Source organism: Cervus elaphus, chromosome 18, assembly GCF_910594005.1.
Source record: "Cervus elaphus chromosome 18, mCerEla1.1, whole genome shotgun sequence".
In the NCBI taxonomy this organism is placed as follows: Eukaryota; Metazoa; Chordata; class Mammalia; order Artiodactyla; family Cervidae; genus Cervus; species Cervus elaphus.
In genome coordinates this window covers 12,334,761-12,406,849 of record NC_057832.1, presented here as the reverse complement: position 1 = coordinate 12,406,849, position 72,089 = coordinate 12,334,761, and positions in this window count along the sequence as shown.

The window sequence follows — 72,089 nt, the reverse complement described above, 5'->3', positions numbered from 1 at the left end:
ACTGATTTCACACCTGCAGTGCCCAAGTATTAATCCTAACCAGAAGCTTTGTTCATCTGCAGAGCCAAGTAAGGAGTGGATTCTGATCATGGAGCTAGGAGGGGTACAGATCTGCTTTGCTGGGTCCTCAAATAAGTAATTATGCTGGCCCTAAAACCCAGTTAGCCTATGCCTAGGCAAGGAGCTGAATCATAGCCCCATCTGCTCCGGAGAATGCCTCCCAGACCAATCTGACCAGAGCTGACAACAACTCCTGGTTGAGTGTGGGCCCAGAGATGCTTGAGCTAAGAAATGGGCTTGTTTAGTCATTCAGTTATGTCCAACTGTTTGTAACACTTTGAACTGTAGCCTGCCAGACTCCTCTGTCCATGGGATTTTTTTCAGGCAAGAATACTGAAGTGGGTTGCCATTTTCTCCTCCAGGGGATCTTCCTAACCCAAGGACTGAACCTGTATCACTGCATTCCAGGCAGATTCTTTGAGTCATTTCACTGAGTCATTGGGGGAGCCAAGAGAAGGGCCAACAGAGTCAATAGTTTGAAGATTAAAGCAAGCAACCCTATTTGGCCAAGGAAGTTGGGATGCAGGTCAGCTCGAATTAATACAAGAAGACTTACCAGCTTTAGAGCTGTTTCTGCTGTTGCTGAGCAGGGACTCTAATTCTTAGTCCCACTCATCACTGAATATTGCCTTTAGCCTATCTCATAAAGGAACCTAACCAGAGTACATGGATTCTGTTTGTCCCAACAGCCCTTCATACAGTGACATTCAAACACATAATACAACCTGTGTCTCCTCCATCTTCAGAACATAAGCAGTGGCTTCACCTAACCAGAGAACTGAGTAGACACTTAGGCCTGATCTGGGCCTCCAAATAATAAGCCATGCAGACTGTAGGTCATATCCTACAGTCCCATCAGGGAAGGATTCATTCACACCCTGTCTCCTACTGAGTATAGCATCCAGTCCTAACCATCTACTAAGAATCCAGACATCATAAAGCCTCGCTTTGGTAGGAAACCAAGCTGGCAATTCCACCCAACTAGTCTCATCCATTGGTTCAAGCTTCAACCCCACTGGTCCCCATTCTCAGAGCTTTATCAGTTGCCTGATTCAGAATTATACCTAATCGCAGTCCCCAACTGCCCAAATGCATGACCAGATTACAACTCAGAAACCCAAACTGAGCTTACTGAGGCAGAGCAGTCTCTGCTGAAGCAACCCTCTGGAAGTCTGAAAGAGGACCCTGATTACTCAAATACACAGACACCAACAGGAGAAATCAAGTCAGGAAAAATCAAATAAATGTGACACCGTGAAAATAAATCTGATAAAACTGACCTTAAAGAAATGAAAATCTACAAACACTTACACAAAGATTCAGAATAATTTTTAAAGGAGTTCAGTGAATTACAAGAAAGACAGATAACAAAATGAAATTAAGAAAACAACAATATATGAACAAAATAAGTTTGATAAGAAAACAGCAATACCACCACCAATAAAAACAGAATCCCTAAAGGCAAAAAATATAATAACTGAACTAAAGAATTTAAAAGAAAGCTCCAAAAGTAGAGTCTACCATAAAGAAAAAGAAGACAGAATGTTAGAAATTGCCTATTCAGAAGATGGAAAATGGGGAAAAAAAGGAAAACAATTAAGAAAGCTAATGGGGATTGTGAGACACAAGGAAGAGAAAAGATGTTCACCTTATGGAGATTCCAAATGGGGAAAGAGAAAGATAAAGGACAGAAAATAGTTTTAAAGCCATAATGGCTGAACTCTTCCTGAATATGGGGACACAAATGGACCTTGAAAAGTATGAGGGCCGAAGAACCCAAATAAGTTGGCCCTGAACAAGGCTACACTGAGACACATTATACTTACCAAACTTCAAGACAAAGAATTTTGAAAGCAGCAAAATAAAAGTGAGCATTGACATGTTTTCATTGTTGTTCAATTGCTAAGTAGTGTTTGACTCTTTGAAACTCCACGGACTGCAACCTGTCAGGCTTCCCTATCCCTCACTGTCTCCTGGATTTGCTCAAACTCATACACATTGAGTCAGTGATGCCATCCAACCATCTCAAGTGTCTCTCCCTTCTCCTCCTGCCCTCAATCTTTACAACATCAGGGTCTTTTTCAATTAGTTGGCTCATCACATCAGGTGGCCAAAGTATTGGAGCTTCAACTTTAGCACCAGTCCTTCCAATGAATGTTCCACATTGATTTCCTTTAGGATTGACTGGTTTAATTTCCTTGCTGTAAAAGGGACTACCAAGAGCCTTCTTCAGCACTACAATTCAAAAGAATCAATTCTTCAGTGTTCAGCCTTCTTTATTGTTCAACTCTCACATCTGTACATGACTACTGGAAAAAACATAGTTTTGACTGTATGGATCTTTGTCAGCATGTGATATCTCTGCTTTTTATTATGCTATCTAGGTTTGTCATTGCTTTCCTTCCAAGAAGCTTGTGTTTTATTAATTTCTTGGCTGTAGTCACCACCCAGTGATTTTGGAGCCCAACAAAATAAAATCTGTCTCTCTTTCCACTTTTACCCCTTCTGTTTGCCATCAAGTGATGACGCCAGATGCCATGATCTTAGTTTTTGAATATTGAGTCAGCGTTTCCATTCTCCTCTTTCACCCTCATCAAGAGACTTTTTAGTTACTCTTCACCCTCTTCCATTAGAGTAGTATCATCTGTGTATCTGAGGTTGTTGATATTTCTCCTGGTAAATTTGATTCAAGCCTGTGAATCACCCAGCCCAGCATTTCACATGATGTACTTTGCATATAAGTCAAATAAGCAGTGTTATGTTATACAGCCTTGATGTATTCCTTTGGCAATTTTGAACCAGTCCTTTTTCCCATGTCTGGTTCTAATTGTTGCTCCTTGACTTGCATACAGTTTTCTGACAGGCAAGTAAGGTGGTCTTGTAATCCCATCTCTTTAAGAATTTTTCACAGTTTTTGTGATCCACACAAAGGCTTTAGCATAGTCAATAAAGCAGAAATAGATGTTTTTTTTTTTTTTCTGGAATTATCTAGCTTTATCTATGATTCAGTAGATGTTGGCAATTTGATATCTTGTTCCTCTGCCTTTTCTAAAAATAGCTTTTACATCTGCAAGTTTCTTGGTTCTCAGACTGCAGAAGCCTAGCTTAGAGGATTTTGAGCATAATCTTGCTATTAATAGCATGTGAAGTGAGCACAATTGTATGGTAGTTTGAACATTCTTTGGCCTTGCCCTTCTTTGGGATTGGAATGAAGAGTGACCTTTTCCAGTCCTGTGATGACTTCTGAGTTTTCCAAATTTGCTGACATATTCTGTGCAATACTTTAACAATATCATCTTTTAGGATTTGAAATAGCTCATGGAATGGTGATGGAATTCCATCACCTCCTCTAGCTTTGTTCATAGTAATCCCTCCTAAGTGCCACTTGACTTCACACTCCAGGATGTCTGGTTCTAGGTGAGTGACCACACCATAGTGGTTATCTGAGGCATTCAGATCTTTTTTGTATAGTTTTGTGTATTCTTTTAAATTCTTCTTTATCTTTTCTGCTTCTATTAAGTCCTTGTCATTTTTGTCCTTTATCATGCCCATCCTTACATGAAATGTTCCCTTGATATTTCCAGTTTTCTTCAAGACATCTCTAGTCTTTCCCATCCTATTGTTTTTCTCTATTTCTTTTCATTGATCACTTCAGAATTGTTTTTTTATCTCACCTTGCTTTTTCTCTGAAACTCTGCATTCAGATGAAGGGATTCATTACCACCAGACATGCCTTATAAGAAATCTAAAAGGGATTCTTAAAAGAACACTAATTAACATCATAAAAAATGTGACATCAATCTCACTGATAATGGTAAGTTCATAGTCATAACATCTGCAATATAATATTAGTGGTACATAACTCACAATTCTATATTAGACCTTAAGAAACAAACGTAGTAAAAAAAGATAATAAATATGATAAACTCTTATCAGTAACATGGTATAAAAATAGGTAAATTATGGCAGCAATAATCTAAATAATGAGGGGGTGGAGAAGTATAAGTGTAAAATATATAAATCTGATTTATACTAAATTGTCTTCAGCTTAAAATTGTGTGATATAATTTTAAGATATTTCATGTAAGCCTCATGATAATAGTAAGAGAAAATTTTGTAGTAATAATGAAAATGAACATAATAAAGAAGTCAAAACATGCTGACATCAAAAGACCTCCAAGATGAAAAGAGAGAAGAAGAAAAGAAAAAAGAAAAATATATATCTAGAAAATAACCAGGAGACAGTAAACAGAAAGACAATTAAAGGGCATATCTTTCAGTAACTACTTTAAATGGATTAAATTATCTAGTCAGAAGACATTGAATGACTTGCATTTCTCTGATAATTACTGATGTTGAGCATTTCATCATGGGTTTCTTAGCCATCTGTTTGTCTTCTTTGGAGGAATGTTTCTTTAGATCTTTCACTCACTTTCTGACTGGCTTGGGTTTTGTTTGTTTTTATTGAGCTGCATGAGCTGTTTATATATTTAGGAGATCACTCACTTGTCTGTTGATTCATTTGCAAATATTTTCTCCCATTCTGAGGGTCGTCTTTTTGCTTTGTTTAAGTTTCCCTTGCTGTACAAAAGCTTTTGTTTAACTAGCTACCATTTATTTATTTTTTATTGTCATTACTCTAGGAAGTGGATTGAAAAAGATATTGGTGAGATTTATGTCAAAGAATATTCAACCTGTTTTCCTCTAAGAGAGTAACAGTATCCAGCCTTACATTTAGGTCTTTAATCAATTTTTGGTTTATTTTTTGTGTATGGTGTTAAGGAGTGTTCTGATTTCATTATTTTACATGTAGCTGTCAGTTTTTTCCAGTACCACTTATTGAAAAGACTGTCTTTTCTCCATTGTATAATCTTTCCTTCTTTGTCATAGATTAGGTGACCATAGATATATGGGTTTATATCTGGACTTTCTATACTGTTCCATTGATCTATATTTCTGTTTTTATGCCAGTATCACCCCACAATAGTCAGAGTAGCCATCACTGAAAAATCTGTAACAATAAATTCTAGAGAGGATGTGAAGAAAAGGGAACTCTCCTACACTGTTTTTGGGAATGTGAATTAGTACAGTCACTATGGAGAACAGTATGAAGGGCCTTTAAAAAACAAAAGACAGAGTTACCATATGATCCAACAATCTCACTCTTGGGAATAAATCCAAAAATCATAATTCAAAAAGATACATATACCCCAATATTCACTGTGGCACTATTTACAATAGTCAGGATATGGAAGCAACCTAAATATCCATCTACAGATGAATGGATAAAGAATATATATTGTGTGTGTATGTATATATGTATATATATATATATATATTATATATAATATATATATATTAATATAGATTAGAACAGAAATAAATAATATAGAAAAAAAAAGGGAATAAAACTCACCAAAGTAAGAATTGCTACTTTGAGAAGATTAAAAAAAAAAAAAAGAAAAGAAAAAAAGAAAACCATAGTTAGACTAACCAAGAAAGGAAGAGGAGCCAAATCAATGAAATTACAAATAAAAAAAAGATATTACAACTGATAGCACAGAAATTCAATTGAAAATAAGAGGTTATTATGAACAACTGTATGCCAACAAATGGAAAATATAGAAGAAATAGAAAAATTCTTAGAAATACAATTTACAAAAACTGAATAAAAATTAAATAAGAAATCTCAACAGTCCAATTATTAGAATAAAAACAGAATCTGTAATTAAAAATTTCCCAAGGAAAAAATCCCAGGACCAAAAATGGTGACTTTAACCCAAATTTTGAAAAAAAGAATTAACACCTTTTCTTCTCAATCTCTTTCAAAAAGTCAATGAAAAAGAAAGGCTCCCAAACACATTATTTGAAATAAAAAAGAAGGATAATCGCTTTACAGTGTTGTGTAGGTTTCTGCTGTACAACACTCTGAATCAGTCATAACTGATTATATATATATAATTTATGCTTATAATTATATAATTATAATATATATAATATATAAATATAATATAATTAAAATATAATTATACAATTATATAATTATAATATAATTATGATTATATATAATTTATGCTTATAATTTATGCTTTATTATATATATAATTTATGCTTTGTATATATGCTTATATATATATGCTCTCTCATATATATATAAATTATATATAATTATATATATATATATATATATGCTCTCTCTTGGGCCTTCCCTCCATCCTGCCCTTCTAGGTCATCAAAGAGCACCAGGCTGGACTCTCTGTGTTATGTAGCAGCTTTCTACTAGCTATTTATTTTACACATAGTAGTGTGTATATGTCAATGCTAGTTTCTCAATTCATCCCACATTCTCTATCCCCCACTGTGTTCTCAAGTCTATTCTGTACACCTGTGTCTCCATTCCTTCCCTGAAGTTAGGTTCATCAGTACTATTTTTCTAGATTCCATGCATATGGTTTAATATATTATTTTTGTTTTTCTCTTTCTGACTTACTTCACCCTATACAACAGGCTCTAGGTTCATCTGCCTTACTACAACTGACTCAAATTCATTCTTTTTTTATGGTTGAGTAATATTCCATCTATATACACCTGTGATGGTTCACTCATAAAAAAGGCTGAACACCAAAGAACTGATGCTTTCAAGCTGTGGTGCTGGGGGAGGCTCTTTAGAGACACTTGGACTGCGAGGAGATCAATCCTAAAGGAAATCAACCCTGCATATTCATTGGAAGGACTGATGCTAAAGCTGAAGTTCCAATAGTTTGGCCACCTGATGTGGAGAGCTGACTCACTGGAAAAGACCTTGATGCTGGGAAAGACTAAAGGCAAAACGAGGAGTCAGTAGAAGATGAGATGATTAGATAATTATCATCAACTCAATGGATATGAATTTGAGCAAACTCTGAGAGAAAGTTGAGGAATCTGACATGCTGCAATCCATGAGGTCACAAAGAGTCAGACACGACTTAGCAACTGAACAATGACAGCAATATTCCATTGTATATGTGCTGCACATCTTCTTTATCCATCTGTTGATGGACATCTAGGTTGCTTCCATGTCCTGGCTATTGTAAATAGTCCTGCAGTGAACACTGGGGTGCATATGTCTTTTTGAATTGTAGTTTTCTCAGGGCATGTACCCAGTAGTGGGATTGCTAGGTCATATGGCAATTTTATTCCTAACTTTTGAGGAATCTCCATACTGTTCTCCAAAGTGACTGTATCAGTTTACATTACCACCAACAGTGCAAGAGGGTGCCCTCTACTCCATATCTTCTTCAGAATTTATTATTTGTAAATTTTTTTTGGTGATGACCATTCTGACTGGTGTGAAGTGATACCTCATTTTAGTTTTGGGTTGCATTTCTCTAATAATGAGTGATGTTAAGCATAAACACTTAATGTGTTTATTGGCCATCTGTTTTTCTTCTCTGGAGAAGTGTCTGCCCATTTTTTATTATTGGGTTATTTGTAATTGTATGAGTTGATTTTGTTGAATTGTATGAGATGATTTTGGAGATTAATCTTTTGTCAGTTTTTCTCCTTGTAGTTATTCTCTCCTATTCTGAGGGTTGTCTTTTCATCTTGTTTGTAGTTTCTTTTGCTGTGCAAAAGCTTTCAAGTTTAGTTAGATCCCATTTGTTTATTTTTGTTTTTATTTCCATTACTCTAGAAAGTGAATCAAAGATAATCTTGCTTTCATTTATTTCAAAGTTTATTCTACCTGTTTTCTTCTAAGAATTTTACAGTTTGTGTCCTTACATGTACGTCTTTAAGCCATTTTGAGCTTATTTTTCTTTATTGTTAGGCAGGGTTCTAATTTCATTGTCTTACGCATAGCTGTTCAGTTTTCTCAGTAACATTTATTGAGGAGGTTGTATTGTTTCCACTGTATATTCTTGCCTTCTTTGTCAAAGATAAGGTGTCCATACCTAAGAATAAACCTACCTAAGGAGATAAAAGATCTGTGTACAGAAAACTGTAAGTCCCTGATGAAAGAAATCAAAGACAACACAAACAGATGGAGGGATATACCATGTTCTTGAATTGGAAGAATCATTATTGTTAAAATGAGTATGCTATCCAAAGCAATCTACAGATTCAATGCAATATTTATCAAATTACCAGTGGCATTTTTCACAGAACTAGAACAAGAAATTTTAAAATTTGTTTGGAAACACAAAAAATTATGAATAGCAAAAGCAATCTTAAGAAAGAAAAACGGAGCTGGAGAAATAAACCTTCCTGAATTCAGACCATACTATAAAGCTACAGTCATCAAGACAGTATAGTATGGACTTCCCTGGTGACTCGGTGGTAAATATGCCACCTCCCAGTGAAGAGACACAGGTTTGATCACTGGTCGGGAGAAGACCCCACATTCCATGGAGCAACTAAGCCCATGCCCCACAACTGCTGAGCCTGTGCTCTAGAGGCCAGAAACCACAACTGTTGAGCTCATGTGCTGCAAATACTCATGTGCAACTATGCAAAGCTCATGTGCCCTAGACCCTGAGTTTCACAACAAAAGAAACCAGCCCAATGAGAAAATCACACACTGCAACGAAGAGTAGCCCCTGCTCACCACAACTAGAGAAAGGCCCAAGCAGCAGTGAAGACCCAGTGCAACTGAAAATAAATAAATAAAAGTAAAAACAAACAAACAAAAAGAATGGTCTGGATCAAAAACAGAAATATGGAACACAATAGAAAACTGGGAGATAAACCCAAGCTTGTTTAAGAAGGTCAGCATTAAAATCATAAAAGCTCATTCCAAAAAAGGAAACTACAGATCATTATCACTGATAAATACAGATGGAAAAATTCTCAATCAATTAACCACAAACTAAATTCAGTAGCCCAGTTAAAAAAATCATTCACCATGATTAAATAGAATTTGTCTTGGTATGCAAGACCAGTGCAACATAGACAAATCAATCAACATGATACATGATATTAACAGAATGAAAGAAAGCAATTATACATTCATTTCAATAGATGGAAGAATAGCACTCAGCAAAAAATTAACCTCCATATATGATGAAAATTATTAACAAATGTGGCAAAGAAAAAACCTAGGTCTACTTGTTAGTGTCCATATATGACAAACCCACAGCTAACATCAGACTTAATGGTGAAAGTTTGAAAATTTTTCTTCTAAGATCAGAAATATGACATGAGTGCCCTCTAACCACTACTAATCAGCATAGTACCGGAAGTCCTAGCTAGAGCAATTAAGCAAGAAAAATAATTAAATGTTATCAGAATTGGAAAGGGAAAGTAAAAATTGTCTTCAACTGAAAACAAAATGATTTTATATATAGAAAATCCAAAAGACTCAATCAAAAAACTCTCAGATCGAAAAAATTATCTCATTAAATTTGTATGGATGTATGGATGTGAGAGTTGGACCATAAAAAAGGCTGAATGTCAAAGAATTGATGCTTTTGAACTGTGGTGTTGGAGAAGACTCTTGAGAGACCCTTGCACTGCAAGGAGATCAAACCAGCCCATCCTAAAGGAAATCAATCCTGAATATTCTTTGGAAGGACTGATGCTGAAGCTCCAATACTTTGGCTGCCTGATGCAGAAAAAACAGCTCTTTAGAAAAGACCCTGATGCTGGGAAAGATTGAGTGCAGGAGGAGAAGGGGATGACAGAGGATGAGATGTTTGGAAGGCATCACTGACTCAATGAACATGAGTTTGAGCAACTTCCAGGAGATGGTGAAGGACAGAGAAAGCTGGCGGGCTGCAGTCCATGGGGTCACAGAGTCAGGTGTGACTGAGCAACAGAAAAACAACAAATTTGCTTGATGAAAAATTAACACACACAAAAAAAGGTATAACTGTATATACTAGTAACAACATTTATGAAAAAGATGAAGAAATTGATCCCTTTAATAATAGCATCAAAATGATAAAATACTTAGGACATTTTTTTTTTTTTTTGGAGGCTAATTAATTTACAATATTGTATTGGTTTTGCCATACATTGACATGAATCCACCACGGGTGTACATGTGTTCTCCATCTTGAACCCCCGCTCCCCCCTCCCTCCCCATCCCATCCCTCTGGCTCATCGCAGTGCACCAGCCCCAAGCACTTGTATCATGCATCGAACCTGGACTGGTGATCCGTTTCACATATGATAATATAGATGTTTCAATGCCATTCTCCCAAACCATCCCACCCTCACCCTCTCCCACAGAGTCCAAAAGACTGTTCTATACATCTGTGTCTCTTTTGCTGCCTCACATACAGGGCTATTGTTACCATCTTTTTAAATTCCATATATATGCGTTAGTATACTGTATTGGTGTTTTTCTTTCTGGCTTACTTCACTCTGTATAATAGGCTCCAGTTTCATCCACCTCATTAGAACTGATCCAAATGTATTCTTTTTAATGGCTGAGTAATATTCCATTGTGTATATGTACCACAGCTTTCTTATCCATTTGTCTGCTGATGGACATCTAGGTTGCTCCCATGTCCTGACTATTATAAACAGTGCTAAGATGAGCATTAGGGTACACGTGCCTCTTTCAATTCTGGTTTCCTCGGTGTATATGTCCAGCAGTGGGATTGCTGGGTCACATGGCAGTTCTATTTTCAGTTTTTTAAGGAATCTCCACACTTTTCTCCATAGTGGCTATACTAGTTTCCATTCCCACCAACAGTGTAAGAGGGTTCCCTTTTCCCACACTCTCTATAGCATTTACTGCTTGTAGACTTTTGGATAGCATCCATTCTGACTGGCGTGAAATGGTACCTCATTGTGGTTTTGATTTGCATTTCTCTAATATGTTGAGCATCTTTTTATGTGTTTGTTAGCTATCTGTATGTCTTCTTTGGAGAAATGTCTGCTTAGTTCTTTGGCCCATTTTTTGATTGAGTCATTTAGTTTTCTGGAATTGAGCTGCAGGAGTTGCTTGTATATTTTTGAGATTAATCCTTTGTCCATTGCTTAATTTGCTATAATTTTCTCCCATTCTGAAGTCTGTCTTCTCACCTTGCTTAAAGTTTATCATCAAAAACCAAAAGAAAACAGTGTGTATGTGGAAAAAAAGGAACCTTTGTGCACTATTGTTTAGAGTATAAATTGGTACAGCCACTGTGGAAAATAGTATGAGTGAGTGAGTGAATGAGTGAGTGAATGAAAGTCGCTCAGTCGTGTCCGACTCTTTGTGACCCTATGGACTATACAGTGTGTGGAATTCTTCAGGCCAGAATACTGGAGTGGCTAGCCATTCCTTTCTCCTGGGGATCTTCCCAACACAGGGATCAAACGCAGGTGTCCCACACTGAAGGCAGATTCTTCACCATCTGAGCCACCAGGAAAGCCCAAGAATACTGGAGTGCATAGCCTATCCCTTCTCCAGGGGCTCTTTCCAACCCAGGAATCGAACCAGGGTCTCCTGCATTGCAGGGGGATTCTTTACCAGCTGAGCTAATAGGGGAGCCCTAGAAAACAGAATCACATATCCTCAAAAAATTAAAAATAAAATTACTACATGATCCAGGAATTCCACTTCTAGGAATATGCCCAAAGGAAATAAAAACATTAATGCAGAAAATTGAAAGTGCTGAACTCAATATGTCAGCAAATTTGGAAAACTCATCAATGGCCACAGAATTGGAAAAGGTCGGTTTTCATTCCAGTCCCAAAGAAGGGCAATGGCAAGTAGGGCTGAGCCATCAGGGAAGCCCAATCTCACTTATATGTGGAATCTAAAAATTGTGAAAATCTCTTATAAAAAGATATAGCCTGTTGTTACCAGAGGTAGAGGGTGGAAAGGGGAATTTGGAAGAATGTGGTCAAAAGTGAAAACTTCCAGTTATAAAGTATTTAAGGACTAAAGGTGTATGTACATTGTAAAGGCTATAGCTAAAACTGCTGCATGTATAGAAAGGTAGTTAAGAAAATAAACTTTCAGAAGAGTTTTCATCAGAAGAATTTTTTCCTTTATTCTTTTTTTTTTCTTTGTACCTATACAATAAGATAGACCATCACTAAACCTATCGTGGTGATCATTTCACCAACATGTGTAAATTAAAACATCATGCTGTACATCTTTTTTTTTTTTCTTTTTTTTTCATGCTGTACATCTTAATCTTATACAATTATGTATAGCATCACCTATTCTATGGACATGAGTTTAAGCAAACCCTGGGATATAGTGAAGGACAGGGAAGCATGGCATACCACAGTCCATCGGGTTGCAAAGAGTTGGACATGACTTAGTGACTGAACAACAACAAATATCTTTTTTTTTTTTCAATGAAACTGGAAAAGAAGCACAATCAAAAGAAAGATATGTCTAAAAACAGAAAAAGTAAAGTTTTCTGCCTAATAATATTTTTTTAAAGGGAAAATGCAAGAGAAACTAAAAAAAAAAATCAAGCAATTCAAACTAACTAGCTAAGCAAGATTGCTAGATGTACAAAAGTAAATGAAAATCAACTTTGCAGTAACCAAGAAAAATCGACGAGGTAGCATTAATATTTTGGAGGCCTTATTAGCAATTGCAAACAAACTCTAAGGTTTTTAGGAATGAATCAGATAAATAAAGTTAAAGAACATTAAAGGAAATATATATTAAATATCATTTAAGTATATAAAATTTAGAGAGAGAGGTATATTATGCCCATTGAGGGAAAAAAAAAAGTATAATAACAGAGCTACATTCTTTCTAAAAATATATTTAAAATTAAATCAAAATTTGAGAGCTATTTTTTCCACATTACTATAAAAACCAGTCTGAATGTTTTCAGTCACCATGAAGGTATAATTGAAGCTACAAAAAAAAATAAAGAGAGTCTAACCCATTAGGTAGTGAGACTTAAAAATAAAACAGCATATTTTGATACCAAAATATACAAATAGGCCAAATAAAACTACTGGGCCTAGAAAGAAATCACTTCAATATGAGAACTTGAAATATAATAGAAAATAATTTTATAATGAGCAGGAAAGTGATAAACTATATCCTAATCTTTGACATATATTAAAAATATAAAAATGAATATTATATAAAATTTCCTCAGTGTTTTAGAGATGATTTTATATTCTATTCTATTCTTGGGCTTTTGTTCAGTTAAAAGGTAATATTATTTCATCCAAAGCTTACAGAGTCACAATGGATGAAATTTGCAACCTGATTAACATTTATCAGTAGAACTGTTAGACGGCTCTTTGAAATATTTCCAAAAAAATCTAGATAGTACAGTGATTTGCTACCCTCTATAATGTGCAAACATTTCTTTACAATGTACATTCTTGACAACTTTACACTGCATGTTTTCTCCTCTAACGAGTCAATTTTCTTTATTTCACAGAATTTTATCCCAATATACTTGAATTTATGTTATTAATTCCCCATCATATATGTACTATAAAGTTATATGTGAAAATTGACTTTTAAAAAGTCTTTAATTATATGTCTCTAAGTTAATAAATGATCTGGATTGATTTATTGCAATGCTAATATTAAAAGTTGACCAGAAACTAGAGGAAAAATGTATTGTAAGTTTTAATGTCTTAAACATCAAAATAGAAGCATCACTTAACTATACCTGCATATCCCAATGGGCAGCTGTTTAATTTGTTTCAGTTGTGTTGCTGTGCCTCTTAGTGAGTACTGTTTGTGCTGCACTGACTGAAGATTCATCATTATTCCTTAGAGAAAGACACTGTATCTGTGCTGACATGAATTAATAAATGAGCAATATATTGGCAGGTGGAGAGTATTGCCATTTGATTTTTTGAATTTCTTCTGAGTCATATGCCAAAAGTGACAATGTGGTTTATTACCATTCATCACTTTTAACAAATGAATACATGACAGCTTGATTAGTTACTTTTTCAATGCTGTTGAAAGCAAAAAATGAAGCTGATTCAAACGAGTATATTTTTTCCTACATAACCATGTGTAATCTTGTAAAATAAGAGCAAAATGGCCAAAAAAAAACCACCTTGACCTTAATCAAAGATTTATTTGTAAGAGGATTACTTCTAAGAAGGACATACAATGATATTGAAGATCTGGAAACATGTTTCTTTGATGCTATCTACAAAACACAGTTTGAACACTGCTTATCAGTTCAGTTCAGTCGCTCAGTCGTGTCCGACTATTTGCAACCCCATGAATCGCAGCACGCCAGGCCTCCCTGTCCATCACCAACTCCCAGAGTTTACTCAAACTCATGTCTGTCGAGTCGATGATGCCATCTAGCCATCTCATTCTCTGTCATCCCCTTCTCCTCCTGCCCCAATGCCTCCCAGCATTAGGGTCTTTTCCAATCAGTCAACTCTTTGCATGATGTGGCCAAAGTACTGGAGTTTCAGCTTCAGCATCTGTCCTTCCAATGAACACCCAGGACTGATCTCCTTTAGGATGGATTGGTTGGATCTCCTTGCAGTCCAAGGGACTCTCAAGAGTCTTCTCCAACACCACAGTTCAAAAGCATCAATTCTTTGGTGCTCAGCTTTGTTTATAGTCCAACTCTCACATCCATACATAACCAGTGGAAAAACCATAGCTTGACTAGATGGACCTTTGTTGGCAAAGTAATGCCTCTGCTTTTTAATATGTTATCTAGGTTGGTGATAACTCTCCCTCCAAGGAGCAAGCGTCTTTTAATTTCATGGCTGCAGTCACCCTCTGCAGTGATTTTGGAGGCCACAAAAGTAAAGTCTGACACTACTTCCACTGTTTCCCCATCTATTTCCCATGAAGTGATGGGACTGGATGCCATGATCTTAGTTTTCTGAATGTTGAGCTTTAAGCCACCTTTTTCACTCTCCTCTTTCATTTTCATCAAGAGGCTTTTTAGTTCCTCTTCACTTTCTGCCATAAGGGTGGTGTCATCTGCATATCTGAGGTTTTTGATATTTCTCCTGGCAATCTTGATTCCAGCTTGTACTTCTTCCAGCCCAGCGTTTCTCATGATGTACTCTGCGTAGAAGCTAAATAAGCAGGGTGACAATATACAGCCTTGACGTACTCCTTTTCCTAATTGGAACCAGTCTTTTGGTCCATGTCCAGTTCTAACTGTTGCTTCCTGACCTTCATATAGGTTTCTCAAGAGGTGGATCAGGTGGTCTGGTATTCCCATCTCTTTCAGAATTTTTCACAGTTTATTGTGATCCACACAGTCAAATGCTTTGGAATAGTCAATAAATATAGATATCATCTAAAATGGTAGAACTAGGTTAAGAGACTCAAATAGATACCTTTAAGCTTTTGATTTCAGGAAAAAGGTTTCTAGGAAGTTGGCAGGACATAATATGGGCTGCACCTCCTTCCTCCTTTTTTCCCTTCTAGACCTGTTCTGCACATTTGTCAGGCTGAGAAATTCCCTTGACCAAAAGAATGAGGACACAATGGCTGCTTTGTCTTTGCTTAATCAGGCTCCAGCGCTCCTGCTGTTATCTTATTTCAAAGTATCAGCAGGAGAACAGTTGTAGCTGTTCAGTCTGAGGCCAATCTATCTTCCATCTCACTTGGATTTAGCACAGTTCTCAGAAAAATCAAGTCCTCACTGATGCAGGGATGTCAGTCAGACCAAATCCTCAGTAGCCACCTGACTCCATTTGTATGCCTGAATTATGATTACTCCTTTATGATTTCAATCTGCTGTCATATTATACATAAGGTACCATTATACAGATGTGAGAGAGAAGGATACCTACAAGTTTCAAATTTTTCATTACCAATAGTGGTGATTTGGGTGGTTTCTACTCTTTCCTTAACATAATATATTTCCCATAGCATATTTCTTCTGAAAGGAAATAAACCTTGAAGATAAAATAAAGTGAGGCAGAAAAGAAAGGGCTGGGCCAGAGAATAGCTTCTTCATGCATAGGCATTAGGCAGAAGCCAAAGCCACTTCCTTGATTTGCATTTAATGAGGCCATGATGCATGGAGGGATGACATCTAAAACAAACCTTGCAGCATCTGAACAAGAAACTCAGACCATGAAAATAATGGAGCATGTGCAACAAGAATGCACAGAAGGTTGATGATTCTATATAACCTTTCACTCAACTATTGAGTGCCAAATGTGGCACTCAACTATTAAGGGAAAATTTTAAGGAAAAACAGCTCTAAGTGGCTCCAGGAGCCAAATGTACATGACCTGGATTTGAAAGCTGGTGCAATGCAGACCACACCTCAATCTTTCCCTCAGTGAACTTAATTGTCCATAGTTAGAAAGACTCCACCCATTCAAAGGGCTAAAAATAAGATTAAAGGAGGATAAAAAAATCTTGCTGACTGACCAACCCTCATGAGATGGCTCGCACTCTTCTCCAAGTGTGTGACTTTTCCTTCCACCTTAAATAAACCACTTTTTTGTTCTTCATGCTCTTGAGAAAGTTTGTGTGAGTGTGTGTTTTCTTTGCTTTCTTCATCCAAATTAATTTGGGTGAACTGAACAAGAATTTGGACTTGATTGAAACTTTTTGTGTGTGTGTCAGAAGTGCAGAGGGAAAGAAGGACAAAAAGAAGGAAATAAGTAAAACACAGAGGAGGGGTTGATTTCTAAATGTCCTCAATAGATAAATTAAATAATTACAGTATGTCTTTCTAAGGAAAAAATATAGAGATATAGTGCACAAAATGTGCGCTGGACATATGCAAAAAGGTAGAAGCCAAAAAAAAAAAAAAATACTATATGCTATGAAGAGTAAGGCTAACATTGAGATGTTTCACACTCATTGAGTAGAGTAGTTGAAAAGTCAAAGATGATCAGAATGGAAAAGTATATGTCTTGTTTGGTTATTTGTTTAAAGCTACAAAGTCACAGATGATCAAAGAGAAAAAATATTTTCTGTATAAATAAGAATTTAGAATTATTCTACAAAATAATTGCATTATCATGTACAATTGCAATAACTTTTACTAATTTTGCAATTAAGTGTTGTAATAGCATTTTTATCTGCATTTCAAATCAGTATATTTGAATGGACAAAACAGTTTTACTATGGGTAAAAGTAGACAGGAATTGTGCAAAATTATTTCAGTAAGAAAAAGGTAGCAGAAGAGTTTTCACACATAAAACTTTGACCTTTGAAATAACCAGAGAGATACTTGAAAACTCATTCCCTTAAGAGCCTCTGAGAAGATGGGTTTGCCTGAGTAATTCTTGTTCCCTACTGCTTCTGTGTACTATTAACTATTTTTCCCAGAATAAAAGCAGTCATCAAGGTTATTGGTTATTCTAGACAGGAGAAAATAAAACCATTAAAGATAACTAACTGTTTCTTTGTATTTCTGTGAGTAAGAGTGGGTGGAAGTCTAGCTTCGGCTTTTGGGTGGTTAGATGCTTTAAGCTTCATTTTATAAACAGCACAGATTAACCACCCTCATAAATGCTTGAATAAAATTCATAAACATAAATGAACAGCTGGTTTACAAAATTTCATAGTCTTATCACTCTCCAGTTTTACTAAATGAAGAAGAAAGTATAGGCTTAGAATGTGCACTAACAATATAGACAGTGAAGGGCTTTCCTGTGGCTCAAAAGAATCCACCCACAATGCGGGAGTCCTGGGTTCGATCCCTAGGTTGGGAAGATCCCCTGGAGAAGGAAAAGGCTACCCACTCCAGTATTCTGGCCTGGGGAATTCCGTGAACTGTATAGTCCATGAGGTTGCAAAGAGTTGGACACGACTGAGCGATTTTCACTCACTCACTCACTCATAGTGAAATCAAGTTCAGGTGGCTCTGAAGGTGGCTTGTGTGATCTATGGAGGCACAAATCCTCCCTGGAACTGCGTACTGTGTATATTATTGAAGAAGTCTTTTTTTTTTTTTTTTTTTGTAGTTTTCACATGGGACGAGTTCACTATATAACAAAGCAATAATGATAAATCATCCAGGAATTTTGTTGGTTAATAACTCAGTGAACCTTAGAAAACAGAAAACAGCTCTGATGTTAAGCCATTTTCCAAATGCTATCAGCATGAAGAAGGGACTCATCCTATCCCTGAAATTCTTTATTATACAGTATACTAGAAAGATTTTGACTGGTATGGCACCTCCTTTAACATTGGATTTCAAAACCACATGATTTTTAGGTAGATTCAAAGAAAAAATAACTTCAAATGCATCATGTCTTGATGCAAAAGTTCAAATGCATCATGCTTTGGCATCTATTCTGTGTATATTTTCAGGACCAATAGTCTTGTTAATGTCCCAATGGTATAACCAGGCCACTACACTATACCTTAATAAAAGTGACATACACACACACACATTCACACGGATTGCTTTGTATACATTCTACCTCTAATAAATTTTATTTCAAGTGACATGTCTGAAATCAATTTCTGTCATCAGTTTTCCATTATGTAAAGTTGTGAATTGGATATCAGTAATAATTAGAAGATAAAGTAATGATATAACATTTTAATATATTTTTTTCTTATTTGAAGTTATTCCTTTATCCATTAGCTATGCCAGTTGGCTTTAAGGGTCAGTATGAGAAAGTTTGCATAGTTGAAGTGCCTGTTGTGTAGCATAAAGCAGTTTAAAGAGTACAGGAGAGTCTAGATGCAAGTAGATTCAAGGAGGCATAGCCATGCTCCTACTTGTACTGCTTAGAGTTCCAAGTGGTTATTCCATCTGTGAATCTGGTTTGGAAATTACAGAGAACTTAGTATTCATTTGGGTGTCTAGTCTCAAGAAAAAAAATATAGGTCAATTAATAAACAATCCCACAGAAATATGAGATGTGATCCAAGATGTCTATAACTGCCTATCAGACTTAGTCTATAGGGATGATCACATAAGCAAAGTAGCAAAAAAGACACAGAACAGACTGGTTGAAAATTGAACCTAGATTTGTAAATTTTAGCAGCAGGGGTTCTATTTTGAGATTTGACAATAGATGTTATGGTAAATATGCCTTATTTCTAATTAACATCAATTGTGTGTTTTTGAAAAATACCTACATGAAAATGCTAGAAAGCTAACAACACATTAAGAAATTGAAAGGGATTAGACAGCTAAAGGAATAACACTGAGTAAGAATAATGCTTGTATAGTTTTCATGAGATGACAGATCTCAGTTCTTTCAGTTGGATTAGCAATCAGTTACATAAAAACTCTGCCTTTTTTATGGCTAAGTAATATTCCATCACATATATGTGTATATATATGTGTGTATATATACACACACACACATATATGCCCCACATATTCTTTATCCATTCATTTGTTGACAGACACTTAGGTGTTCCTATATCTCTGCCATTGTAACTACTGCTGCTATGAATATTGGGGTGCATGTATCTTATTAAATTACTGTATGTGTTTCTTTTGGTCATATACTCTGGAGTAGAATTGCTGGATCACATGGCAATTTTATTTTTAGTTTTTTTTTTTTTTGAGAAACACCCCCACAGTGTTTCCCACAGTAGCTATGCCAATTTTCTTTCTCACCAACAGTGCATAAGAGTTTTCTTTTCTCCACAACCTCCCCTATGCTTATTTGTGTTCTTCTTGATGAGAGCCATTCTAACAAGTGGGAGGTGACACTGTGGTTTTGATTTGCACTTCTCTGATGCTTGAGTATATTTTCATATACCTGTTGGCCATCTACATGTCCTTCTTTGGGAAAAAAAAAGTCTATTCAATTCTTCAGCTCATTTTTTAAAAATTATTTGTCTATTTTACTCTACAACATTGTATTGGTTTTGCCATACATTGACTTGAATCAGATGTTTTATTTTGATATTGAAATGAATGGACTCTATAATTTGGCTATTAACCCCTTATCAATCACATCATTTGCATATAATCATGCTCCCTGAATTCAGACTGTAATACAAAACTGTAATCATTAAAACAGTGTGGAATGGCCACATGCACAAAAACAGACGGAATGGAGCAGGATAGAGGGCCAGAAGTAAACTCGTGTACCTCTGGTCAACAAAGGAGGCAAGAGCATAAAGGAGAGGTAAGACAGTCTGTTCAGTTAGTGGTGCTGAAAGACCTGGACAGGCACATACATGTAGAAGAAGGAAATTAGAATATACAGTGCGTACAACTCGACATCACACAAACAAATAATTCAATTAAGATAAATAAAGACTAGATCAGAGGTTATAATGGAGGTTAACAGAGGGTACACACAAAGATGTAATATAAAAGGTTTGAGGGAGAATGATGAAATTGTATTTTTTTTTTTTTTATGAAATTGTATTTTGAGCATAGTGGTTGGTTTATAACATTATGAATTTTTAAAAACACACAGAAAACAAAGTAGATTTATTTATAAAATATTTTAAATTATAAAATAAATTTTAAATAGAAAAGATACTTAGAGAAACTAAAATGTTAGGAAACTGCATAATTGACTCAGAAGAAGGCAGGAAATCCAACAAAAGAGGAGCAAAATTATACCAACATTTAGCAGAGTGATAAACATGAATCTTAATGTATCAATATATTAAATATCAATACACTATACACTTCAGTTATATTTAGAGATAGCACAAATTGTTGAAGAGATTGTCCTTTCCTGCTGTGTATTCTTATCATGCTTGCCAAAGATCAGTTGATCATACAAGTGTGGATTTCTTATTCCATTTGCCAATATATCTCTATTTATGCTGGTACCACAATGATTTATTTTTCTAGCTTTATGAAATCTAGAAGTGTGATGTCTCCAGCTTTGCTTTTCTAATCAAGACTGTTTTGGTTATTTAAAATGTTTTGCCATCCATATGAATTTTAGAATCATATTTCCATTTCTGCAAAAAATGCTATTGGGATTGTGACAGGAATTTTATTGAATCTGCACTTTGCTTTGAGTATTTTGTACCTTCTAACAATATGAAGTCTTCCAATCCATGAACATAGGGTATAATTCAATTTATGTCTTTGATTTCTTTCATCACTGTTTTCTGTATATCTTTTACTTCTTTAGTTAAGCTTGTGCCTAATATTTTGTTCTTTTATTGTTATTGTTAATGGGGTCGATTCCTATTTGCCTTTCCAGGTAGAAAGGAAGATATTTAAATACAAAAGAATTAAGTAGGACCTGTATCTCATACCATAGAAAAAAACTAACTCATAATAAAGCAAACATTTAAAGGCAAAACAGGAACCTGTAAAAGTCCTAGATGAAAAACTGAGAAAAAGCTTCTTGACATCTGTCATGGAAATGATCTCATGGATATGAAAAGCACCAGCAGTAAAAGCTGAATTAGACAAATGGTACTACATCAAACTTAAAAATCTTCTGTACAGAAGCATATAAAATCAAGAGTTAAAAGGCAGTCAAACCAAAACAGAATAGAAGAAAATATTGACAATTATTACATTTGATGAGGTTAATTTTCAAAATATAAGAAGCTGCCACAACCCAGTAGCAAATATGCCAAATAATAAATGGTTTTAAAAATGGCAAGAATCAACAAGTCATATATTATGGTGTATGAGAAATTTAAACATATTAAGTATATACCTAAAAAGTAGTTCAGTTCAGTTCAGTTCAGTCGCTCAGTCGTGTTCGACTCTTGCAACCCCATGAAACGCAGCACGCCAGGCCTCCCTGTCCATCACTAACTCCCAGAGTTTACCCAAACTCATGTCCATTGAGTCAGTGATGCCATCCAACCATCTCATCCTCTGTCATCCCCGTCTCCTCCTGCCCCCAATCCCTCCCAGAATCAGGGTCTTTTCAAATGAATCAGCTCTTCCCATCAGGTAGCCAAAGTATTGGAGTTTCAGCTTCAACATCAGTCCTTCCAGTGAACACCCAGGACTTTGATCTCCTTTAGGATGGATTGGTTGGATCTCCTTGCAGTCCAAGGGACTCTCAAGAGTCTTCTCCAACACTACAGTTCAAAAGCATCAGTTCTTTTATGCTCAACTTTCTTTATAGACCAACTCTCACATCCATACATGACTACTGGAAAAACCATAGCCTTTACTAGACAGACCGTTGTTGACAAAGTAATGTTTCTGCTTTTTAATATGCTGTTTAGGTTGGTCATAGCATTCCTTCCAAGGAGTAAGCGTCTTTTAATTTCATGGCTGCAATCACGATCTGCAGTGATAGTGGAACCCAAAAAAATAAAGTCAGCAACTGTTTCCCCATCTATTTTCCATGAACTGATGGGACTGGATGCCATGATCTTAGTTTTCTGAATGTTGAGCTTTAAGCCAATCTTTCTACTCTTCTCTTTCAGTTCCATTAAGAGGCTCTCAAGTTCTTCTTTGCTTTCTGTCATAAGGGTGGTGTCATCTGCATATCTGAGGTTATTGATATTTCTCCCAGCAATCTTGATTACAGCTTGTGCTTCATCTAGACCAGCGTGTCTCATGATGTACTCTTCATATAAGTTTAATAAGCAGGATGACAATATACAGCCTTGACATATTCCTTTTCCTATTTGGAACCAGTTTGTTGTTCCATGTCCAGTTCTAACTGTTGCTTCCTGACCTGCATACAGGTTTCTCAAGAGGCAGGTCAAGTGGTCTGGTATTCCCATCTCTTTCAGAATTTTCCTCAGCTTATTGTGATCCAGACAGTCAAAGGCTTTGGTATAGCCAATAAAGCTGAGATAGATGTTTTTCAGGAACTCTCTTGCCTTTTCAATGATCCAAGGGATGTTGGCAATTTGATCTCTTGTTCCTCTGCCTTTTCTAAAACCAGCTTGAACATCTGGAAGTTCACAGTTCATGTATTGCTGAAGCCTGGCTTGGAGAATTTTGAGCATTGCTTTACTTGCCTGTGAGATGAGTGCAATTGTGCGGTATTTTGAGCATTCTTCGACATTGCATTTTTTTGGTGATTGGAATGAAAACTGACCTTCTCCAGTGCTGTGGCCACTGCTGAGTTTTCCAAATTTGCTGGCATATTGACTGAAGCACTTTCACAGGATCATCTTTTAGAATTTGAAATAGCTCAACTGTAATTCCATCACCTCCACTAGCCTTGTTTGTAGTGAGGCCCAGTTCACTTCACATTCCAGGATGTCTGGTTCTAGGAGTGTAATCACACCATCGTTATTATCTGGTTTGTGATGATCTTTTTTGTACAGTTCTTCTGTGTATTCTTGCCACCTCTTAATATCTTCTGCTTCTGTTAGGTCCATAACATTTCTGTCCTTTGTTGAGCCCATCTTTGCATTAAATGTTCCCTTGGTATCTCGAATTTTCTTAAAGAGATCACTAGTCTTTTCCATTCTTTTGATTCCCTCTATTTCTTTGTTTTGATTGCTAAGGACGGCTTTCTTATCTCTCCTTGCTGTTCTTTGGAACCCTGCATTCAAATGGGTATATCTTTCCTTCTCTCCTTTGCTTTTCACTTCTGTTCTTTTCAGAGCTATTTGTAAGGCCTCCTCAGACAGCCATTTTGCCTTTTTGCATTTATTTTTCTTGGTGATGGTCTTGATCCCTGTCTCCAGTACAATATCATGAACCTCCGTGACAGTCTGTCTATCAGATCTAGTCCCTTAAATCTATTTCTCACTTCCACTGTATAATCATAAGATATTTGATTTAGGTCATAGTTGAATGGTCTGGTGTTTTTCCCCACTTTCTTCGATTTAAGTCTGAATTTGGCAATAAGGAGTTCATGATCTGAGCCGCAGTCAGCTCCCAGTCTTGTTTTTGCTGACTGTATAGAGCTTTTCCATCTTTGACTGCAAAGAATATAATCAATCTGATTTCAGTGTTGATGATCTGGTGATATCCATGTGTAGTCTTCTCTTTTGTTGTTGGAAGAGGATGTTTGCTATGACCAGTGAGTTCTCTTGGCAAAACTCTATTAGCCTTTGCCCTGCTTCATTTGCTGTACTCCAAGGTCAACTTTGCCTGTTACTCCAGATGTTTCTTGACTTCCTACTTTTACATTCCAATCCCCATTAACGAAAAGGACATCTTTTTGGGGTATTAGTTCTAAAAGGTCTTGTAGGTCTCCATAGAACCATTCAGCTTCAGCTTCTTCAGCATTACTGGTCGGGACATAGACTTGGATTACTGCAATATTGAATGGTTTGCCTTGGAAATGAACAGAGATCATTCTGCCTTTTTTGAGATTGCATCCAAGTACTGCATTTCAGACTCTTTTGTTGACTATGATGTCTACTCCATTTCATCTAAGGGATTCCTGAGCACAGTGGTAGATATATTGGTCATCTGAGTTAAATTCACCCATTCCAGTCCATCTTAGTTCACTGATTTCTAGAATGGGAAAAATTAATACTACATATATTTTGAACTTTAGATGATAGGCTTGCTTTTTACAGTGGTTTGAATCAGCAATTCTGAACTGTTTTCTCTGTATCTAACCTTGAGAAAAATGAGTAAATAGATTGAGGATAAATAAAGGAAACCAGATTTCACACTTTGAGGAATGGAATTGCATTTAGGTTTGGAGGTCAGGGTTTAGAGGGATCAATAGAAATGAAGACCATTGCCTATACTCTGAAAGAAGTTTCAGGTTTTGACTCTGATCTGAAATTTATTGTTTTTCTCTTTGAGTCATTCTCTATCTGAGTAGAGAGTTTCCAGAGACCATCTATGGATGGAATAAAAACAAACAAACAAACAGGAATCTCTATTGGACAAGAAAATAAAGAGGGCATGGGGATGTTAATTTTCTTACTCTGAAGCTTGCAGTGTGGTCCTATAGTTTTATAACATTGGTGAACTATAGGTGAAGGGTATACACCAACTCTCTGAACTTGTATCTGCAGCATTTTTTAGAGTCTAAATTATTTCTAAACAAAATATTTTAAAAAGTCCCTTGTGCCAGAAAATAAGTATGGGCTATTCTCAAGAAACATCTGAGTACTCCTGTGGGTTGTTAAAATCTTCATTATCTCAGTTGTTAAAAAAAAAAAAATCTTTTGTATGAATCATCAATTAAGTTCAGTCGCTAGTCATGTCCAATTCTTCCTGACTCCATGGACCACAGTATGCCAGGCCTCCCTGTCCATCACCAACTCCTGGAGTTTCCTCAAACTCATCTCCATTGAGGAGGTGATGCTATCCAACCATCTCATCCTCTGTCATCCCCTTATCCTCCTAACTTAAAAATTTCCCAGCATCAGGGTCTTTACAAATGAGTCAGCTCTTCACATCAGGTGCCAAAAGTGTTGGAGTTTCAGCTTCAACATCAGTCCTTCCAATGAACACCCAGGACTGATCTCCTTTAGGATGGACTGGTTGGATCTCCTTGCAGTCCAAGGGATTCTCAAGAGTCTTCTCCAACATCACAGTTCAAAATCATTCATTCTTCGGTGATCAGCTTTCTTTATAATCTTTATAATCCAACTCTCATGACTACTGGAAAAACAATAGCCTTGACAAGGTGGACCTTTGTTGTCAAAGTAATGTCTCTGCTTTTTAATATGCTGTCTAGGGTGGTCATAACTTTCCTTCCAAGGAGCAAGTGTCTTTTAATTTCATGGCTGCAGTCACCAACTACAGTGATTTTGGAGCCCAAAAAAATAAAGTGAGCCACTGTTTCTACTGTTTCCCCATCTATTTGCCATGAAGTAATGGGACCGGATGCCATGATCTTAGTTTTCTGAATGTTGAGTTTTAAGCCAACTTTTTCACTCTTCTTTTTCACTTTCATCAAGAGGCTCTTAAGTTCTTTTCATTCTGTCATAAGGGTGGTGTCATCTGTATATTTGAGGGTATTGATATTTCTCCCGGCTATCTTGATTCCAGCTTCTGCTTCTTCCAGCCCAGTGTTTTTCATGAGGTACTCTGCATATAAGCTAAATAAGCAGGGTGACAATATACAGCCTTGACTTACTCTTTTTCCTATTTAGAACCAGTCTGTTGCTCTATGTCCAGTTCTAACTGTTGCTTCCTGACCAGCATACAGATTTCTCAACAGGCAGGTCAGGTGGTCTGGTATTCCAATCTCTTGAAGAATTTCCCACAGTTTATTGTGATTCAGAAAGTCAAAGGCTTTGGATAAGTCAATAAAGCAGAAATAAATGTTTTTCAGCAATTCTCTTGCTTTTGCGATGACCCAGCGGATTTTGGCAATCTGATCTCTGGTTTCTCTGCCTTTTCTAAAACCAGCTTGAATATCTGGAAGTTCATGGTTCATATACTGCTGAAACCTGACTTGGAGATTATTGAGCTTTACTTTACTAGAGTGTGAGATGAGTGCAATTGTGTAGTAGTTTGAGCATTCTATGACATTGCCTTTCTTTGGGATTGGAATGAAAACTGACCTTTTCCAGTCCTGTGACTACTGCTGAGTTTTCCAAATTTGCTGGCATATTGAGTGCAGCACTTTCACAGCATCATCATTTAAGATTTGAAATATCTCAACTGGAATTCCATCACCTCCACCAACTTTGTGTGTAGTGATGTTTCTCATTGCCCAGTTGACTTCACATTCCAGAATGTCTGGCTCTAGGTGAGTGATCACACCATGATGATTATCTGGGTTGTGAGGGTTTTTTTTGGTATAGTTCTTCTGTTTATTCTTGCCACCTCTTCTTAATATCTTCTGCTTGTGTGAGGTCCATACCATTTCTGTCCTTATTGTGCCCATCTTTGCAAGAAATATTCCCTCAGTATCTCTTACTTTTCTTGAAGAGATCTCTAGTCTTTTCCATTCTATTGTTTTCCTCTATTTCTTTGCACTGATCACTGAGGAAGGCTTTCTTATCTCTCCTGGCTATTCTTTGGAACTCTGCACTCAAATGGGTATATCTTTCCTTTTTTTTCCTTTGCTTTTCACTTTTGTTATTTTCACAGCTATTTGTAAGGCCTCCTTAGACAGCCATTTTGCTTTTTTGCATTTCTTTTTCCTGGGATGGTTTTGCTCCCTGTCTCCTGTACAATATCACAAACCATCCATAGTTCATCAGGCAGTCTGTATGGTTCATATACTCTGCTTAAAAATGGAATAAGGGTCTTTATTGATCGGCTTGGCTTCACAACTTTGAAATTCCTCTGTAAAAGAAAAAAAATATTCAGTTACTTTGCAGGCTTCATATGTAGCTGCTGGTAAGCATGTGTTACATTGCAAACATGTTATGATCCTGATGATGTGTTTTTGTCATGGATGTGATTGAAACACCTAGGATGTGTTTTCTGAGTGTGAATTTCTGGAGGACAGGACTGAGCCTCATTCCTTTCTGTAAGTTCTCCTGTGCTTTACGGAGATAATCACCTGCTTCTTGTATTAACTTTAAATGAATTCTCCAAATATGTTTCAGATCATGTCTATAGTGATAATCCAATTGGGTGAGCTTCTTTAATTAAAAGTAGCTCAGGCCCTTCATGCTGCCATCAGACTTTCATGTTTTGTATTTTTGTTTTTCCGTCTTTACAGGCTTGTTAATTATAGAAAATTTAGAAAAGTATTAAAAAATAAAACCAATTAGTCTACCATATAAAATTTACCACAATTAGCATTTTGCTTTGTTTCCCATGCTGTCACAAAAAAATCAGATATGACTGAAGCGACTTAGCCCAACACAGACCAACACAAGACATATTTTTCCTATTCCTGTGACTGTGCATTTCACAACATGTGGGGACTTCTAAGGACTGTATAATAAGATTTACTTTTAACTACTATTAGACAGCAAGGAGATCAACCAGTAAATCCAAAAAGAGATCAAACTTGAATATTCATTGGAAAGAATGATACTGAAGCTGAAGCTCCAGTAGTTTGGCTACCTGATGTAAAGAGCTGATTCATTGGAATCAGTGATGCTGGGAAATATTGAAGGCAGGAGTAGAAGGAGAAAACAGGGATGAGATGGTTACATGGCATCACCAACTCAATGGACGTGAGTTCGAGCAAGCTCTTAGAGATGGTGAAGGACAGGGAAGCATGGCATGCTGCAGTCTCAAAGAGTTGGACACGACTTAGTAACTGAACACGACAACAATACTACTTCACATATTTGACAGTGATAGTAAAATATTTTGCTTGTATAATTTCTCCTTTTAAAAGTATGCCTTGTATAACAATTCATTTACTCTTGACCTCTAAGTCATTAAGCTTGTAGTTCCATCATGTGTCCAGGGCCCACTTTATAGGCAAGAAATTGAAAATTAGAAGGTGGGAAAACGAGTTCATCCTGCATAGTCATAGAAAGTGACATCAGGACACATAAATCCTGGGCAATAGTTTCAGAATTGTTTGTAGAAAGTGCATTTGTACTGTACCTTTTAATGCATTTGTTTATAATTATCAAGAACTATTACATATTGCATTTTGATTAAACTAGAAGAGTTTTATTTATTCAGCTGCTACAAAGCCCTGCTGAGGCTGTATTCCTTTTGCCAGACAAGAGGAATCTATACGCACATTTTACTAAAAACTGCAACATGAACATGGGGAAGCATGCTGTTTAGTCAAACTCTCCCCTTGCTTAATCCACTATAATTTTGGATAATCATTTGGTTAAGTAATAGAAGAGCAAAAACAGATCTATTAGTCTAATACTGAAGTCCACAGGATTAACATACACAATTTCAAAAGGATAAATAGGCATATTGTGCTAAATAAATTATGTGTGTGAATTAACAATTCATTTGAGCAGAGTAGGATATTCAGAAAATTAGATACTTTGGGATTTAAAATTTAATTATAAAGGAAGCACATATATTACTTTAAATAAAGTGCCTGGTTTAAAAATAAATATAGGAAAACATTCAACAGCAAAAATCATTAACACAAATACTTCACTATAAATAAATAAATACTGTAAGAATTGATTTACACATTCACTCATTGGCCTCATTCCTGATTATATGTCTGTTATTATTAGAATAAATGTATAACACAGTGATGGTAGCACTATAAACTCATGATTACAACTTCAGGTCTGCACTCAGTGTTGCCTGGCAAACTTAAAAAACTTTTCTAATACATATACTCTCCCACTGTCTTCAATGACTTTTATAATTTAGCACAACTACTCTACACACCTTTCTTTGGAAGACAGTCTGCCTATGTTTTATAGATTTTTTTTAAAGATCTCTCTTATCTTCTGGCAACTGTGTCTGCATAACTGATCCCCCCTCTCTTTCTGTGAAGGAGCAGCATACTCATCCACCCACTGCCAGTATACAGCATCCTAACTGTCCCCTTATTTCACATTCCCCTTAGCCATAAAAATATACTTATCCACCCAGAACTTCAAATGTTTTCTATTCCAACAGTCTGTAGATTCTTCCTGTTTTTCTTCATTTTGAATTTTGAAACATTTCGCTCACAAAGAAAAGTCCAGATGAGCACATAAATACCAGTTACATTGTCCTACTGAGATTTCCTAATTGCTATTTTGCAACTATTAAGACTTTTATTTTTTAATGAATTAACTCTACCATTTGAAATGCCAAGACATCCTTTCCCAGTTCACAAATTTATCTTCTTTTCTCTAAAGTTAGCTATTTTGCTATTTCAGTCTAGTCCTACATTTTTATACTACATATATTTAGTTCCATGTACCATATATAGCATGTGTGCAACAAATTGCAGTTTCTAATATTTTTTAGATTTATCTGCATCATTATATATAGAATTGCATCATTTATTTAAGGCGCCCTATGCTCTTCCATCTGGTGACATGCATGTGTAGAGTCTTGTGTTGTTGGAAGATGGTGTTTGCTATGACCAGTGCATTCTCTTGGCAAAACTCTGTTAGCCTTTTCCCTGCTTCATTCTGTACTCCAAGGCCAAATTTGGCTGCTGCTACAGGTATTTCTAGATATCCTAGCTTTGACATACTTTTTGTGTATTAGTTCTAGAAGATCTTGTAGGTCTTCATAGAACCATTCAACTTCAGCTTCCTCAGCATTACTGGTCAGGGCATAGACTTGAATTACTGTGATATTGAGTGGTTTGCCTTAGAAACGAACAGAGATCATTCCATTGTTTCTGAGAGTGCATCCAAGTACTGCATTTTGCACTCTTTCATTGACTATGATGGCTACTCCATTTCGTCTAAGGGATTCTTGCCAACAGTAGTAGAAATAATGGTCATCTGAGTTAAATTCACCTATTCCAGTCCATTTTAGTTTGCTGATTCCTAAAATGTTGAAGTTCACTATTTTCCATCTGTTTGACCACTTCCAATTTGCCTTGATTCATGGACCTAACATTCCACGTTCCTAAGCAATATTGCTCTTTACAGCATCAGACTTTACTTCCATCACCAGTCACATCCACAACTGGGAGTTGTTTTTCTTTAGCTCCATCGCTTCATTCCTCTGGAGTTAGTTCTCCACTTATCTACAGTAGCATGTTGGGCACCTACCAACCAGGGGGGTTCATCTTTCAGTGTCTTATATTTTTGCATTTTCATACTGTTCATGGGGTTCTCAAGGCAAGAATACTGAAGTGGTTTACCATTCCCTCCTCCAGCGGACCACTTTTTGTCAGAACTTTCCACAATGACCCATCCATCTTGGGTGGCCCTACATGGGATGGCTTATAGTTTCATTGAGTTAGACAAGACTGTGGTCAATGTGCTTAGATTGTTTAGTTTTCTGTGATTGTGGTTTTCAGGTTTTCAGTCTGTCTGCCCTCTGATGGAGAAGGACAAGAGGCTTATGGTAGTTTCCTGATGGGAGAGACTGACTGGGGGACAAACTGGGTCTTGTTCTGATGGGCTGGGCCTTGCTCAGTAAAACTTTTATCCAGTTTTCTGTTGAAGGGAGGGACTGTGTTCCCTCCCTCTTATTTGGCCTTAGGCCAAACATGGTGGAGGTAAGGAAGATAATAGTCAACACCAAAATCAGATTGGCTATATTCCTTGCAGCCAAAGACAGAGAAGCTCTATACAGTCAGCAAAAACAAGACCAGGAACTGACTGTGGCTCATATCATAAACTCCTATTGCCAAGTTCAGACTTAAATCAAAGACAGTAGGGAAAGCCATTAGGCTATTCAGGTATGACCTAAATCAAATCCCTTACAATTATACAGTGGGAATAACAAATAGATTCAAGGGATTACACCTGGTAGACAGACTGCCTGAAGAACTGTGGACAGAGGTTGGTGACATTGTACAGGAGACAGGGATCGAGACCTTCCCCAAGAAAAAGAAATGCAAAGAGGCAAAATGGCTGTCTGAGGAGGCCTTACAAATAGCTCTGAAAAGAAGAGAAGCTAAAAGCATAGGAGAAAGGGAAAGATATACCCATTTGAGTGCAAAGTTCCAAAGAATAACAAGGAGAGATAAGAAAGCCTTACTCAGTGATCAGTGCAAAGAAATAGAGGAAAACAACAGAATGGAAACACTAGAGATCTCTTCAAGAAAATTAGAGATAGCAAGGGAAATTTTCACGCAAATATGGAATCAATAAAGGGCAGAAATGGTATGGACCTAACAGAAGCAAAAGACATTAAGAAGAGGTGGCAAGAATACACAGAAGAACTATACAAAAAAGATCACGACCCAGATAATCATGATGGTGTGATCACTTAGCTAGAGCCAGACATCCTGGAATGCAAAGTCAAATGGGCCTTAGGAAGTATCACTATGAAGAAAGCTGATGGATGTGATGGAATTCCTGTTGAGCTATTTCTAATCCTAAAAGATGAGCCTGTGAAAGTGATACACTCAATATGCCAGCAAATTTGGAAAACTCAGCAGTGGCCACAGGACTGGAAAAGGTCAGTTTTCATTCCAATCCCAAAGAAAGGCAATGCCATAGAATGCTCAAACTCCCACACAGTTGAACTCATTCACCAGCTAGTAAAGTAATGCTCAAAATTCTTCAAGCCAAGCTGTAAGAGTATGTGAACTGTGAACTTCCATATGTTCAAGCTGGATTTAGCAAAGGCAGAGATCCAATTGCCAACATCCGTTGGATCATTAACAAAAAAAAAAAAAAAAAGAGAGAGAGAGTTCCAGAAAAACATCTATTTCTGCTTTACTGAGTACATTAAAGCCTTTGACTATGTGGATCACAGCAAACTGTGGAAAACTCTTCAAAAGATGGGAATTGCCAGACCATCTGACTGGCCTCTTGAGAAATTGGTATGCAGGTCAAGCAGCAGCAGTTATAACTGGATATGGGACAAAGAATGGTTCCAAATCAGGAGAAGCATATGTCAAGTCTGTATATTGTCACCCTGCTTATTTAACTTATATGCAGAGTACATCATGAGAAATGCTGGGCCAGATAAAGTCCAAGCTGAAATCAAGATTGCTGGGATAAATTTCAATAACCTAAGATATACAGATAACACCTCCCTTATGGCAGAGAGTGAAGAAGAAATAGAGAGCCACTTGATGAAAGTGAAAGAGAAGAGTGAAATAGTTAGCTTAAAAATCAACATTCAGAAAACTAAGATCATGGCATCTGTTTCCATCACTTCATGGCAAATAGATGGGGAAACAGTGGAAACAGTGACAGACTTTATTTTTTAGGGCTCCAAAATCACTGTAGATGTTGACTTTAGCAATGTAATTAAAAGACACTTGCTTCTTGGAAGAAAAGTTATGACTAAAATAGACAGCATATTAAAAAGCAGAGACATTACTTTGGCAACAAAGGTCTGTCTCGTCAAGGCTATGATTTTTCCAGTAGTCACATATGGCTGTGAGAGTTGGACTATAAAGAAAACAGATCACAGAAGAATTGATTCTTTTGAAGACTCTTAAGAGTCCCTTGGACTGCAAGGAGGTCCTACCAGTCCATCCTAAAGGAAGTCAGTCCTGAATATTCACTGGAAAATCTGTTGCTGAAGCTGAAACTCCAGTACTTTGGTAACCTGATGAGAAGAACTGACTCATTTGAAGAGACCCTTTCACTGGGAAAGATTGAAGACAGGAGGAGAAGGGGATGACAGAGGATGAGATGGCTGGATGGCATCACCGACTCAGTGGATATGAGTTTGAGTAACTTCTGGGAGTTGGTGATGGACAGGGAGGCCTGCATGCATCGGTCCATGGGGTTGCAAAGAGTCGTACATGACTGAGCAACTGAACTGAACTGAATGCTCTTCCATTAACCATCTTTCAATAACCATGTTGTGGCTATTCGGTTAGACAAAAAGAAAAGCTGTTTCTATTTTTTCTTATTCAAACTGTGTTGTTATGAAAATCCACCTTCTTGTCTCTTTCAGTAGAAGTTTGACCAGTTCCAGTAAATATTCAGAATATGAGTTACTTGCTCCTTGGTTACTCTCATCCTCATCTTAAGTAGATGTTGTTAAATTGCTTTCTAAATTGGTTTTATGAATTTACATTGCTACAAGCAGCAGGGTTTACTTTCCTCCATCAGATCAATGACATATGTTACAGTAAGAGTATTGAAGTGCTTGGCAGTCTCATGTATGCAAAATGCTTTGCATTTGCCTGGTGATTATTGTGATTGACATGCTTTCATACACTGAAGTTTAGGTTTCCTTTTCTGTGAATTACTTTTTCACCTATTCTGCCACTTGTAGGTTTTACATCTTTTTCTAAATCTAAGTTTTATTTTCATTTTCTGGGATGATTTTTTGATGAGTTTATGACTTAAAATATTTTCATGCAGACAGTGTCATTTCTTTAAATTATGTGCATTTTTGTATAAATATATATTTTATATAATCATTTTCCTTCTAATTATCTAAAAACTTTAGTGTTAGTTCTGTTTTTCAGATTTAAATGACTAATTTATGTTTATTTTATAGGAAATAAGTTAAGGACAGAAATAGATCTTTGGGTCTTATTGATACTCGGTTGACAACCATTGTTTTATTGCCCTTGAATTAACTCACAGCTGACCTGTGATGCTGTCACTGACATCCCAAGCTTCCTCAAGGTGTGGCACTGTTTCTGGACTCTGTAGTAGGTTCCAATAATTAACCTCTTCTGCCCAAATACAAACTGTTTTTGTTGTAATAATTTTTATATTGAATATGAATAATTTTTGAATCTGAAAAGGATTCCTCCAGCTTATGTTGTTTTTATTTATATAGACTATTCTTGTCCCTTTATGATCTTCTTTTTATATTTTCAAATTGTTTTTGCTTGTGTGCGTTCATCTTGAATTCAACAAATTTATATCTAACAAAATGTCTGAGTTATAATTTATATCTAATCTTCCTTGGAATTTTCTGATTAATTATGTGTAAAGAGATAAATGTATTTCTAAATAATACTTTAGTATTCTGTAAGTTTTGATATGTATTGATATCACTTATATGAAATTATAAACATTTCACACTCTCATCTTTGTACACAATTCATTGTAAAGTTTGCCTTTTAGCTTTCAAACAGAAGAGTTTATTTAGTCAGTTTTACTAAGGTAAATGTACATAAAGCAAAGTTCACCCTTTTAAGTTCACAAATTCATTGAGTATTACCAAACATACTGTCATGAAATCATCACCGCAAACAAGATATGGAACAGTTTCATCATCAAAAACAATCCCCTCATACTTCTTTGTAGCCAATCCTACACTCATCCCCATTTGGGATCATCCTTGGTTAATGATTCTCTTAGTAATTTTTTAAATCAAATATTATTTAATAATATTAAATATTAATTAATAGTATAATTGCTGAATATAAATTTATAGTTAAATTAAGAAAAATACAGTTTTCCTAATTTTAATATAATGGGTTAGATCTCAAAATATAGTTCTGTATGTTAAATGGCTTCTGAAAATGATGCACAATTACTTTACAATCTAGTATTAATCACAGGAGAGATTAGCCAAGGGAATCTACCTGATTTGTGTAGGTAGATCAATATCAAAAGGCTGTTGTTTTAACTCTTTGCCACTAGTGGTATTTTGCTGTTACTGTTTTTCATTGGCTAAGTCATGTCCAACTGTGTGCAACCCCATGTAGTGTAGGTCACAGGCTCATCTGTCCTCCACTGTCTCTCCGAGTTTGCTCAAGTTCGTGTCCATTGAGCTGGTCATGTTATCTAACCCCTCATACTCTGCACTCCCTTTACCTCTTGCCTTCAATCTTTCCCAGCAATGTTAATCTTTTATTGAGAGATGCTGCCATCTTTTTTTCCTATTATATTTTTTGAGTGCTGCATAAAAGAGATAAATGAAAAGATTGTAATTCTTAATAACTTAACATTATTTGAAAGAGAAGTTGGGAAATCAAAATTGCCAATGCCAGGGTTGGCCACATCTCCTGTCATAAAATTAACACAAGTACTCCAGTTGTTAGCCAGTTTGAAACTACAGTATATTCTTTGACCATTTGCTTCTAGGTCTTTGCATTTGAAAAAGACAAACATCTTTGCCTGGTTCCCCTTGAAATCAGGGTCAGTAACATTAAAAAACAAACAAACAAACAAACAAAAAACTTTAATATTGTCCAGCAACTGTATTACCATACCTAAGTCTATTTGATCCTGCTTCGCTAGACTGTCAGACTCTTTCATTTAAAACTAAGATACATCTTCCCTGATTCCTCCCTCTGAGATGACATCTAGTTCTGTGATTCACTGAGATAATAGGGGTAATAAGGGAATAATGAGTTTGGTTTTAGGTACCAGTGAATCCAAATTACTGTGGTCAAAAGAGTTAGGATTTTTTTTCCCCTTCTGGTAAAATAAAATATCCAGAAGTAGATAGTCAACCAGTAGCATATTTTCTCAAAGTTATTATGGGCTCACTTTTAGCACGTATTTTTGTCTTCAAATCTGAAAATAATTGCTAAGCCTGCTGATTTGCATCACTATCCAGGCAGGAGAAATGTGCAATGAACAAGAGTCCAAAGGGACAAAGGAAATGTGTTTTTATCTTAAGAAACTTTTTCTTTTTGTCTGGAAAATTAAAATTACCTTCTCAAGAATTTCAGCTATTCCCCCTTCTCCTAAGGCTGACACACGACCCCCACCTACTCCCACAGTGGAGTCTGGGAGTCTGTACCTCATCTTCCCATCTGTAGCCCCCCATGTGCTCTTCACCTCCTCACTCAGACTGGGGACCTGAAGCAGCATCTGGGCCTCAAGTGCTCTACTGGCCCCGGCTGCTCTTGCAGCATCCATCTCTTGCTTCTGGTATGTGTGTTTAGCACCAGCTGTGCAAATCTAGTTTCTGTGGGATGCTAACACTGCTTAGATCATAGGAAATGGGAACTGAATGGGAACTGATGTGAGTTCATGAGTCTACCTTTATGAAGGTCCAGCTCATGCTCCCAGGTTTTACCCTTCCCCCAGGTTACATCCAACTTTTATCCCAACCACCTGCCTGTGGGCTTAAAGCTACAGCATCAGACATGAAGACAACTGCCTTAGTCATACTGCTTAACCACTTCCAAGACCGCACAAGGGAAAGCATGTCTCTCTCTCTCTCTCTCTCTCTCCCCTCTCCCCTCTCCCCTCTCCCCTCTCTGTCTCTCTATATATATATCAGTAACAGTAAATCTGCTTCTCTGATTAAACCCTGAATGATACGCAGTTTGGAGTTGTAAATTGGTTTTTGTTAACTGTTCTTTAGTGAATTCTTGTAGCTTTAATTTTAAATATTATTTTCCTATAATTTACTATGGACACATGTTTTATGTTTTATTTTAGTTACTGTATTAATCAAAGTTCTCCACAGGAAGACAGGAAAGAATTGAGAAAGATTTATTTTAAAGAATTTTCTCATGTAATTATGAAGGTTCAAGTCCAAAATCTGATGGGGGAGGTAGGCTAGAGTTTGAGCCCAAATGCTGCCTGCTGGCAGAATTCTTTCTTGCTTAAGAGAGATCCATCTTTTTTCTATTTAAGCCTTCAACTTGTTGGATGCAACCCACCCACAAGAGGGAGGACATTCTACTTTACCCAAAGTCTACAGATTTAAATGCAAACCTCATCTAAAGACGTCTTCCCTTCACAGAAACATCCAGAAAAATGTTTGACTAAATATCTGGGTAATATAACCCAGCAAAGGAGATTTATAAAATAAACCAACACAGTTAGTACTGACATGATAAATCTTTTTCAACCCTTGACTTTCTAATGTTCAATTTATTTATTAGTTATGTCTCTTGTAAGCATTTTAGCTAGGTTTTTGAATTTTAATGAAATTTGGTTTTTATCATCAGTGAGATTGCAATATGTATTTGTGATTATATATTACACAATAGTCTGTAGGGTGTATATGGGTTTCCCTGGTGGCTCAGACATAAAGAATCTGCCTGCAAGGCAGGAAACCCCAGTTTGATCCCTGGGTCGGAAGATCCCCAGGAGAAGGGAATGACCACCCACTCCAGTATTCTTGCCTGGAGAATTCCATGGACAGAGGAGCCTGGTGGGCTATCATACATGGGGTCACAAAGAGTCAGACATGAGTGAGTGACTAAGACTGTATTTCTTACTTGCCTTTGTATTTCTTAGCTTCATTTGTGTTTCTCATGCTTAAGGTTGGGTTGATCAAGTTTCTATATTTTATTTTTATTTTTCTTGGCATACTTAGGAAGTATAGAAAAAATTCAATTATTTATCTATTACCCTTAAAATGTTAATATGCTTACTCAACTTTTAAATGTTTCTAACAAAGACTAAAATTATTCAGTAACTCTTTCCTCTTCTTAAATAAGACAAAGCCCTTAGAAAAAATTAACTTCCTATAGATACAGTCTTTGAAATAATTTTCAGTGTTATTGCTGTCTAGAGATGTAGTTCTGCCTTTTGAATACAAAACAAAATAAAAAACTAGCCTGGTTTTTACACTCAACAGTTAATTTAATTGTATTTTGCACTTAGTATTTGCTTGCACTGATCTTTAATATTTCATGCTTCATCCTTGGGAAACATTTTCTCTCCTGAAGTAGAGTCTGATACCATTTCTTCTAATTTTCTTAATAACTGAATCTCTTAGTCATTTTATGATGCCAAATTATTGTGTCTGCATCATCTTGCAGCTGGTTAACATGGCCGACTACCTCCAATCCTGCACAGTTTATTGTGACAATTAACTTTGTAAAAATATTCAGTGGTTACAATTTATTTAGATTCTATGAAGTATTTTATCATCCATTCATCTCTTCATTTCTGGTTGTTTCATAATTCCATATTACCATTTGGGAATGATTTTCCAACTTTTTTCTCTTTGAGAATCCCAAACATACTTATTTTATGGTTGTATTAGTTTGTAAAAAAAATATTCTCATTTGATCTGGGTGAATTTACTTTTTTATAGTGGATGCTAACAGTTTTCTTTTATAGTTTAACAATCTTTATATATTTTCAAAATTTTGTTTGAAAATATGCTAATAACTAGTAAACATTATTATTTGCTTGATTTCTTGTCATTTCTTTTCCTTTTTGAGCTTTTTCTCTCCCCCCATGTTTCCTTTCTAGTTTATTACCTTAGGTGTCTCCACTCAATCCTGAGAACCAATATTTGTATAAATGTTTGGAACATCTGCCACATGGTTGTATTGAAGATAGCACAGAGATGATAGCAAGCCAGTGGTTCATATTCTATTTGTGAGAGTGTATCTGTGTCATTATCAGTTCAGTTCAGTTGCTCAGTCATGCCCAACTCTTTGTGACCCCATGGACTGCAGCATGCCAGGCCTCCCTGTCCGTCACCAACTCTTGGAGTTTACTCAAACTCATGTCCATTGAGTCAGTGATGCCATCCAACCATCTGTCATCCCCTTCTCCTCCCACCTTCAATCTTTCCCTGCATCAGGGTCTTTTCCAATGAGTTAGTTCTTCATATCAGGTGGCCAGAGTATTGGAGTTTCAGCTTCAGCATCAGTCTGTCCAATGAATATTCAGGACTGATTTCCTTCCTAAAGGGTGGACTGGTGGGATCTCCTTGCTGTTCAAGGGACTCTTAAGAGTCTTCTCCAACACCACAGTTCAAAAGCATCAATTTTTTGGCACTCAGCTTTCTTTATAGTCCAACTCTCACATCCATACATGACTGTGTCATTGGGTAACTACATAACATTGGTGACATTTTCCTCACTTGTACAAATGAGGAAGCCCTACAACAGCCTCTGATTGTGAAAGGAGAGTCTGGCCCTTGGTTTCTCCCTTATGACAGGAATGTCATGCCTGCTGTTGCAGAACCCTCACCTTTCATGCCTTCCTAGGAGTATGTGCTTAGTCGCTCAGTTGTGTCCAACTCTTTGCGACCCCGTGGACTGTACCCACCAGGCTCCTCTGTCCATGGGGGTTCTCTAGGCAAGAGTACTGGAGTGGGTCACCATGCCTTTCTCCAGGGGATCTCCCAACCCAGGTTTCCTGCATTGCAGGTAGATTCTTTACCAGCTGAGCTACCAGGGAAGACAAAGAATATTGGCATGGGTAGCCTATCCCTTCTCCAAGGGAACTTCTCAACCCAGTAATCAAACTCAGGTCTTCTGAATTGCAGATGGATTCTTTACCAGCTGAGCTACAAAGGAAGCTTTTCCTAGGAGTATAGGAGTCACTAACTTTTACACACTCTTATTTTGGCTTCTTTGACAGCACACTTTCCTGATTTCTTTTCCATACTTTGGATGCTCATTTTAAATTCATTTTGTAGGCACTTCTTTTTCAGTTGTAGGCTCCCCTGGTTTTATTTTTATTTTTATTTTTTCCCCTGGTTTTAAATAACACCTTTGTGCTGACAAGTCTTCAATTTATATCCCCAGTCAAGACCTACTCTCTAAGTCCCAGACAATTAAGTGCAGGTAATTCATTGGTAATTGGCTGATTGGACTAAATGGTCTAGAGACCATGTTGGGATTCTTATCTTCACATACACTTGCCCTGGCTCAAGTGTTAATCCCACTATTTTCTTACTGGAGACACTTAACTCTTGATGTCTTTTTCAGTGTGGTATCTGTGTTCTGATGGTGTATGATGTTATTTCCTCACTGCCTTCTAAAGTGTACCATACTGACATGCATAGAAATAGGACCCTGGCTCAAAGAGAGAAAGATGCAATTAAATTCTTAGCAAGATAGGGGTCATATAAGAAATTCAATAAGTTAACTTACCAAGTGCCCCAATCTGGGCCAAAGTCCTGTACTAAATCAAGTATCTCATGGATCATGTGATCCCATGATACCCATTTAATTCCACCAAATGCATGACAACTTAGCTTAACTGTCCCTTACTCCTGGTGTGTGCATGCTTAGTTACTCAGTCATGTCTGACTCTATGTGACTCCATGGACTATAGCCTGCCAGGTTTCTTGGTCTATGGCATTTCCCTGGCAAGAATACTGGAGTGGGTTGTCATTTCCTCTCCAGGGGATCTTCCTGATCCAGAGATCAAACCCTTGTCTCTTGCATCTCCTTCATTTGTAGGTGGATTATTAACCACTGCGCCACCTGGGAAGCCCTTCCATTATGCCTCACGGCAAATTAAATCCTAGAGCTGAGTTAGAAAGACCTAAATGATCCAGCAACAAGTCATTCCATTCTCCTCTTCTAGCTAACTTATTTGGTTTAGCTATCTTCAAGATGCAAAACACTTTTGTGTGGGAGGAGAGAGACACATGTACTGGGTACAGAGTGGTGTGAAGCAGAATAGGAAACTTGCCTCCTGACCTAATTTGTTGGCAGAAAGATATGATATTTTTCTCATCTAACCATGATCCTCATGATGATGATGTCAGAGAATGTATGTGCTACGGATTTCTAGTTTTCCATAGCCTGATTACTTGTCTGGGAAACAAACAACAAAAGAACACTGGGACTTCAGGCATGATGTGGAAAAGCAGGGTTCAGAAAGTCAGTTGCTGGAGTCCCAAACTGTCTCCACTTACAATACCCAACTTTAGACAAAAGAACTGGGAGCTTAGTCATTCCAGCTCTATTCTTCACTGGGAAAGACTTCACAATGGGTGTCCCTCTTGATGGGATTATTTATAATTGATGTTATTAGATTAGAGAGGAAACTGCCACCTAATTTATTAGATTAAATTCATTTTAATTAGTGAAGATTTGCTCTCTACAGTAAAATCTTCATCTTTTAGACAGTACAATTTATTTCAATTATAAACATTGTCATTAATTTGTTAGTATCATAACACATGTGTGCTATTATCAATATAGAAAATATTGATCTTGTTGGAAGAGGTCATGAAGAGGACATGAATGACTGCTTGTTGACCTATAAACTGGACCCAGGCAGCTTGAGGCTCCTCAGATCCTCCCCATCCTTGAAATGTACTTCTGTCCACTGTTCTCACAGTGGAAGCTGTGAGATCATCTGAACAGTATGTGACTGAACTCATTTAAGCCCTCTAAAACTCATAAGAGTCTGGTCTGTGGGCATGGAGATCTAGTTCTCTTGTGGTGCCCAACACAAGCCTCATTACTAAGTTCTCTTGCTTATTAAACCTGCCACCTCCCCCTCTGGGGTCTGGCTCTTCCTTGCGTCTCCCCTTGCCCTCTGAGTATGGGGGTTATTCCAAATTTAATCAGGGAATTTTCCAAGGCTATGGACCAAAAAAAATGAGTATATGATAGATATTTTGCTCCCTATTTGCAATCTCTCTCGAAGCTGAAATCCAGAAACTTGAAGGGTAACAACTGTTATCTACATTTTAGATTGGAGTGTGAGAGCTTTTAGAATTTAGTCAAAACCTTTTCATCTCTTTCATCTTTTTCTTTCTAGTATAATACATCAACTTCCCCCATCCCGCCAATGTTTCCAAATTAGAGGTCACCTACAATAATTTTTTTTTTCCTATCATGTATATTAGCTATTTGGAAAAATATTAAAGACATATTTTAGGTATATATGGTATATGCATATTCATCCTATGCATCATATGTGTTAGTCACTTAGTATGTCTGACTCTTTGCAACCCCATGAACTGTGGTCTGCCAGGCTCCTCTTTCCATGGAATTCTCCAGGTAAGAATACTAGAGTGTGTAAACATTTCCTTCCCCAGGGGACCTTTCTGACCCAGGGATCAAACCCCAGTCTCCTTTACCATCTGAGCCACCTGGGAAGCCCTATGCATCATACACCTATTAAGAATTTAAGTTCTTTCTAGTTTACTCATATTCTCGTCTTCATTTCTAGTCATTTTTTTTTATGTACAAAAACTGTATTATATCTCATATGACTCTATATATCTATGCTTTGTCATCACTTCCTCAAGTCCATTCAATGTCAAGCTATTTAAATTACACTCCCATCTTCATCAAGGTGAACATTATTCTCCAAGAGACCTTAAAAATGTCTATGCTTCCAATTTCAATGACCATTTTACTTGATTTTCTGACACATTTTTGACAGAGCTGATTGCCCTCTTTTTCCAAAATCCTTTCTTTACTTGACACTCAAGCCCTTCCTTGTGATCCTTATACAAAACCTGCCAATCCTTCTCTGTCTTCATTGTTAAATCTTCATCTTTTTTACCTTTAAATGCTGAGGTATCTGGGATTTGTTAGCTGTTCTCCTTGCCTACTCAGTGTTCATTCTCTAGGTGGGCTCATACCACCCTATGTCTTCTACTCCATTGTTTTGCAAAGGTTTCAGCATTTTTCTTTAAGGTGAACTCTAGACTTGAAAAGTTTAGCTGTTTACTTTAATAGACTGGGTAAATTTAGTGCTTCCAGGACAGTACTGTTGAGTTCCCTCCCTTTAAAAATAAACAACACACAGCCTGCTTTCTTTCTTCCCCCTGTATCACTCTTTTCAGAATATGACACATGATTAATTTAACTGCTCTGGAGAAAACCTTAGAAGACATTATCTTTTTCTGTTCATTCTCTCACATCTATCATCTAAATTCACATTTGTTTTTTTTTTTTTCATGTCTGCCTTTGATCAGTGATTTAGAGTTTACCACCCTTTTCAAAGTCACAGTTGAATCCCATGTTGAATCTCCAGCAGGTCTCTTTTCTCCCACTCTTGCTCCTCTACACAGCATTTCTACTCAAGAAATAAAGTTATCATTTGAAAATGCAAATCAGATCATCAAACTGTATGGTCCAAAATATCCCAATGGTTTTCCTTCTTACTCAGGAAAAAAAAAATGTTATTCATAAGGATGTACCAGTCCAGTGTGATATGCTGATGTTCAGACCACAAAATGATTTTTTCTCTAGCCACAGTGACCATCCTGATGAAATTTTCTGGGTATTTTCAGTTTCTGTTCCTTCTACCTGAAATAATTTCTCTACAGATCCTTGCATCATGTGCCTTTTACTATACCAAAACCTCAAATTAAATGCCATTTCTTCAGAAAATAAGTTCTTATAAAATATACCCCTCTTCACTGTCCCCAATAAGCATTTTCTGGCACTTAGTTGGAGCTCAACAAGTATTTACTAGATGAATGAAATACAATACAAATCATATGTACTATTATTGATTCTTAAGTCAAGATGGCTACTTATCTAGAACATAGGTGCTGCCCAAGGAGTGTGTAGAAATATGAACAAATATTTTTGTGTTCCAGGATTTTCTCTATGAACACTTTTATTAAAAAAAAAATTACAAAATTGTGGACTCATGAAAATTATAGTAATTTATTAATGAAGAATAAAAAGATGCATAAAATTTTAAAAGATGTAAGCAAGCTTTATCTTACATATTTGCTTAATGTCCAACCATCACAGATGAGGAATTCATAGTGTCCAAGCATGTCTCCCCCTCGTCAGATACACGGTCCATCTCTTTATGTGTTTTTTATTGCCAAGTGCACAATTTCTTCATAATTCCTGTGTTCCCCTAAGAAAAAGATGGTAGTGCTCATATTACTCGCTAATTTGTTGGGCCCTGTCTCTGCTGAATAGTGTAGAACATCTACCCTTTATTTTTCCAATGACTGTTACTTAAGTGCTGGATACACTGTTACTCTGACACCTCATCCATTGTGTCCCCTGTTCAGCAATGACTCTCTCAAAGGTGTTCACTGTTTTTGGTTAATGATGATCCCAAGTGCAAGTTCTGTCCAAAATATGCATTAAAAATATGAATGGTAGTCTGTTTCCTTGTTATGTGAATTTTTTCTCCTCAGATTTTGTAGTGTAGACATATAAAAATGCACTTTCCAATCACATCTTCTCTTGAACTCTATAGGCTGCTCCAGGCATCTCTTTCAGCCATGAAGTCACCAGCCACCATATACCCCAGATTACAGAGAGCTGGCAAGACCATCGACAGAGCAATTAGAACTAAGTCTTTCTTTCATCTCCCAGTGGCTTAAGACCACCTAAGAGAGTCCCATGTCAGAACCACTGTGGGCATCACAGAGCAAAAGACTTTAGTTGGCCTGACAGTGGACACAGCCCACGCAGAGGGTGACTGAACTCGGCATTGTGGGTAAGGGTCAACACGTCCACCTGTACCTAAGACCCTGTCAGCCCAGCGCCCAGCAGTGGGCCCCGTAGGTAAGCCAGCGTTACTCCAAGCCAGCGTATCAGTGCCGCTCTGGTGGGGTGCCGGATCACAGGTGCCAACTCTCCATCTCCTGAGGATCTGGATGCTCCTAAAAGCAAGGGCAGTAGAAAGAGAGAGAGCAGCCTCAGGGACAAGCAGGACCTAGCACATGTTCCTGGTAGGTGCTCAGAGTCCCTGCCCAGACCACACTGAGGCCACAAACCTCAGAACAGGAGAGGGACTCGGAAAATACCAGGGTGTCTTTCTAAAGTGTAGAGATTCCCTGAGGCCCCAGGACCAGGATTCCCTGGCTGAGTCTAAGGACTTCTCTACAACAGGAAATAGTTTCTGCTTTACTACTACCAGAAGAAATACTAGACCATTTTAACACAAAATCTTGGTTTAAAATACCCTCAAATATAGCAAATGAAATCCTATAAAATATAGATTCATATTTTATAAGTGGACAAAAATTGATGCCTGATAAAAGATATTGTTATTGTCCAAAGTCAAATGAATTGTGCTCAGAAATAGTGAGATGACTATTTTATTGTTTAACCGAAAACTAACTTGCAGGCAATTGCTATAAAGGAAAGTTGAAATTGTTTAGAGCAGTGCAAATATCAGAATAAGTGTTTGGCCCACTATAACTGTTTCAAAGGATAGCATTTATCTGTTTGTGTATATGCTATTAGGATTATTTAAAAATCAAGTCTTACTACTAATCAGACAAAGCAAACTAAATAATTCTCCAATGATATTGACAAGCTGTATACCTCATCTCTATGATGAAGGCACACACTAATGCAGGCTAAATTCACTGGTTAATTTCCCAGTTTTAAATGGGCAAAAATAAATTGGAGAGAGGAGTAAGAGCAAGCAATAAAAATAATTGAAAGACTAGGAGATACGAGGATTTGATTTAGTTGACTGAAAAAAAAAAAGTGCCAAGGGGTGAAAGGGATGTCTCTATTACTTTTCTCAAATAAATGAGAGGAAATGCTCATAAAAGAGCATATGTACATAGAAATGACTCCTTTGGCAAGAGCATCTTTGTATTGCACATGCATTTTATTTTCTACGTGCACTGGAGTTCTATTTTGGCTCAACTGTGTAAATCAAAGAAACAGAAAACACACACACCCAAACACAAACACACCAGTAATCTCAGGATTCAAAGACTGAGGCATGATTTAGGACCAGCCTGGTATAGCACTGAGATGAATTTATTTATGATAGATTCATAATATTAATAAATTTTCTCCTTTTCCTAGAAGAATACTGTTTCTAGGAATATTCCTTAAAAGAAAAAGTTGGGAGAAGAGAGAAAGGGCCAGCTTCGCACTTTCATTTTAGGTTCAATAGCATGATAGAATTGTGTTTCAAACATCTGTGTAAACTGTATTAGTTTTCCTCTGGCCCCTATAACAAACTACCATAACCTTTTTTATTGTTTAACCGACTGGCTTAAGGTACAGAGAATTCCCATGTACCCCTGCCTCTACACACACACAGCCTCCCGCTTGCAAACATCCCACACTGGAATGGTACATGCTATAATTAATGAACCTACACTTGCGTAAAGCACGTAACTTACAGTGGAGTTCACTTTTTATTTTCTAAGTTCTGTGAGTTTTGGCAAGTGTGTGATGATATGCACCAACCATTATGATATCATGCAAAGTAGTTTCAATGCCCTAAGAAAATTCTTGATGCTCTGCATTTTCATTCTTCCCATCTCTCAACCTCTGCAACCACTGATCTTTTTACCATCTTCCTAATTTTTTTAAAAAGTATTATATAGCTGGAGTCATAAAGGATGTGGCTTTTTCCAAATGGCTACTTTTACTTAGTGCATGTAACTTCCCTTTTTTTCTATTGCTTGATAGTTCATTTTTAGAGCTGCATAGTAGTCTGTATAGTAAAATCTATGGTTTTTCCAGTAGTTATGTATGGATGTGAGAGGTGGACCATAAAGAAAACTGAGCACTAAAGAATTGATGTTTTCAAATTGTGGTGCTAGAGAAGGCTCTTGAGAGTCCGTTAGACAGAAAGGGAATCAAATCAGTCAATTCTAAAGGAAATCAAACCTGAATATTCATTGGAAGGACTGGTGCTAAAGCTGAAGCTTCAATACGTTGGTCACTTGATGCAAATACCCTGATGCTGAGAAATATTGAGGGCAAGAGGAGAAGGTTGTTGCAGGGTTGGGGGGACAGAGGGTGAGATGGTTGGATGGCATCACTGACTTAATGGACATGAGTTTGAGCAAACTCAGAGAGATAGTGAAGGACAGGGAAGCCTGGCGTGCTGCAGTTCATGGAGTTGCAAAGAGTCGAACATGACTTAGCAACTGAAGAACAACAGCAATATTCCATTATGTACCACAATTTGTTTATTCATTTCTCTGTTGAAGGGCATCTGGTTTGCTTCTAAGTTTTAGCAATTATGAATAAATCTTCTATAAAATATCCATGTGCAGGCTTTGCAAGATTGATATTTAATACATGCCATTGACCTATAAAGGCAAATGATACTCATTAATGCTGCTGTGAAATATTTATCCATTTAGCATCACTGATTATTCATATTGTAGGTCCCAAGACTGAAGATATGCATGTTTTATGAAAATTGCTTCCTCAATCCTTCTGCTGGGGATCATGTTAACTTTTTATCCATCTTCCAAATAATCACATGAAGAAGGCAATGGCAACCCACTCCAGTACTCTTGCCTGGAAATTCCCATGGATGGAGGAGCCTGGTAGGCTGCAGTCCATGGGGTTGTGAAGAGTTGGACATGACTGAAGTGACTTAGCAGCAGCAGCAGCAGCAAATAATCACATTTCTGCTTCCTTTTCAGAGATCGACTTATTTGTTTATTGGATTTTTCCAATGACTAGATTCTGATCTTGTTTTCACCTGATGAAATTTCTCACAATAATAATAATAATAAATGGTCACTCATTACATATAAGACACCCTGTGAGTGCTTTATATTATACAAATATAAATCAAATCCACGTTACACGTGAGAAAATAGGGTTTTGAAGCTAAGTACCTTGTCTAAAGTCACATAACCATAGAGATGAGATTTGAGTCCTTCTGACCAAAATCCCCTGTTATTTGAACCCTATCCTTTGCAGTGGGGTTCCAGCTTACTTTCAAGGATCAGCGTTGCTGTCCTAAACCTAATTCTGAGAACTTGCTACCTAGACTCTTGAGGCCCAGATGTCAGACAGACTTGAGAACACAAGGATCATATCAGCTTCTGCTCTTGAATCCTGCCTACTTCTGACCCCAATACCACTCCATTACTGGGTTTATCTTAAAATTTAAAAGCTGAGTTTTGGCTCTCACCTTATGGGCACACTCTTAGTATAATGAATGTTAGATTTATCTCAAATTCAGATGTCAAATCTTTATATATTCCTACAATTTCAGTTTAAATCTCAGTTTGAGTTTTCACCAACGTGGCCCAGTTTCGCACTTTCCTGAGCCCGTGTTGGAAGGCTGCCAGTCTGTGATGATTTACCCTCTGACTCCACAAGTAGTAAGTGGCCAATCACTGAAACTATTGTATGTAAGAATCTGACACATGGGAGGCCAGAAAATGAAGTGCCCGATGAGTCTCTGTCCTGAAAGAAATCATATCTTACTTTAAAATGAAATTTACTCACAGGGAAATACTTATTTCTAATACAAGATAACATGCAAAATAATTGTGCAGAGAAAGAAAAGTTGTTGCAGTAGTTTATTTCTTACGATAGCTTTCAGATTGTTTAGTAATGCTTAATTCATAAACTGTGAAATGCACAAGTTTTAGGTGTACAATACGAGTCATTGTTTATTATTAATATCACCAAAAAATGTTCCTTGCATCCATTCCCTGTTCTCACCTTTAGCCCTCTTAGGGCACAAATCTGCTTTCTGGGTCCATAGATTTTCCTTTTCTGATATTTTATATAAATGAAATCAAATAATATGTGATCTATTGCATCTGATTTCTTTCATTTAGCATAATGTTTTTGAGATTTGTCTTATTGTAGTGTGACATAGTATTTGTTTTTAATAATTCTCCACAGTGCAGGCACATGTGTAGATATGCTTGGTTGCTTCAGTTGTGTCCGACGACTCTTTGCGACCACATGGACTGTGCCCACTAGACTCCTCTGTCCATGGAATTTTCCAGGCAAGAATATTGGAGTGGGTTGCCATTTCCCACTCCAGGGGATCTTTCCAACCCAGGGATTGAACCCACAACACACGTGTCTCCTGCACTGCAGGTGAGATTTTGAATGTTTTTGAGGTTTGTCATGCTGTAGCCTGAGATAGGGTTTGTTTGTTTGCTTGCTTGCTTGTTTTAAATAATACTCCACTGTGCAGGCATAGTATGTTTTATTTATCTACAATAATAAAATTGATCAGTTGATCAACATTCAAAATGCTTTTACATTTTAGGTATTATAAATACTGCTGCTATGAACTTTTGGAACAAAATGTTTTCTTCACCTTTGGATAGATACCTAAGAGTGAAATGGCTGGATCAAAAGGTACATTTAGAAATGTCTCATCAGGCAAACCTGACAATTTCTATTAGTGATCCTAAAGTTTCTATTCATGCCCCTAAATTTAAAGAATCATGCAAAAATTAAAAAAAAAAATTATAAGCTTGTTAGCCATGTCTATGAAATTTTTTACCAAGTACCTATGACAGATTGGAATGTGTAATGCAGATTTCATCTAAAGAATATGTATATCTAGAAAAAATTAAAAATACAATTCTGTTGCTTGAAGTTAAACTCTGCAATCTTTAGTTACTCTCCTACTATTTGCTCCCTGATAAAGTGTAACATGTTTATAACCAAAGCAACTGGGATGTCACCCATTGCCCTCAGATGTGTGATTTCTAGGTGGTTGGAGGTCTAGCTGCTGCACCACACTTCTCATAATAAACTCTTTCTGAGGCTGCAAAGTAACAGAAAACCCTCACAAGAAAGGAAGAGATGGTGCCTGCCCTGCTGGTTTGTGTTCTGAGGTCTCTGAGAGCAGAGCTATAGGCAGGAAGCCCCACAAACTTGCTTTTCATCCAGCTGAATTCATTTACAGTGTCAGGATGTAAATATGCAGTAATAATAGAATACTTCATCTCCAGCTGCAAATGGAACTTAAACAAAAGTCCCCAACACTCTTTCAGTCATGAATCACAATTTGCAAGACATAGCACACAGCCTAATGTTGTAGGTCAACCAAAAATAGTTGTTGCTGTCTACTTGCTTATCTGATTGCTTTTCAGGACTGAAAGATGGAGATGACAGAAAGGTTGGGGAAGCAGCATCATAAAAGGTCCAGATTTCCAGTGTCCTGCTCCTTCTCTCTTCCCAAGATCACAACTCGCATCCAAGGTGGGGCTCTGCTTCCAGCCTCCTGACTGAGCTTTAGGCAGAAAGAAAGACCCAATGAGGACACAGACACATCACCTAAGTGGCAAAGCAAAAACAAGTTAAACATTATGGAACTATTGAAGAATTCTGTGGGGGACTAGTGTAAAATCCATTCTTGCAGACATCCAGTGCAAATTTTTAAGAGTACTTTCCAAAAGGTAAAATATATAAAATTTTATTCTTCTTCGTTTTAAAATTTATTTTATTGCTCACATATCCAGTTAATATGTGTAAATTTATTTTTCACATTTAAGTAGAATTAGCTCTTACAACACCTGGAACACAAATATTCTTGTTGGAAAATCATTTATTCCTATTTTTCTCTAGAGTATATTTATTGATTCATTCTATCTTCTTTGCAAATTAATATCATTATTTACTTGTAATTTAATCTTTTATAGGGCTGTATTTAATTGATATACACTCATACTTTTATGGTTGATATATCTTTGTTTTCCATATATGATATTCTTAGAAATAATTTTGATTTGAAAGCATAAATAATCATAGTGTATTTCTGTTGCCTGGAGATGCTGATCTCACTTCTGTCATCTTTCTGCATATTTTTTAAATTTTTTTAAATTAAACTTATTTTCTGTTATTGAAGGATGATTGCTTTAGAGAATTTTGTTGTTTTCTGTCACATCTCAACATGGATCAGCCACAGGTATTCATATACCCCCTCCCTTATCAACCTCCCTCCCACCTCCCTCCCCACCCCACCCCTCTAGGCTGACACAGAGCCCCTGTTAGAGTTTCCTGAGCCACACAGCACATTCCCGTTGGCTATCTATTTTACATAGTAATGTAAGTTTCCATGTTACTCTTTCCTTACATCAACCCTCTCCTCCCCTCTCCCCATGTCCATAAGTCTATTCTCTATGCCTGTTTCTCCATTGTTGCCTGTAAATAAATTCTTCAGTACCATTTTTCTAGATTCCATATATATGCATTAGAATATTTATCTTTCTCTTTCTGACTTACTTCATTCTGCATGATAGGTTCTAGGTTCATCCACCTCATTAGAACTGACTCAAATGTGTTCCTTTTTATGGCTGAATAATATTCCATTGTGTATATATACCACAACTTCTTTATCCATTCATTTGTCAATGGACATCTAGGTTGCTTCTGTGTCCTAGCTATAGTAAATAGTGGTGCAATGAACAGTGGGATACATGTGTCTTTTTCAATTTTGGTTTCCTCAAGGTATATTCCTAGGAGTGGGATTGCTGGGTCATATTGTTATTTTATTCCTAGTTTTTTAAGGAATCTCCATACTGTCTTCCATAGTGACTGTATCAATTTACATCCTCCTGTGAAACATTCTCTGGCCCTGGGCTTTTGTTTCTTGGGAGATTTTTGATCACAGCTTCAATTTCAGTGCTTGTAATTTGGTTGTTCATAATTTCTATTTCTTCCTGGTTCAGTCTTGGAAGATTGAACTTTTCTAAGAACCGTCCATTTCTTCCAGGTTATCAATTTATTGTCATATGCTGCTGCTGCTGCTAAGTCACCTCAGTCATGTCCGACTCTGTGTGACCCTGTAAATGGCAGCCCACCAAGCTCCCCTGTCCCTGGGATTCTCCAGGCAAGAACACTGGAGTGGGTTGCCATTGCCTTTTCTGTTATTGTCATATAGTTGTTCATAATAGTCTCTTACAGTCATTTGCATTTCTGCTTTGTCTGTTGTTACCTCTCATTTTTCATTTCTAATGTGTTGATCTGATTCTTCTTTCTTTTTTTCTTGATGAGTCTGGCTAAAGTTTTGCTAATTTTATCTTCTCAAAAAATCAACTTTTTTTTTATTAATCTTTACTATTGTTTCTTTCATTTCTTTTTCATTTATTCCTGCTGGATCTTTATGATTTCTTTCCCTCTACTAATTTTGTTTCTCTTGTTGTTGTTCTTCTTTTTCCAGTTGTTTTAGGTGTAAAGTTAGGTTGTATATTCAATTTCTTTCTTGTCTCTTGAGGTAGGATTATATTGCTATAAACTTCCCCTTAGAATGGCTTTTGCTGTATCACATAAGTTTTGCATTATCATGTATTCATTGTCATTTGTTTCTAGAATTTTTTTTTATTTTCCTTTAATTTCTTCAGTAACCTGTTGATTATTTAGAAAAGTGTTGTTTAATATCCATATGTTTGGGTTTCTTACAGTTTTTTTCTTGTCATTGATATCTAGTCTCACAGCATTGTGGTTGGAGGAGGTATTTGATATGGTTTCAATTTTCCTAACTTTACTGAGGTTTGTTTGTGACCCAAGATGTGGTCTATCCTGGAGAATGTTCTATGTGCACTTGAGAAGAAGGTGTATTGTTCTGCATTTCCTTTAAGACTTGTGTTTCCTTATTAATTTTCTGTTTTGATTATCTGTCCATTGGTGTGAGAGGGGTGTGAAAGTCTCCTACTATTATTGTGTTACTGCCAATTTCTCCTTTTACATCTGTTTGTCTTATGTATTGAGGTACTCCTATGGTGGGTGCATAGATATGTACAATTGTTATGTCTTCCTCTTGGTTTGATCCCTTGATCATTAAGTAGTGTCTTTCCTTATCTCTTGTAATATTCTTTATTTTAAGGTCTACTTTGTTTGATATGAGGATTGCTACTCCAGCTTTCTTTGGCTTCCCTTTTGCATGGAATATATTTTTCCATCCTCTCACATTCAGTCTGTATGTCTTGAGGTTGGAAGTGGGTTTCTTGTAGACTGCATATATATGGGTCTTGTTTTTTTATCCATTCAGCCAGTCTGTGTCTTTTGTTTGGAGCATTTACTCCATTTATATTTAAAGTAAGTATTGAGATATGTACATGTCCCTATTGCCATTTTCTTAATTGTTTGGAGTTTGATTTTGTAGCTCTTCTTTCTTCTCTTGTATTTCTTGACTATATAAGTCCCTTTAACATTTGTTGTGAAGCTGGTTTGTTGGTACTGAATTCTGTTAACTTTGTCTGAAAAGCTTTTTATTTCTCCATCAGTTTTGAATGAGATCCTTCCCAGGTATAGTAATCTTGGTCGTAGATTTTTCCTTTTCAGTAATTTAAATATACCCTGCCATTTCCTTCTGGTCTGCAGAGTTTCTGCTGAAAGATCAGCTGTTAAGTCTATGGGGTTTCCCTTGTATCTTACTTGTTGCCTTTCCCTTGCTGCTTTTAATATTCTTTCTTTGTGTTTAGTCTTTGTTAGATTGATTAGTATGTGTCTTGGCATGTTTCTCCTTGGATTTATTCTTTATGGGACTCTTTATGTCTCTTGGACTTGATTGATTATTTCCTTTTCCATGTTGGGGAAATTTTCAGCTATAATTGCTTCAAAAATTGTCTCATACCCTTCCTTTATCTCTTCCTCTTCTGGGGCCTCTATAATTTGAATGCTGGTGCATTTGATATTGTCCCAGAGGCCTCTGAGGATATCCTCAGTTCTTTTCATTCTTTTTACTTTATTCTGCTCTTCAGAAGTTATTTCCTCCATTTTATATTCCAGCTCACTGATTTGTTCTTCTGCTTCAGATATTCTGCTATTGATTAACTCTAGAGTATTTTTAATTTCAGTAATTGTGTTTGATTCTGTATGTTTATTCTTTAATTCTTCTAGGTCTTTGTTAATTGATTCTCGCATTTTTTTCCATTTTGTTTTCGAGGTTTTTCGTCATCTTTGCTATCACTATTCTAAATTCTTTTTCAGGTAGTTTGCCTTCATTTATTTGGACTTCCGTGTTTGTAGTTTGTTCCCTCATTTGTGTAGTATTTCTCTGCCTTTTCATTATTTTTCTTAACTTATTGTGTTTGAAGTCTCCTTTTTCCAGGCTTCAAGGTTGAATTTTTTTCTTCCTTTTGGTTTCTGCCCTCCTAAGGTTGGTCCAATGGTTTGTGTAAGCTTTGTGTAGGATGAGATTTGTGCTGAGTTTTTGTTTGTTTGTTTTTCCTCTGATGGGCAGATGAATGAGATATCAATCCTGTCTGCTGATGATTGGGTTTATATTTTTGTTTTGTTTGTTGTTTAGATGCGTCCTGCACAGGGTGCTACTGGTTGCTGGATGATGCCTGGTCTTATATTCAAGTGGTTTCCTTTGTGTGCGTTCTCACTATTTGATACTTCCTAGGGTTAATTCTTTGTTAGTTCTTTAGTTTAGTTCTTTTAGTTTAGTCTTTAGTTCTTTAGTTCTTTTAGTTCCTAGGGTAGTCTAGGGTCTTGGAGTCAGTGCTCCCACTCCAAAGGCTCAGGGATTAATCTCCTATGCCAAATCCTCAGTCATAAAGGACACGGAGATCTCTGCCATCATGAAGCTTTTAGTCTCTTGGTGTAGTCTATTCTGTTGTTCATCAATTTGATGGGAATTTTAAAAAAAAGGAAGCACTTTAAAATAGTGGCATAGATATCACAAAAACTAGCTGGAACCTACTAAGCTCAAGATGATGAAAGTTTCTAAATGGTTTATGTGTTGTACATTTCTTTTGTTGTAATATACTATGTGGATTATTTAATTTGCTATTTTTAGTCATTTTCTAATTTGGAAAGTACACATTTTTTGCTGTTACTTAGTTTAAAGGTTTTGATGTCCTTTACACCTACTTGATTCAATTTTACTCTAAAGAACAATGGACTGTTAAGAATGAACTAATTTACATCTATAACAGAATTTGGCAACCTGCAGCCTTTTAGGCCAAATCAACCCCCCTACCCTAAAACTGTTTTTGCAAATTGAATGTTATTAGAAAATCTTTATTCCCATTTGTGTGTGTCTTATCTAGGACTGCATTTTCACTATAGTGTAAAATAAGGACAATTGTGACAGAGATCTTATGACTGGTGAAGTAGACAGCATTTTATGTCCTTCACACGACACATTTGCCAACCCTTGATCTAAACACACACACACACACTCACACACACAATCACATAAGTGTCCATATACACATTCTTTTTGACATGTGAAGCAAATTTTAGCCAACAAGATAAAGTTTCAACAATTTACTGTATATAATGCTATGTACATAATTTATTGTACATAATGCTATAGTTCTAGCACTTAAAGGCTATTCTTTACAAGTCTAAGAATAAATATAAGATAGTTTGGGAAATCTAGAAATTTATACATTTTTGAAAAAAAATATGCCTTCTTAATAGAAGAACACAGTTACAGCTACAGAAAAATGAATTTCTTAATATGGAACATGCCTATAATTACATCTTTAATGTATCAAAAAGGTGACCTTTATTAAAGATATGTTTACCACTTGACAATGGTCATTATAATTTTTAAAAATAATTAAAATTATAGAAACAATAGCTTTAGCAATTATAGAACAGCAACAACATATGCACATTAGAAAACACTTCCATTATAGTCTGTAGGTATAGAACTATTTTAATAGTTTCTTATTTCTTATAAAGGAGAACTAACTCTATTCAAATAAATGCACTTCATTTCACATCAATAAACCCTTAAGGGTAACATAAAATTTGACAGGCATATAAGTGGCAAATCACTATCTATTTCTTGCATGTCTGTTCTAGAGTGTTAATCGTGCCGTTGGTATTTAAAGGGTTGCAATGAACATTCCCATCAGTATTCTATAAAAATTTAATCACAATAGTACTCATCATTAAGTGTTACCCTGTGGATAATATCATTCACTGTAGGGCTGACATGATGATACACTGGGGACATGAGAAAGCTTTGTCTTCATTAGCTGACTTATGTGGTGACTTGAAGATTAAATATCGTCAGTGACCTCCTAATTGCCAAACCCACTGGCCTCCTCGGAGTCCTCGGGCTAATTGTCCTTCTTGCAGTGTTTAACCTCACTATATGCCACATTATGTTCATGCCCTTTTCTGTTTCCTTGTTACTACACTGTCCTACTCCAGTCCTTTTTTCAAAACTTTCTTGTTCAGTCTCTTTTTGTGACTGCATTTCCTTTACCTTGTTCCTAAATGATTCCCTCAGATTCTTTGCATGAGCAGCTTTTCCTTTGTTACCCTCTCTCGGGGGTCATTTCCACCTGCATGAATTTATTTTCACTACTAAGAGCAGACTCTGGTGTCCAGAGTCATAGTTTCAAGTACTTTTTAAAGTAAGTTAGGTTCACCTGGGCAGGACAAGGAAGAGAAAAGGGGTTAACATGAGAGAAGAGTATTTTGTTTTAGATAATGGATTCCTCCATGTTCCAGATTTTTTTTTTTTTTTTTTTTTTTCCAGATTTTTATCCAAAAGAACAAGAACTGATAGTGGACATGTGTTCTCATGTTGATTTCAAATCATATCACCCAAATTATCTTTGTACTAACTAAAATGAAATTAAAATGAATTTTTCCATGCTGAGGACTGTTTTTTTAATTAAAAAAAAATATCAAGAGTTTACCTGGTTAAAATTTTGATGAATTATTATATGATTTAATGATAGCATCCACTGTCAAAAACTGTGAAAGGTCTGAGAATTTACCTTGTGTGCATGCATGAGTGTTTAGTTGTATCTTACTGTTTGAAACTCTACAAACTCTGGCACACCAGGTTTCTCTGTGCATGGAATTTTATAGGCAGGAATACTGGAGTGGGTTGCTCTTTCCTGTTCTAGAGGATCTTCACAACCCAGGGATAGAACCTGCATCTCCTGAGTCTCCTGCATTGGCAGATTGTTTACCACTGTGCCACCTGGAATAGCCTTATTTACAAACTAATAATTTAACTTGCCACAGGTTCATGGATTCTGGCAGAAGATACAAAACTTCTGAATCAGAGATGAAGGATAGATTAATACAGACAGAGCAGTAGTTTAATATCAGCTTTTACAGGGGTTCCTCAAAACCCAAGTCCTCTGACATAAAGAAGGTCAGGCAATGTCTGCAGAGGCAGTGAGTCACTCAAATCCTGCATAACATAGGGGAAGTCTTCCTGGCCTTTGTACTGAAGGGGACATTATGTTTATATTTAACAAATTGGAGAACAAACAAATATGTCCTTTGCTCCTCTCTCTCCATCCCAAGACCGTTCACCATGCAAACATCCTTGAAGGGATAAACTGCAGCCAGTGCCTCTGCTCATGAGATATGAAGAGACTCTTAGAGACCCATAGAGAATTGTTTCCCTATGAAATAATAATTAAGGAAAAGGGATCAAAAATAGCATTTATGACTTCCTTCTAAAAAAAGAGGTGTGAAAGGAGTTCATTGTTCTTTATAAGCCATATCTCTAATGTCAGTAACCTTGAACAATTAAGGAAACAAATCAGAATAATCGATTCTAGCTTCCTTTAAATTATTTCTTTTCATTGCTGCAATTTACCTCGACGGTAACTGGAAGACAACACTTTCTAATAAAGAGGAACAGAACTTTCAGTGATTCATTCACATTTCATGTTTACAAATTGCCTCATTTCCTGAGATGGGCATTCTAGACATCCTTGAAAAGACTAAATGCTCCTCTTCACCTGTTGGTAACAGCAATGGTGAAAATTAAATAATAGAGGCTCTTATGCCTCTGTGAATTCCCTCAAATACTTTAGGAATTTTGAACAACCTGCAAAGATAAACCTCTTCCTTACCAGTCACTCTGCTTGGTAAACATCACAAGACATGGATTGGTCAATACCAGGTGCTTAACTTTCCTGACACATCACCCCATGCCTGGCAGCCCACAGTTCATAAAGTTATTAATAGAACAATAAAGAAAAAATAAATTTCCACCCCTATATTTATTTTTGACTCATTTTATTTGATGTGTTTCTTTGAAAAGACTATACTCTTTTGATTACCACAGCTTTAGAGTATACTTTAATACATTATAAGTTTGATTTTCCATATTTTAATCTCTTATTTAAATATATTTTCAGGCTAAAATTACTTATATATTCTTCAGTGTTTAAATCACACACAAATTTTGTCTAATTGCCCTCACAACAGTTGATATTTAATTGGGCCTTTATTTGGGGAAGACTAGAATTTAAAACAGTAAGTTTTCTTAACAACAAATCCTATGAAACAGATCCAGTGTGAGATGTCTTAATTTTCTTGAGTATAACCATAAACTCTGAGTTGAGTCTAATAATAACCCAGGATAGTTTGTCTCTCCTGGTACTGGAGAGGTGATTCCATTTCATATGAATTTACTTCTTTCTTGGTGCACACAATTTAAACGTTTTTATTTAGTTGACTAATTAAATACTTGTGTCTGATCTTAAATCTAGGGAGTAGGATGCTAGTTAGCCCATCCCAATATTTATCAAGTGACACATTTCTTTAAATAACTACCCTAGGTAGACTATGTCTGTCTGGATCCATAAAACAATGTTTCTCCAGTGGTCTCTCTACTTCTCCGATAGCTTCTTCCGTTGGCCGTTTTCCTGGAGCAGTTTGCCGTGATATTCTAGAACGCTTCTGTCTTGCTGAGCGGGCATATTCAGAACCATTAGCACATTTAGAATTGCATGATAAAATCTGATTTATATATTTTACTCATTTTTGGCATGGTTTATTGCTTCTATTTGATTTAGGCATTTGGAGGTCAGAGATTGATAATGTGTTGGCTACCACTTTGACTCCAGCCAAAGATCTTTAGCAGGCCTACAGGATGATTGCTAAGTCGCTAATCTATTTCCAATTTTCTGAAAAGTGTAATTGGCCTTTTGGTGAATCATCATTTTAATGGTCTCAGAAAGTCAGATAGGGAACCTTAGAGAGGGCACAGAATGTTCAGACTTTGCACCTTCCACCAAGCCAGTGCCAGGAAGTCTCAAGATGGGGTAGGTTTGAGTAATAATTCATCTAAAAAATAGGCTATTTTTTTAAGTTGACTTTGTTCCAATGGCAATACTTTGTAAAGAAGATTGTAGCTATGGAAAATAAGAATGCTTATTCTCTGTGAATTTATAATTATCTTGGTTTAACCTGTAGCTTCAAAACATCAACTAAAGTTTGCAGTTTTCAGTATTTATAAATAAAAAATATAGATGATAAAACAAGAAGTCTCAGCTGAAAAAGAAAAGATCAATGTCCTCTAAGGAAAAAATGGAAATTGTAGAAGCCACAAGTTAGCTTTTCTGGTAAGGAAAACTCCTCATTCCTCATACCCTTGCTAATCATACAGACTTGGGTGCTTACAACATTGAATTGGGAAGAAGATATAAAGGATTATGGAGTAATTCTTATTCTGAAACTTATTGATCTTTGAGAAAGCCATTAAGAAAACCAGTTTCAGTTTGGACATGCTTGTTGGAGATGGGCAACCCAAGGCCAAGAGCAACTCTTAAGATTCTACCAAACCAACTAATTCTGTGTTAATTTATATCACTTCACTTCGCTAGTGGCCTGGACTGTGGATAATGTGTTATAACATCCTTAATTTTATTATTCAAATTTAAACCCTAGGTTATGTAAATTTATATTAATAATGGAACAACAGTAAGGTTCTCCTACTCGGAAATCAAATTGACATGTGTTTATTAGATGCTTTGACTTAGATGCCACTTTTTTTTGAGACAGTAAAGCAAAGTATCTATGCCTGTATCTCTCTCTAGATCTATAAGTCTACCTGTATCTGTATCTATGCATGCTAAGTCACTGCAGTCATGTCTGACTCTGTGATACTATGGACTGTAGCTCGCCAGGCTCCTCTGTTCATGGAATCCTCCAGGCATGAATAGTGGAGTGGGTTGCCATGCCCTTCTCTGGGGCATCTTCCCAATCCAGGGACAGAACCTGTGTCTCTTACATCTCCTGCATTGACAGGTGGGTTCTTTACCACTAGAACTACCTGGGATGTCCATTGGTATCTATATTTATATCTATATTTGTATCTATACATGTATGTCTTAGAGATGTATGCAGTATAATAGGAGACAGAAGCAGATCTTATATTTAGAACACAAACCTTCAAACAGGCATGAACAGTTTCAACTGTTGACAGCCTTCTGTCCATAGCCTCATATCCCCACTGCTCCATGCTCAGCTTCTTGTGCTAGCCATGTGGGCAATGCTTTCCTCTCCTGAGTATGACTGGAGTCAGGAAACCACGGGGACTTGGCTGCTGCATTACTAAACATCTAAAAGAGGAAGGAATTTCCTAATATGTTCTCACAAGCAGTCATAAAAAAAAAAATAGGCTCATTTGTTCTCTTCACTGTGTAGAATCTGGGCCAGCTAAACTGGCTGAACAAAGAGTAAACCTCTGCCAGTGAAGTGAAATTTTGCAGACTTTGGGTGACTTTGTGTCTTTGACTATGTACTGTCTCTACTGCTGCTGTTTAATCACTTAGTGGTGTCTGACTCTTTACAACCCCATGGACTATAGCACACCAGCTTCCTCTATCCAAGGGATTTCCCTGACAAGAATACAGGAGTAGGTTGCCACTTCCTTCTCCAGAAGATCTTCTTGACCCAGGGATCAAGCTCGTGTCCCCTGCGTTGGCAGGTGGATTCTTTACCACAGAGTCACCAGAGAAGTCTACACTCTCTCTCTGGGTGAATTCAAACATGTTTGCTAATAGCTCCCAAATTCATGCCTCTAACATTTATACCTTCTTTATGAAACTTGTGACTGAATATGCAATTGATCTCTGGTTTGCTCTACTTATTCTTAGATGATTGTGCCCTTAACAGATGTCCCTTTAAGTGGCATCATATGCTAAGTAATTTAGGCCTCAAATCTAGGATTCATCACTGAGTTGCTCAGCCTACAAGCTCAACCTTTAAGCAGGTCTTATTGTTATACAGTAAATATTTCCTTCTGTTACATCTATCCTTGTCTCTGCCTTAGAAGCTACGTATTTTAACCTAGCTTATCTCCTTCAGACTTGACCACAATAATCTATTAACCTTTCAAAAATATGAAACAAAAACCTGATTTCTGCTTATACCTTTATTGCTATTCCCAAATTACATTTAAAGTCCAAATACTAACACATGGTTTACAAAGCATCACAGTGTGAGAATTCTGCTACCTCTCAGACCATCACTGCCAGCCTGCTTCAGCCCATGGTGCTCTTATATCCTCCAGCCTTCTTTCCGTTTTTTGAATCCAGAGACTTTCTCAATCACCAGTGATAACTAAAGCAAATCCCACCCCAGTCACTTGCTCCATGACTCCCTTGCCTCATTGCCCTCATAACATTTTATGTATTCCTATAGTTAGTGACTTAGGTTTTATTTTATTTTTTATTTTTTCCCCAAATGACAACAGAGACCTTAGGTATTTTCATTCTTACGCCTCACTTCATAATGAACTGTGGAAAGCTCTTAAAGAGATGGTAATACCAGACCATCTTACCTTTCTCCTGATAAATCTGTATGCAGGTGAAGCAGCAACAGTTAGAACCTTGTATGGAACAACTGGTTGGTTCAAGATTGAAAAAGGAGTATGAAAGCCCTGTCTGGTGTCACCCTGTTTGACTAATCTATAGGTTGGGCACATCATGCAAAATGCCAGGCTGGCTGAGTTACAAGCTGCGATCAAGATAAGCAAGAGAAACATCAACAACCTCAGGTATGCGGACAATAAAGGCAGAAAGCAAAGAGGAACGAAAGATCTTCTTGATAAGGGTGAAGGAAGAGAGTGGAAGAGCCAGCTTATAACTAAAAAAAACAAAAAACAAAAAAAAAAACAAAAACACTAAGATCATGACATCTGACCCCATTCAGTCAGTCAGTCAGTTCAGTCGCTCAGGCATGTCTGACTCTTTGTGACCCCATGAATCGCAGCACGCCAGGACTCTGTCCATCACCAACTCCCGGAATTTACTCAAACTCATGCCCATTGAGTCGGTGATGCCATCCAGCCATCTCATCCTCTGTCGTCCCCTTCTCCTGCCCCCAATCCCTCCCAGCATCAGGGACTTTTCCAACGAGACAGTGCTTTGCATGAGGTGGCAAAAAAACTGGAGTTTGAGCTTCAGCATCAGTCCTTCCATTGAACACCCAGGACTGATCTCCTTTAGGATGGATTGGTTGGATCTCCTTTCAGTCAAAGGACTCTCAAGAGTCTTCTCCAACACCACAGTTCAAAAGCATCACTTTTTTAGCGCTCAGATTTCTTCACAGTCCACTCTCACATCCATACATGACTACTGGAAAAACCATAGCCTTGACCAGACATACCTTTGTTGGCAAAGTAATGTCACTTCTTTTTAATATGCTGTCTAGGTTGGTCATAACTTTCCTTCCAAGGAGTAAGTGTCTTTTAATTTCATGGCTGCAATCACCATCTGCAGTGATTTTGGAGCCCCCAAAAGTAAAGTCTGACACTGTTTCCACTGTCTCCCCATCTATTTCCCATGAGGTGATGGGACCAGATGCCATGATCTTAGTTTTCTGAATGTTGAGCTTTAAGCCAATTTTTTCACTCTCCTCTTTCACTTTCATCAAGAGGCTTTTTAGTTCCTCTTCACTCTCTGCCATAAGGGCGGTGTCATCTGCATATCTGAGGTTATTGATATTTCTCCCGGCAATCTTGATTCCAGCTTGCGCTTCTTCCAGCCCAGAGTTTCTCATGATGTACTCTGCCTATATGTTAAATAAGCAGGGTGACAATATACAGCCTTGACACATTCCTTTTCCTATTTGGAGCCAGTGTGTTGTTCCATGAGCAGTTCTAACTGTTGCTTCCTGACCTGCATACAGGTTTCTCAAGAGGCAGGTCAAGTGGTCTGGTATTCCCATCTCTTTTAGAATTTTCCACAGTTTATTGTGATCCACACAGTCAAAGGCTTTGGTAAAGTTAATAAAACAGATGTTTTTTTCTGGAACTCTCTTGCTTTTTCGATGATCCAGCGGATGTTGCCAATTTAATGTCTGGTTCCTCTGCCTTTTCTAAATCCAGCTTGAACATCTAGAAGTTCTCAGTTCACGTATCCTGAAGCCTGGCTTGGAGAATTTTGAGCATTACTTTACTAGTGTGTGAGATGAGTGCAATTGTGCGGTAGTTTGAGCATTCTTTGGGATTGCCTTTCTTAGGGATTGGAATGAAAACTCACCTTTTGCAGTCTTGTGGCCACTGCTGAGTTTTCCAAATTTGCTGGCATACTGAGTGCAGCACTTTCACAGCATCAATTTTCAAGATTTGAAGTAGCTCAACTGGAATTCCATCATATCCACTAGCTTTGTTCGTAGTGATGCTTTCTAAGGCCCACTTGCCTTCACATTCCAGGATGTCTGGCTCTAGGTGAGTCATTACACCATTGTGATCAGCTGGGTCGTGAAGATCTCTTTTGTACTGTTCTTCTGTGTATTCTTGCCACCTCTTCTTAATATCTTCTCCTTCTGTTAGGTTTATACAATTTCTGTCCTTTATGGAACCCATCCTTGCAGGAAATGTTCCCTTGGTATCTCTAATTTTCTTGAAGAGATCTCTAGTCTTTCCCATTCTGTTGTTTTCCTCTCTTTCTTTGCATTGTTCACTGAGGAAGGCTTGCTTATCTCTCCTTGCTATTCTTTGGAACTCTGCATTCAGTTGGGAATGTCTTTCTTTTTCTCCTTTGTTTTTTGCCTCTCTTCTTTTCACAGCTATTTGTAAGGCCTCATCAGACAACCATTTTGCCTTTTTGCATTTCTTTTCCATGGGGATGGTCTTGATCTCTGTCTCCTGTACAATGTCACGAACCTCTGTCCATAGTTCATCAGGCTCTCTGTCTATCAGATCTAGTCCCTTAAATCTATTTCTCACTTCCACTGTATAATCATAAGGGATTTGATTTAGGTCATACCTGAATGGTCTAGTGGTTTTCCCTACTTTCTTCAGTTTAAGTCTGAATTTGTCAATAAGGATTTCATAATCTGAGCCACAGTCAGCTCCATGTCTTGTTTTTGCTGACTGTATAGAGCTTCTCCATCTTTGGCTGCAAAGAATATAATCAATCTGATTTCGGTGTGGACCATTGGTGATGTCCATGTGTAGAGTCTTCTCTTGTGTTGTTGGAAGAGGGTGTTTGCCATGACCAGTGCATTCTCTTGGAAAAACTCCATTAGCCTTTGCCCTGCTTCATTCTGTACTCCAAGGCCAAATTTGCCTGTTACTCCAGGTGTTTCTTGACTTCCTACTTTTGCATTCCAGTACCCTATAATGAAAAGGCCATTCTTTTTGGGTGTTAGTTTTAAAAGGTCTTGTAAGTCTTCATAGAACCATTCAACTTCAGCTTCTTCAGCATTACTGGTTGGGGCATAAGCTTGGATTACCGTGATATTGAATGGTTTGCCTTGGAAACAAACAGAGATCATTCTTTCATTTTTGAGATTGCATCCAAGTACTACATTTCGGACTCTTTTGTTGACCATGATGGCTACTCCATTTCTTCTAAGGGATTCCTGCCCACAGTAGTAGATATAATGGTGATCTGTCTTAAAATCACCCATTCCAGTCCATTTTAGTTCACTGATTCCTAGAATGTCAACATTCACTCTTGCCATCTCCTGTTTGACTAGTTCCAATTTGCCTTGATTCATGGACCTAACATTCCAGGTTCCTATGCAATATTGCTCTTTATAGTATCGGCCCTTGCTTCTATCACCAGTCCCATCCATAACTGGGTATTGTTTTTGATTTGGCTCCATCCCTTCATTCTTTCTGGAGTTATTTCTCCACTGATCTCCAGTAGGATATCAGGCACCTACCGACATGGGGAGTTCCTCTTTCAGTATCCTATCATTTTGCCTTCTCATACTGTTCATGGGGTTTTCAAGGCAAGGGTGCTGAAGTGGTTTGCCATTCCCTTCTCCAGTGGACCACATTCTATCAGACCTCTTTACCATGACCTGACCGTCTTGGGTGGCCCCACACGGCATGGCTTAATTTCATTGAGTTAGACAAGACTGTGGTCCTGTGATCAGATTGGCTAGTTTTCTGTGATTATGGTCTCAGTGTGTCTGCCCTCTGATGCCCTCTCGCAACACCTGCCGTCTTACTTGGGTTTCTCTTACCTCGGACGTGGGGTATCTCTTCACGGCTGCTCCAGCAAAGCGCAGCCGCTGCTCCTTACCTTGGACGAGGGGTGTCTTCTCCCGTCTGCCCCTCCTGACCTTGAATGTGGAGTAGCTCCTCTCAGCCCTCCTGCGCCCCACAGCAGCAGCTTCTTGGAGGTGGGGTAACTCCTCTCGGCCTCTGCCCCTGCCCTCGGAGGTTGGGTAGCTCCTCTAGGCTGCCGCCCCTGACCTCGGAAGTGGGGAAGCTCCTCTTGGTTGCCGCTCCTGCGCTGTAGCAGCCTGGAGCTCTCGGTTGCTACCCCTTGGGCGAGGGGTAGCTCCTCATGGGCACACTTCTGCCCGGTCTGTCGCAGCCGGTGAACTTCATGGCAAATAAGAAGGGAAAATGTGGAAGTAGTGACAGATATCCTCTTCTTGGGCTCTAAAAATGACTGCAGATGATGAATGCAGCCCTGAAATCAGAAGACAATTGCTTCTTGGCAGGAAAACTATAACAAACCCATACCGAGTGTTGAAAAGCAGAGACATTACTCTGCCCAACAAAGTCCATATAGTCGAGGCTATGGTCTCCCCACTGGTCATGTACAGTTGTAAGAGCTGGACCATAAATAAGACAGAGCCCTGAAGAACTGATGTCTTCAAACTGTGGTGCTGAAGAAGACTCCTGAGAGTCATTTGGACATAAAGGAGTCCAAGCCAATCAGTCTTAAGGAAAATCAACCCTGAATCCGTGTTGGAAGGACTGATGCTATAGCTAAAACTCCAATATTTTGGTCATCTGATGCGAAAAGCTGACTTATTGGAAAAGTCCCTGACACTAGGAAACCTTGAGGGCAGAAGGAGAAGAGGGTGTAAGAGGTTGAGATGGCTGAATGGCATCACCGATGCAATGGACATGAACTTGGGCAAACTTTAGGAGATGATGGGGGACAGAGAGGCCTGGCACACTGCAGTCATGGGGTCAAGACAAATCGGACACGATCAGGGCAGCTGAACAGCAAGAGTCCTTTACTTAATGCCTAGAATAGTACCTGGCACATACGAAGTTCAGTAATTATTTGTTTATATGAATGATTGAGTGGATGAATGAGTGATTTGTTATAAGATTTGGACTGGATTCACCAAAGTTCCTTATTATTTCCACTATTCTAAATGGGAATCTTCTTTGAAGACATCCTGTGTCTCTTTCATCATTTTGATTGAAAATGTTTGGAATAATTGAATGTTTCTGTTTGCTCACAGATTTCAAAGTCATGTATGAGTAGCCACATAAAGTTGGGATTGAGAGAAACAGAAAAGACCCAGACATTTCAGACTTAAAGTTCAGTCTAGTGACTGGTTGTGGTTTTCGAGTAGGTGTGATCCTGATTGTAAACCGTTTTCTGTTATAATGACAATAAATTAATTTGGATATCATATATACAAAGTGTTTATAAACCTCTATGTAGGTGTGCAGATACCAGACAGCCGAGAATTGACTGCATTTAGTGCTTATTGTTTCTCATGTGCAGATAGAACACCCTTTTTTCTTAGAAAGTCACTTTTCATCCAGTCAAAACTATGACAGCACACTTTTTGGTCCCTAAGTGGGAAAATTACACCGACAAACAGAGACCAACCATTCTGACCAGCATCAGCTGTTAACCTTAGTAACTGTCTAGGTCCGTCTAGGTCTTCCCCAAGGTGCTGACCCTCACACATCCCACTTCTGGTGTCCTGGAAATGCAGGGCTGGAATGTATAAACCACATATGTTGAGAAGAGGAGAGACAAGGGATGGTCATGAGAAAGGGATCTCTCACAGTCTAGTATTATCTCTATCCTACACCTCCACATGCCACTTATTTAATCCAATAAACTATTGTAGGTAAGCGTATTTAATTTGAATGTAAAGTTTTTGCAACAATAGAATGGCAAATATCTTCAAATTTTTAATAAAGGCTCTGGATGTGCTCTGAAAATCTGGATTAGCGTCTTGTCCAAGTTGTTTTGCCTCTCAGAGTGTTTCTTCATTTCTTCTTTTTTTAAAAAAAAATAATTAACTTATTTTAATTGGAGGCTAACTACTTTACAATATTGTGTTTTTTGCCATACGTTGACATGGATCAGCCTTGGGTGTACATCTGTTCCCCATCAAGAACCCCCCTCCCACATCCCTCCCCATCCCATTCCTCAGCTTCATCTCAGTGCACCAGCCCTGAGCATGCTGTCTCATGCATCAAACCTGGATTGGCGATCTATTTCACATATGATAATATGTATGTTTAAATGCTGCTCTCTCAGATCATCCCACCCTTGCCTTCTCCCACAGAGTCCAAAAGACTGTTCTTTACATCTGTGTCTCTTTTGCTGTCTCAGACACTGGGTCATCGTTACCATCTTTCTAAATTCCATATATATGCGTTAGTGTACTGTATTGGTGTTTTTCTTTCTGACTTCAGTCTGTGTAACAGGCTCCAGCTTGATCCACCTCATTAGAACTGATTCAAATGTATTATTTTTAATAGCTGAGTAATATTCCATTGTGTATATGTACCACAGCTTTCTTATCCATTCGTCTGTCGGTGGAAATCTAGGTTGCTTCCATGTCTTGGATATTTTAGACAGTGCTGCGATGAACATTGGGGTACACATATCTCTTTCAATTCTGGTTTCCTTGGTGTGTATGCCCAGCAGTGGGAATCTTGGGTCAAATGGCAGTTCTATTTCCAGTATTTTAAGGAATCTCCACACTGTTCTCCATAGTGGCTGTACTAGTTTACATTCCCACCAACAGTGTAAAAGGGTCCCCTTACACTGGGTGGAGGGGTGGAGACACACCCTCTCCAGCATTTATTGTTTGTAGAGTTTTTGATAGCAGCCATTCTGACCAGCGTGAGATGGTACCTCACTGTGGTTTTGATTTGGATTTCTCTGATAATGAGTGATGTTGAGCATCCTTTCATGTGTTTGTTAGCCATCTGTCTGTCTTCTTTGGAGAAATGTCTGTTTAGTTCGTTGGCCCTTTTTTTTTTTTTTTTCTGATTAGGATGTTTATTTTTCTGGAATTGAGCTACATGAGCTGCTTGTATATTTTTGTGATTAATTCTTTGCCAGTTGCTTCATTGCTATTATTTTTCTCCCATTATGAAGGATGTCTTTTCACCTTGCTTATAGTTTCCTTCATTGTACAAAAGCCTCATTTCTTAAATGGGGATGTAGTGTGTGCATGCTCAGTTGCTCAGCTGTGTCTGACTCTTTGCGAACCTATGAACTATATCCCACCAGGCTCCTCTGTTCATGGGATTCTCTATGCAAGAACCCTGGAGTGGGTTGCCATTTCTTCCTCCAGGGCATCTCCCTGACTCAGTAATCAAACTGCTTTTCCTGCATCTCTTGCATTGGCAGGCAGATTCTTTACCACTGAGCCACTTGGGAAGCCCCCAACTGGGGATATGATACTTAATTTTTTAAAGATTAAATAACTGGGCAATAGGTATAAAGTGCTTTAGGGCTTCCCTGGTAGCACAGCTGGTAAAGAATCCACCTGCAATGCAGGAGACCCCGGTTCAATTCCTGGGTCAGAAAGATCCCCTGGAGAAGGGATAGGCTACCCACTCCAGTATTCTTGTGCTTCCCTAGTGGCTCAGTTGGTAAAGAATCTGCCTGAAATGCAGGAGATCCTGTTTCAGTTCTTGGATTGGGAAGATCCCTTGGAGAAAGGCATGGCAACCCACTCCTGTATTCTTGCCTGGAGAATCTCCATGGACAGAGGAGCCTGGTAAGTCTATGCCTTTGCAGAGTCGGACACAACTGAATGACTAAGCAGAACACAGCATAAAGTTTTGAAAGTATTTACCATAGAAACATTCAGCTTACACCTTTACAACTATCACCACCAGCTCCACATTGTGTGCCTATGGACTGTTATGAAAATGATTTGTCCAAAAGCACTACAGATTTCTGGATGTCTCATTACTAACCCTGCATCCTCATTCACTATACTTCTTCTCAAGATTTATGTGCACAAGTTATTATAATATTTAATAGATTCAACTCTATTAACAAGGGCTAAAAAAATGTTTATTTTGTTGAAAAAAATAAATGTTTGAAGACAGAATTGTTCATCTCCCAACATGTTATTATTGCTTTATAAATAGAAAGAACTAGATTACCACTTTTCAGATGAAAATATCTGAGATTTATTCCTAGTCATCATTTATTTTATATGTATTTTCCAAAAACTGAAGATATATAATAAATATTCATGAGTGAATACCAAAGTGTTCTATAGAAATATTTTTCTATCCTTTTCTATTTAATTCCAAAAGGAATTAAATTCCTTTTGGAAATATTAGCTAATTTCTAAGTGTGCATGATATTTGCTGAGCTGCAATTGCAGACAAATTCAAAGTGTGTCATGGGAAAGTACATCAGAAACTAATAAATTGACCCAAAATTTCCATGAACAAATGAAGCCCATACATCTCTACTTCTCTAAATACTTATTATAAATTCATTTCACCCTTTTTTTTTTACATTTTCCAGGATACATAACAGCAACTTTAAAATATGAATCAAGAAATTGCAAGGGGATCTTCTATAACAAATTATTTAAGGGGAATTTATCATACCAAGTTTTCTGCTGCAGAGTTGAGTAGTATGGATTCTAAATTCATATATCAATAATTACCAAATTCACTAAAAGATTCATCACTTTACATTACTTAGCTAATAATGTGATATGTGATGTTTCTCTTCTACTAGGTCTAGAAAAACTTGCCACACTAACTTTAGTGTGTACCAAGTGCATTTATATATCCTACATTTCTCTCTTCAAGGACAGACTTTGACAATGTGTTGCAATATACCAAAATTTTGAGACAAGAAAAATAAATGGCAAAGTCATCATGAAATAAATGTTTCAAAATAGCTGAATCATAGCTTATGAGAATGAAAAATATATTTATCTAAACCTTCCTTAATTGTCATTTCTTTTTGGTTGTTAGAAGCATCTGTGCATAATCTAACAACAGGCATTGACACATTTTATTTTGCCAAGTATCTTGACAGTAATAAAATGCTTTGCTGAATAGCTGATAATTGATCATAGCTGGATGTATCCTGCTTAAATTTGATAGCATCTCTATTAAAAACCAGAATGCACTGCAAACACTAATGTCAGTTCCAGGCTTGGTTTTGTTTTTTGCCATTGAATTTTAAAAAGGCTTTCAGTGAACTAAATAACACTTTAGCTATATCTTGAAATCTCAACAATTTTTTAAGAAAATGTGGTGTCTTGTTGTGAATGTATTAATGATATACTAAGCTTTTGATCAGTAATGTGATCAATAATACATGCACTATTTTAACCCAACACATAACATTTATATTGAAACCCTTAAGATTTGCTACTGCTTTGTCTAGTAAAAATATTTTCTCAAGGAGATAGTTATGCATTTATTAATGGAAACTTTTAAATGAATAATAACAACAGAGGAAAAATATTCTAGAAGAATTATCATTATATTTAGTGTTTGTTTTTTTTTTTTTAATTCAACGAATGCCTTTGAGTGCTAAGTTCCAGGTATTATTTTAGGTGTCAGGGTAGAGAAATAAAAGGATAGGGGGTGAAGGCAAAACTCTGCCTTGGACAACTCATGTTTACTGTTCCAACAGGTAGTCATCTATTTGAGATGTTTATGGCATAGATCCATGTATGTATGCATAGATCTTGAAGGGTGAATGATTAAGAGGTAAATCTATAATAATATGGATCATTTAAACTACTATAATTGTTTCTAAAATAACAAAATTCCAGAAATACAGGTTAAAATATCAGCAAATCAACAAATTTGTCAGTATTATCAAAAAAGAAAAATATCTCATATTTGTTTACATTAATGTTTATTCAGTCTAACTTAGATTTTATCCATTTTTAAGGCATGAAAGTAATTAACAAGTGAAAGTCTAACTATAAATTAAAAATAAAAATAAGCATAATGGATTACTGATATCAAGTATTTCATAAATACTTAATTTATGCTCATTTTTATCCTATGTTCATTTGCTATCAGAACATGATAAAACAATTGTATTCCTTGGAACACACACACCAAATATAAGCTGAAAGTCTAAAACCATACCAAGAGTAAAACAAGTATGTGAAAAAACTGTGATGGATTCAAAATGAAGCTATGTAGACATGTTTTTTTTTTCCTCTGACTTTTATGAAATTATCACCTATGATATGATCCTATAAATGAGTTCTTTTACTTAGGACATTATTTTATAACTAATGAGGAATTATATACTGTCTATTTGTGATATGCTGACCCCCAAAGATCTCTTGTGAATGCTTGGAATCTATGAATATGCTATCTTGCATTGCAAAAGGATCTCTGCATATGTTATTAACCTAAGGAACTTGAAATGTGAAGATGTCTCTGGCTTATAGGAGAAAGTTCAATGTAACTATAAGGGTACATATAAAAATAAGCAAAGAGTCACAGAAGGAACAGGAGAGATGATGAAAGAAACAGAAGTTGGAGTGATGAGAGGAAGATGCTCCTTGTGAAGAATGTCAGGGTGCCCCAGAAGCTGGAAAAGGCAGCTGGAAAAGATCCAGAGTCTTCAGGAGGAACACAGCTCTGCCATCACCATGATTTTATCCCACAAGGCCCATTTCAGATTTCTGACTTTCAAAATTTTAAGGTAATAAATAAGTTAGTATTGTTAAGTCTTTAGGAATTTGTTACAAGAGTAATAGGAAACTAATATGCTATTAATTAAATTTTTCATTCCACTGCCCATTTTTTATAATCTCTCTGCATTGTAATTATCATAGATCCTTTTTATTTATTAAACCTGTGGCATACAACTTTCAAATAATTGTAAATTTCCATTATATTCTTCACTACCTTGCTTATTTAAATCATATTTAATTCTCATAGATTTGCTTATAACAATAAGCATTCATTCCACTTAATTTTAATATTATTTGCTATGAATTATTTAATTATCTTAGCACAAGAGGTAAATGAGTTTTGGTGAGAATATTTCATATAATGGAAGAAAATAGGAAGTTGAAGAAACAGCTGAAGTTACCAACTCTTAAAGCAGAATCAAGACTGCTAAGACTGGTAAGTGACTCTTTGTGTCAAATAATAGAATACCCAAGGGGATATGACAAGGATTAAAAATTACACTGAAATTGATCAAAGCATTTGAGATCAAACTTTTGTACTCCAAATTTAACTTAGATAAATATGTTACCTCATCTTTCCACCCGATAAGATTACATTTTTTATTATGATGAAACGACCCCAAAACCCCAAAAAGTCACTCTATAAATGCTGCTCCCATTTTATTTTGCCTACATTGTAAGGGATCATTTACTATAATATTCAGTAACAATTTTGCTTTATTGCAAAGGCTAAAATT